General features: G+C 40.4%; 1 protein-coding gene across 2 annotated transcripts; it reads left to right on the top strand.

Annotated features, from left to right (window-relative positions):
• Positions 1-33,664: 33,664 nt before the first annotated feature.
• LOC309852261 (metalloproteinase inhibitor 1-like) lies at positions 33,665-66,854 on the top strand. 2 transcript variants are annotated; one of them, XM_082708542.1, is made up of 6 exons: positions 64,983-65,025; positions 65,229-65,351; positions 65,504-65,577; positions 65,726-65,840; positions 66,066-66,187; positions 66,476-66,854. In XM_082708542.1, the coding sequence occupies exons 2-6, from the start codon at positions 65,237-65,239 to the stop codon at positions 66,710-66,712; spliced, it is 663 nt and encodes a 220-aa protein (XP_082564668.1). In that variant the 5' UTR covers positions 64,983-65,025; positions 65,229-65,236; the 3' UTR covers positions 66,713-66,854. The 2 variants fall into 2 exon arrangements, with proteins under 2 accessions (XP_082564669.1, XP_082564668.1); XM_082708543.1 differs by lacking the exons at positions 64,983-65,025; positions 65,229-65,351; positions 65,504-65,577 and adding exons at positions 33,665-33,687; positions 36,165-36,288.
• Positions 66,855-72,089: the final 5,235 nt, after the last annotated feature.

Here is a 72,089-nt window from a genome sequence, read left to right as displayed (position 1 = left end):
AACATATAAATGGATTCTGCACTTGGAAAAAAAAACATTGTTATGTGTAATTATAATAGAAAACACTGAAAAACTTTTAAATGCCCAACCAAAGGGATATAGTTTTGGAAAAGGTGATTCATTAATAACATGCATTGTCATGCAGTTATTTTTAAATGATAATTTTGAAACCTATGTTTCCAAAGGAAAAAATATATGATCCATTAAAATGAAATAGAACATAAAAGATTTATATCTACTGAAAAATATATAATCATTGGAACAAGGCTCAAACACTAATGATGCATATTGAAAAGAATTGAATTATAGGACACATTTTCTATTTTTGACATTTCCTTTGTGTAGTTACATCAATGTGTTAGACATTTTTAAAAAAGAAAGGAAGGAAGAAAGAAGTGGTGTTTCATAAAATCTCTTCAGTAGCCTGTGATTTGGGTCCTTGTAATAGAGTAAAGTAAAGGGTTTCATTATGCTTTGTTTTGCTAACAGACGTCTGATGTCCTTCTCCTGGTGTGATTTTCATTATAGCTATTTTCAAAGTGCTTGAATTGGGATTAGTTACTTAGTAAGAGGCTTCTTGTTCTTTCAGTCACTAACACGATTTTTATATGGCCTGAAACGCAGAATTCATCACTTTGTTGAGTCCTTTCAAGGGCTAGGACACCATGACCTTGAAAAGTCCAGAAGAGGAAGACAGACTACAATGATACCACCATTCGAGCAAGAGGTCTTAGATTTATCACAAGTCCTCTGACCCTTTCACAGGGCCCAGGACCTACAAAGACTTGACCAAACTTGGTTTCAGGAGTGATATTATGACCTTGAAATCTTGCTCACTGGACTTATTTACAGAAGTTGGCAGCTACAGGAAACAAGTCACAGGGCAGTGCTGTGTTCCTATTAAAATCAGCTTACAGAAAACATCCCACTAGTCAAAGGACATTTTGTGACAAAATGTCCTAGTTTGTGACAAAAGGCCTACCCTGAAACAGGTTTATATTCTGTGAAATGTAGAAACAGCCATTTCAGGTATCCATAACACACTCTGGGAGAAGCCAGTACCTACGATGTAATAAATAAGAGTTCATATTTATAAATTCCCTTTGTGGTTGATAAATGCATATGTCCATTCCCATGCCCTCACCTCTTCCCGATAAAAAGCTAAACCAAGCTTCCCCTGAATGGAGGAGTGTACATTCTGGATGCTTTGGAATATGTCACCTTTACTTAAGTACTATGTGAGTATTATGTGCATAAAATACCATTATTTAGCTCTGGAGACTCATGTGTGTGTTGGGTATGGAGAGGCTTGTATTCACCCTTTAGAAGCAGATGGATGCCCTCAAGCAAATTTTGGTCCAGATACAGATACTGATGATGCCACACACTCACCAACAGGATGTGAATGGTTGTTGCTCACAAAATGAAGTGTTCTGTGGAGAGCTGAGTAGGCTCCCCAAACATAGCTGAGATGCTATGAGATCATGGCAGAGAAAAAAAGAATGGCTTGGGTTTGGGGGCTGGCTATGGGATGGTGTGAGTGTTCCTGCCAACTGACCAAAACTTCCATTGTTTGAACTTCATGCTGATGCCAAAGGAGGAAGAACCTGGGCTTTCTTATCACCCTTCCCAAACATGGGGCAAAAGGGAAAGAAGAGTGATGGGGATTAAAAGCTGTCGGTAATGGGCGCCTGGGTGGCTCAGTGGGTTAAGCCACTGCCTTCGGCTCAGGTCATGATCTCAGGGTCCTGTGATCGAGTCCCGCATCGGGCTCTCTGCTCAGCAGGGAGCCTCCTTCCTCCTCTCTCTCTCTCTCTGCCTGCCTCTCTGCCTATTTGTGATCTCTCTCTGTCAAATAAATAAGTAAAATCTTTAAAAAAAAAAAAAGCTGTCGGTAATCAAACATCAGAAATGGAGTCAGACTATTTATTATAGGAAGATGAAGAAGTGGGTATTCAAAGTAAGTATATATTCCTTACCTTCCTATTAAAAATACTTGCCCCCCCTCAAACTGTTCCCTCCAAAAATGCTTACTTCCTCCAAATTATAAATTGGAATTTATAATCTAGTATGAAGAACACCAAGCAAAGCCAGTAATTAAAATTATGGAGGAAGAGCGAGAGCCAGTAATATGTATAGTTAAGCAGATATGAGGAAAGTATGAGTAGGAGTAGGGAAGGCAAGGCTGGAACCATTTCATGAAAAAGTGGAAGGTGCTAAGAAAGAGAAAGCATTTCTGACCAAGGAAATAGGATGTGTTAAGGGCATGGAAGAGAGAGACCATGACCCACTGAGAAGGTTCTCAAGAGATCAGGCATGGCTATAATATAGTGTGAAAGAGTCCTATGAAATGAGACTGAAAATTTCCACCCAGAGAAGGTCAGGAATAACCGTGTGAATAATATTCTAGAAAGAAAAGTATGTCATTAAAGGATTTTAAATTTAAAAAGCAACCAGATCACATACACACTTTAGAGAAACCACCTGGCAGACAATCAAGGGATGGGTGAGATAGAAACCAGACTGGAAGCAAGGATATTTATACAAAGATTCTGCACTGATGCAAGAATGAGCTGGGGAAAAAAAAAAAAAAAAAGAGCTAAAATAGTCCACGGTCTGGAAGGTGGACAGGTGCATGAGGGATTTCAAAGACTCAGGTGCCTCAGGACTTGGTAGGTGACTACATGGCTGTGAAGGGCGGGGAGAAACAGAAACAGAGTGAGGTGGAGAGATGATCAGGAGGGACTCCCAACCTTCGGACTTGGGGGCGGAGGCAGAAATAAACATTTTAAGAAGTGGAGAATTAGTTTTCTCTGTGACTTTCAGGTGATACCCAAAAAGCAAGAAAGGTAATGAAGAGTGGAGATGGTGACACCACACCACCCTGGGTGAAGACAGAATGAGGTCCCTTTCCCTCCCAAAAGGACAAAAAGATATTAGTAATGTCACAAAATAAAAACACTGTTCCTCAGGACCATGCTATACTAAAGAGCCTTTGCATGTGGGGGGGCGTTGAGAGCCAAGTCTATCTGATTATATTTTATAAAAGTGTTTATTAAGAAGAAGCTTATATTCTTGACTTTCCTGAAAAATACTTTTCGGTGATGTCATCCTGGGTAGAATGTAGAAAATCATGTCAGGAAAAGCCAGAAAATGAAAGTTTGAGCCATGCACAATTATGACTTGTTGCTTAACTGAAAATGCAAACACCTTCAGAAGACACACGAGGAAAGGAAGGTCACCTCCCCCGACAAACCGAATTCAGAACGCGAAGTCTCCTCTCGAGAGATGACGACCACGAATGCCGGCTTCTTGTGCATTTTCCCAGAAATCTGAACCACTTCGCTGTGAGCACAGCAACTGGCTTTCTACCTAATCTTTCAAAAGGATTTACTATCAAGAAGTCTATTTTCCAGTTTCAAGACCCACAGAGCCAGAACTGCCCCATAAGTAAATTAAGCAGCTGAGGAATAGATCAAAGTAACCAATGACTCCTAGGCCCAGTTGAGTCAGTTTTTATAGGTTGAACGATTTATTATCTGCTCTTTTCTCCGGCAAAGTTTCAGTTTCTCCCATCACAGCTGTGGCTCCGAGTGACCACCAGTCTCTCCCCAGAGAGCTCTGAAAATTGTCTCACCTTGGAGCCAACCAGCGACAGCACCACATAACCTAGAATAATCTGGCAATAGGGATGCACAAGTTGGGGTTGAGATGAGTTGCCAGGAAGAAATGCTTTGGGAGATGCTTTTAGTTTCTTCTATTTTGGAAACAAAAGATTCGAGGAAATAAATCCTGACCACAAAAGACTTCAATCCTGAAATGTCTTATTAAGTTGTTATCCTATGATCCTTTTAGATAGGAGATGCCTGGATAAGACAAAAAAAAAAAATTTCAATAACTTATTTCTGATTATAAAAGGTGTTGGTATATATTCTAGAAAAATGTGAAAACCCCAGGAAAAGAGAGCGAATGTTAAAATAACCATTTTGCCACCATGCAAAGATCACTCCTGCTACGCTCTGTCCAGCTACCTTCCGTCTCTACACATTACAGTTGTGTTTACAATCTTTTTTGAGATTTTTCCCTCCAATATACTAAATTTCCTACTGACTCAAATCAAAGGAAGTAACTCATTCAAATGGGCCCTTTGTGTCTCTGTCCCCAAGCAGGGAGCCAGCTGTTTTGGCAGGTGTGGGAACAAGGCAGAGTCGCAAGGCAGCAGGTGTCTATGACACCCTCTTCCTGCACCCGCTACATCCTCCAGCGGGGCCATGAGCAACAGAAACTATTCGAAAACCCCTGCTCTGTGGAAGGTAGAGATTAAGCAAAAATGATCCGCACCTGTGAGGAAGATTTTTTTGTTTCTTTTAGGAATCTCTTTAAATAGTGGTTAAAATAGGTTTGCTTGGGAGTGTTGTTGGTTCAGCTTCAGCACTGGGAGAAGAAAGCTCGAAGGTAACTAGGGAAGATGATCTCTGCCTATTGGCTTAATTCCAGGCTGGCTCCAGTCTCCCCAGCATCCAGATTGTTTTTCTTCCATACTTAAAAATGAATAAGGACAAAACACTAGAGGGAGCAGGAGGAGCACACAGAGGCTGATATGGTCAGAAAGCTTCCCGTTACAATTTTTTATTCCATATATTTATACAGAATATATATCTATGTACTCCATATATTTATATTCTTCAACTTAAAGCTATATTTAAAATACAGATTCTGGGCCACCTGAGTGGCTCAGTGGGTTAAGGCCTCTGCCTTCAGCTCAGGTCATGATCCCAGAGTCCTGGGATCGAGCCCCGCATCAGGCTCTCTGCTCAGCAGGGTGCCTGCTTCCCCCCTCTCTCTCTGCCTGCCTCTCTGCCTACTTGTGATCTGTCAAATAAATAAATAAAATCTTTTAAAAAAATAAAATAAAATACAGATTCTGATGGAAGTAGGGTATTTCTCACTACTGTTCCAATACACTACAATGCAATTAATGACTGATAGAGTATGAATCAACACAGGAAATCAAGTTACATGATTAACCTAGAACATACCATCAAATTTTCTAACCACATTATATCTTTATGGTTAAATAAAGTCAGATTTAACTGCTTTACATTAGCAGACACTGTTGTACTGCTACCTTTTTCCAAAGTGACGGTATTATTGAGCATGAAGCAAAAACAAGTGTATATGCCAATAAGAACAGCAAGTATGAAGGGGAAATTCTGCTAAAGACAGCTGTAGTGTAGCAAAATGAATAGCAACATATTTTCCACCTAAAAATAAGCATTGCACACCGTCTCAAAATGGAAAACATCTTTGGTAATCATATAGTCTCATCTACTACACTACTGCAAATACCCTTAAGACGTCAAGAAAGTTGATTTTCCTGCCGCCTTTCCTAATTTAGGCTCATGTTGAGAGATCTTTACCAACAATAAACGTTCCTACAAATAAAAAATTAAAAATCATTTTGGATGTTTTGGGTTTTATTTTTGTTCTTGGCTCAAGTCTAAAAATCTAGCATGGTAAACTTCTGGTTTTGGAGGAAAATTAAAACCCTAGGGAATAACACTGGGTAGTCCACCCAGCAAATGGAAGAGTCATTTTGGCCTGTTAAAACAACAATAACAACAATAAACTAATTTAAGCAGAATACCTGGACTATTATACCTATTCCCTTAACCAGGTAAACTAAATAGGGTGCCAGGTCCTTCTGACCAGACACAACCTTTCCATTCATGAATCCAAACATGAATCCAAGGGAACTTTAACCTCAGTCCTTCCTGTGTCCTTGGTATCTCCTACATCGTATATTGATATATTCTGCGTTCCAAGAGATCATCATGGTCCAGTAAGGAAGACAAACAACTGAAATCTAATGGATTCACTCTGTTGTCAACTAGCCACACCCAAGCACTCGGATTCAAATTGGAATTTACAATGACCATAATCCCTCGGGGGTTTCCGGTTTGGCTCCCGTTAATCCACACCAACCTTTTTCCTGGGCATGCTCAATTGGCTCCTTCTAATTACGTGTATTTTCAGAAAAACTAACATACGGACATTTTAAAAAAATTAAATAGTTAAAAAGAAAATTCAAACAGCAGAAAAAATGTACTTGGGACAAGCTAAGTATTACTTGCTGCCCAGATCCCCAGTTCCTCAGACCCTCTTTATAGCAACCACTGTCACGGTATTTCCAGCTCCTTCCAGAAAGAGTCCCAGATAGGTATGTACACAGGTGGGTTTATATAAACGTGCAGCTCTTTTGACTTTTTTTCCCACAAAATGGGAGCCTGCTATCTACATCATGCATTTTTTTCTTTGTTCATGTAGTACAGTTCATATAAAGATCTAAGTGGAGGGTATTATTATATGTGTCTCTATTATATTCTTATAAGCAACCTATGGTTTACTCAAGCTTGCCAAGGTAATTTTCACCTACAAAAAATCATAAAAGTGTCACTTATGTCCTCATCCAGATGTCAGGGAAGAACAGACCAAGGACAGACAGACAGCCTAGAGTACTCGCCTGCCCACTCTCCCCTTTCTGGCACATACTAATGAACTCTCAATGGGCTATGAACCTACTTAATAGTATTGTTATCCTGCCCAGACTTCTTCATCTCAGCACCCTGAGACGTAAGGCAGAAGCACCTGACACTTGAACATAGGCACGGCCATTTCCTCAGTTACATGGAGTCATTTTTGTTGATTTTTCCCCCTATTCCTTCAGACAGAGAGAAGAGGACCTTAATAACTTCGCTTCCTTGTATATGAAACGCTGGGGGCAGTAAGTCTTTGCTTAATGGGAACAATGAGAACAGCTACAGAACAAAAACAGTAATAAAAGTTAAAAAACTGTGAGTGGGGTAGCCAGATTTCCATGGACCACAGATTCTGATATCTCTTTAGCAGACTTCCAAATTGCTTCAAGTTCAAAGACACGCTGTGGCACTGCACACCTGGGCGTGACAGAAAAGGCTATTCTGTGAGTTAGAACAGCACCGTGATCAGATGCATCTCTGCAGGGATTTCCCTCCATCACTGTCTAGGACACGGCAAGCTCCGGCATCTCGAGATCAAGCTTTCCTGTATGAGAACCACATGATACAAAGCATAATGAACACATTCAATGGGCCTTGGCACTTTTCACTGCTCCAGCGTTTTTCCAGGGCATCTGTACCATATGTTTTGCTTTCTTGAACCTTCTACTTTTGGTTCCTCCTGAAGGCATATCCCATTTACTTTTGTTGGCATATGTGTCTACGCTTTTCAGTAAGTGAATAACCCATTGAAAACAATGGCATCGACCATCATCCCATGCTTTATGCTGAGTTGTATATATGATAACCATCAGAAAGCAGCAATATTTGGTCTAGGGACAACTTCACATGATACACACTGTATCTGAAAGAACTTCTACTCAGACCATTTGGGAGAAAATAGGAATACAAAATTGAGCCACATACGGTTTCAAAACTGAGAACTGAGTTTATCACTCATGAGATATGTATTCAATCACTGGTGAAACTATAAGGTTTTATTTATGAAGTTTAGAAATAAGAAAAATAAACCTCAACTTAATTGTGGATATAGCTGCAATTGTAGGTACATTCCCTTTTTTTCTGGTGAAATGTTTATATTTAAACTCCCATGAGGATGACACTTCTGAAATGAGTACTGTTCCCTTATATTGATATTACACTCCCTCCTTCATCCTCGTCACAGCTCGTATCTTCTAGACATCTGCTGAGATGCTACCCATAGGAAGTAAATACTCCACAACTGTCACATGTGCACATAAAGTTTATTTAATTCACTGTACTTTAGGTAAGGGAAACAAATGGATAATTGAATATCACACTTATATCTGTAATGTCTAATTATTCTAATAACTAATTTGAGATTCCTCATAATGTGGATCCATGAATGCAAACCAATACATATTTCATGTGTATTCACTTTTGCTAATGATATAATTAACAACTCTTCCTTTGACCAACTTTTCATGCCCTCCAAAAGTAAGCTCTATATAACTTCAAACATTTGGTAACTTGTTTTATAGAACATCAAGATTTTCATCCATTTATACCTAGATTAATCAATAATGCTATGACAATTATAATCCATTTAGTGAGTGTCTACCGTGTCTCATTTAGTCCTTGTAACAACGTTGCAAGGTACATATTATTACCAAGGCAGGCGACTGACATCCAGGGAAACTATTTAATATATCAAGTATTTATATGGCATATGAAATTCAAACCAAAAACATTTCATGCTCATGGATTGGAATAATAAACTTTCTTAAAATGTCTATACAACCCAGAGCCATCTACACACTCAGTGCAATCCCTGTCAAAATACCACTGACCTTTTTCACAGAGCTGGACCAAACAATCTCAAAATTTGCACGGAACCAGAAAAGACCCCAAATATCCAGGGGAATGTTGAAAAAGAAAACCAAAGCTGGGGGCCTCACAAAGCCTGACTTCAAGCTGTATTACAAAGCTGTAGTCATCAAGACAGCATGGTACTGGTACAAAAACAGACACACAGATTAATGGAACCAAACAGAGATCCCAGAAACAGGCCCTCAAACTCTCTTGTCAACTAATCTTCAACAAAGCAGGAAAGAATGTCCAGTGGAAAAAAGACAGTCTCTTCAACAGTTGGTGCTGGAAAAATTGGACAGCCACATGCAGAAGAATGAAGCTGGATCATTCTCTTATTCCATACAAAAAGATAAACTCAAAATGGATGAAAGACCTAAATGAGAAACAGGAACCCATCAAAATCCTAGAAGAGAAAAAAGGCAGTAACCTCTTTGACCTCAGCCACAACAACTTCCTGAAAGACATGTCTCTAAAGGCAAGGGAAACAAAAGCAAAAATGAACTATTGGGGCTTCCTCAAGATATAAAAAGCACAGCAAAGGAAACAGTCAACAACCCACAAAATGGCAGAAGATATTTGCAAATGACATATCAGATAAAGGCCTGGTATCCAAGATCTATAAAGAACTTATCAAACTCAACACCCAAAAAACAAATAATCCAGTCAAGAAATGGGCAGAAGAACGCCTGGGTGGCTCAGTTGGTTAAGCAGCTCCCTTCGGCTCAGGTCATGATCCCAGCGTCCTGGGATCGAGTCCCACATCGGGCTCCTTGCTCCGCAGGGAGCCTGCTTCTCCCTCTAACTCTGCCTTCCACTCTGTCTGCCTGTGCTCGCTCTCGCTCGCTCTCTCTCTGACAAATAAATAAATAAAATCTTAAAAAAAAATTTTTATTAAAGAAATAGGCAGAAGACATGAACAGACACTTCTCCAAAGAAGACATACAAATGGCCAAGAAACACATGAAGGAATGTTCAACATCACTAGCCATTGAGGAAATACAAATCAAAACCACAATAAGATACAAGCTTACACCAGTTAGAATGGCTAAAATTAAAAAGACAGAGCACAACAAGTGTTAGTGAGGATGCAGGGAAAGGGGAACCCTCTTACACTGTTGGCGGGAATGCAAGTTGGTACAACCTCTCTGGAAAAAAATATGGAGATTTCACAAAACGTTAAAAGTAGAGCTACCCTATGACCTACTGATTGCACTACTGGGTATTTAACTCAAATATATACCCCAACATTCACAGCAGCAATGTCCACAATAGTTCAACTGTGAAAGAAGCTGAGATGCCCTTCAACAGATGAATGGATAAAGAAGATGTGATTCCAAAAAAAAGATGTGATTCATATATACAATGAAGTATCACTCAGCCATCAGAAAGGATGAATACCTACCATTTATATCAACATGGATGGAAATGGAGGGTATTATGCTAAGTGAAATAAGTCAAGCAAAGAAAGACAATTATCATATGGTTTCACTCATATGTGGATATAAGAAATAGCACACAAGATCATAGGGGAAGAGAGGAAAAACGGAATGGGAAGAAATCAGAGAGGGAGACAGATCAAGAGAGACTCTAGACTCTAGGAAACAAACTGAGATTTGTAGAAAGGGAGGTAGGTGGGTCAGGGTAACTGGGTGATGGGCATTAAGGAGGGCACATGATATGATGAGTGCTGGGAGTTATATTCAACTAATGAATCATTAGTCACTACACCAAAAACTAATGATGTTCTATATGTTGGCTAACTGAATTTAAATTTTAAAAAAGAAAGTTCAAAACCTGTTGCAGACAAGCTCTTTTCACGTGGTGAAGAGTGATGGCAGGGCCACGGGCTTTTACCATTGTCACCAACAACAGCGGAAGAACTGGGGAGGAATGCTCTGTCTTGGTTCTGTTGTTAATAGTCCCATTAAAAGAATATGATAGACTTACTGGAGCCACTGGCTCACTCTGAGCCTAATCAATCAGTTTAGCCATATGCATATAGGGCACACACACACACACACACACAGAAATGGCACAACCTAACCTCAGATCCCTTTAACACACCTCCTGTTGAGATCTGGGTCTAAGTCTTCTGGACTTGAATCTGGTTCTGTGCCAGTCTGATTAAGAGACTGTGGTAGGAGTGACACTGTCCAGTTTCCAGGCCAAAGAAGTCAGGAACTGGCAGCTATTCTATCTCTTGAAATGCTCACTCTTGGAAACCAGCTACCATGCTACAGCTAAGTTTGTGGGGAAGGCCATGCAGAGAAGCAGCAAGGTCACAGACCCCGAGCCCCAGCAGAGCTCACAGCTCACAGCCACGACCACCTTGCCAATCATGTGTGTGAGCTATCTTCTAAGCATAACCTCCATCCCTCAGCCAAGCCTCTCCAATAATGCTGCATGGAGCAGAGATGAGAGTCCCACTGAACTTGCATATTTGTGATCTCAGTATGGGGGGCACTGTCACTAGGTACTAGGCACATCGTTATCTTAAAACTAGGTCACTGGAGGGCGCCTGGGTGGCTCAGTGGGTTAAGCCTCTGCCTTCAGCTCAGGTCATGGTCTCAGGGTCCTGGGATCTAGGCCCGCGCGTGGGGCTCTCTGCTCAGCGGGGAGCTTGCTTCCTCCTCTCTCTCTGCCTGCCTCTCCGCCTACTTGTGATCTCATTCTCTCTCTTTCTCTGTCAAATAAATAAATAAAATCTTTAAAACAAACAAACAAGCAAAAAAAACTAGGTCACTGGAACAACCGGTCGCCAAATTTGCACTCTTTCCTTTGCATTACACACAAACTCTGCTCAGTACCCTTTCCATAGTCCTCTGAGTACCCACCACTACACCAAGTATATTGTAGCTGTGCTATAAATAAATATTCATGAAATAATTGAATTATACATTCCAAACATATTATCATCTCTTTTTAAAGCGATAAATGGCACCAAGAACTTAAATGAACAGCCCAGAGATGAGCACACAGACCTGGGCGCAAAGCGGTTCTTTGGCTGAGCTGGAAGATTTTCATATTCAAGTCAAATGTATTATCTATTATGACCCTTAGTACAGTCTCTCTGTGTTAAGTAAAATCCCACTGTTCCTCTTCTTATGGAACAAGACGAAGTGCAGTGGTGAATGCTTTCTAAGCTTTAAAACTAAGCATGCTAAAATATCTGCAAAAATTGGCTATAAACCAGTACACTAGTAAATTCTGAAGAACAAGCCTTGGGGTTTCAGGAAGCAACTGATATCTCCCTTCTGTGCCACTTTTATTTCATACAATGAACATGCATTTATTAAATGACATGAAGTTAGATCTAGTAAGGAAATCTAGCAAAACGTTAGCAGCAAGTATCATGATTATGAGATTACGAGGGTTTTACATTGACATTTAATATCTAAATCATATACTGATAGTGAATGTCTAGTCCCCCATAGTTCTCAAAGAATTTCAAATTCTTACCCATTAAGATCCCAAGTTTTCTGTAACAGAAAAAAGTCATTGTATATTACCTGGATGTTTCATGCAAAATCAACTGCTAATATATACCAAGCTCAGATTCACATATCAAGAAAATTACCCACGCCCTCATGCACCAAGACCCATTATGGGAAAGCTTTGTTCTAAGACACAACGCCAATAACTATACTGCAAAGCACTCCCTGATTAAACTTTTTTTATTCCTGAAGCTTTTGTCCTGCTACAGCAGCATTTCCGAGAAGGAGACTGAAACATGCCCTTGCTTAGTGTTAATGGTTAAGTGGGAAGATGGTAAGGAGCCCATTTGTGTCTGCATCTGAGGCTCAAGCAGTGCTAAGGGAAACTAAATCTCTGATACTTCCGAAGCTTTCACACGTACGTAAAAGCTGGAAAATTTAGTTAATATGATACTTCAGATCCTCTTCAGTTATAACTGAAAATTTTCTCCGGGCACAAAATTTCAGGGTATTCACACTACCCTTCCTGATTTTCTATTTCTAGTGGGTTGAGTAATTTTCAGTCCAAATTACAAGTTATCAAAGACCAAGCAATTGTTCATCCATTTATATATTCAACCTATAGCTAAAGACCAGATACCGATTGTCAGGCATTCTCTTGAAGAAATATGAAAGTGGAAGATACATAATGGATAGTTCTTACTCTTATCTAAATGCCCAGAAGGATGATCTCTTATCTGCCATGGGCTATGTTAGCTGCCTATCCACTATGATCCCTGCTCTCTACAGAATGAACTCACAGAAACCGAGAGCAGAATGGTGGTTGCCAGGATCTCTGGGAGCAGCGGAAGTGGGAGGATGTTGGTTAAAAGATACAAACTTTCGGGGCGCCTGGGTGGCTCAGTTGGTTGAGCGACTACCTTCGGCTCAGGTCATGATCCTGGAGTCCTGGGATCAAGTCCCACATCGGTCTCCCTGCTCAGCAGGGAGTCTGCTTCTCCCGCTGATCTCTCTCCTCTCGTGCTTGCTCTCTCTCTCTCTCTCTCAAATAAATAAATTAAATCATTTTTAAAAAAAAGAAAAAAAAAGATACAAACTTTCAATTATAAGATGAATTAGTTCTGGAAATGAAACATACAGCAGGGTGGCTATAGTTAATAAAGATGTATGGCATATCTGAAATTTGCTAAAAGCATAGATCTTAAGTCTTCCCAACACATGCTCAGAACACCAGTAGCTAGATAAGGTGATGGATTTGTTAATGAGCTTGATTGTGATGATGATTTTAAAACATATACATATAACAAATTATCACACTGTATACCTTAAATATATACAATTTCTATCTGTCAATCATACCTCAATACAGCTGGGGGGGGGGATGGGCAGAAGACTTAACAGGTATCTCAGCAGAGAAGATAGCCAGATGGCAAATAAGCATACAAAAAGATGGTCCTCCACACATCATTTGTCATCAGAGAAATGGAAATGAAAAAAAGATACCACTACAGATCTATCAGGATGGACAAAATCCAGAACACAAAACCCAATATTTGTGAGCATGGGAAGCAAAAGGAACTTTCATCTGCTGCTAGCAGGAATTCAAAATGGTACAGACACTTTGGAAGACAGCTTGACAGTTTCCTACAAAACTAAACATACTTTCACCCTACAATCTAGAGATCACACTCCTTGGTGTTTACCCAGAGGGGCTGAAAACTTTTGTCCACACAAAAGTCTGTACATGGATGCTTAAGGCAGTTTTATTCATTAATGCCAAAACCTGGAAGCAACCAAGATATCCTTCAGTTAGGTGAAGGAGTAAATAAATTGTGGTACATCCAGACAATGGAATGTTATTCAATGTCAAAAGGAAATGAGCTATCAAGCCAAAAAGACATAGAGGGGGCTCCTGAGTGGCTCAGTCGGATAAGCATCTGCCTTCAGCTCAGGTCATGCTCCTGGAGCACTGGGATTGAGTCCTACATCAGGCTCCCTGCTTGGTGGGGAGTCTGCTTCTCCTTCCCCTGCTTGTGCACTCTCTCTCTCACTGTCGTTCTATCTCAAATAAATAAAATATTTTTTTAAAAAAATTTTTTAAAGCAAAAATACTTAAAAAAATAACTCGGAAGAAACAAATGCATTTTATTACGTGAAAGAAGACAATGTGAAAAGGATACACACGATACGATGCCAACACTGTGACTCTGTCAGGAGTTACAGGGGAGGAAGAGATGAGCAGGTAGGACACAGGAGACCTCCATGGCAGTGAAACTATTCCATATGACACTACCGTGGAAGATACGTGCCATTCCACATATGCCTAAGCCCACAGAATACGTAACACCAGGAGCGAAGCCTAATGTAAACTAGGGACCTAGGGTGACAATGATATGCCAATGCAGGCTCACTCTGGTACAAGGTGTTGAGATTTGGGATGGCTGCAGGGATACATGTACAGCAACTCTTCATACTTTCTGCTAAATTTTTCCTTGAACCTAAAACTGCTCTTAAAAATAAGACTTATTATTTATAAAACCAGAGTCAAGGACAAATGTTACTAATCATCATCTCCAGGCAATGAAAACATGGTCAGTTTCTCTTTCCTTTTTCAGACTTTTCTATATTGTCCAAATTAGAATGTCTATATTTAAATGCTTTGACTGTATTTTCCAGTCACAAAAAAAAAAAAAAAAGAATGTATATTTACTGATGATGTGTGAAGAGCCTCCCCTTTCTCTTACTTCCCTCTATTGGTACTCTCATCTTCCATAACCTCCAGTCCCAACTGCTCCAAGAGTGCCCCTCCCCCTCCTCACATCTATGCTCAGCTTCAGTCTATATGTTATTCTTCCTTAAGTACCATTTCACCGTGCAATTACTTTTTTCAAAATCTGAGGTGTCCCACTGTCCTCTTCGGTAATCCCTCCCGTCTCCGCAGGACTAGTGCACCCTCTCTCCCCACATACACACGCTTCTCCATTCACCTTCTTCAAGTATTCCAATCCGCACTGATTGTTTTTGTTCTGTTACTTTCTAGAAAAAGCACAGGCCAAGGCTTTGGGAAACTGACTGTAAGCCAATATACACAATGTACTGGTTTCATGGTCTGGAGTACACAGTAGTATCTCCAAAACCAGGTTTCAAACCCTGTCCTCTCAGGGACCATGCATTAGCTTTGCTTTCCATATTATCCACTCCATTTTAACATGATATATGGAACCCATTTTAAAATACTTCAGTTAAAAAACAAAACAAAACAAAACAAAACAAACTTCAGTAAAACTACATGGGGGTGGGGATAGATTTTTTTTTAAAGATGAATACAAGGTTGATCTTTGCTAAATACAGACAGTGATTATGTGGAGATTTTTAAAAAATACTGTTTTCCTAGTTGGTGTGATTTTCCATAATAAGAGTTCTTTTTTGTGATCCGTAGGGGCACGTGCACCCGAATGTTTATAGCAGCAATGTCTACAATAGCCAATCTATGGAAAGAACCTAGATGTCCATCAACAGATGAATGGATCAAGAACATGTGGTATATATACACAATGGAATACTATGCTGCCATCAAAAGAAATGAAATCTTGCCATTTGCGACGACGTGGATGGAACTAGAGGGTATCATGCTTAGCGAAATAAGTCAATCGGAGAAAGACAACTATCATATTATTTCCCTGATATGAGGAAGTGGAGATGGAACATGGGAGGGTTAAGGGGGTAGGAGAAGAATAAATGAAACAAGATGGGATTGGGAGGGAAACAAACCATAAGTGACTCTTAATCTCACAAAACAAACTGAGGGTTGCTGTGGGGGGTGGGGTTATGGACATTGGGGAGTGTATGTGCTATGGTGAGTGCTGTGAAGTGTGTAAACCTGGAAATTCACAGACGTGTACCCCTGGGGATAAAAATACATTATATGTTTATAAAAAATAAAAAATAAATAAAAATATTAAAATTAAGAACCGTTTGTTTTTAATCTATGTCTGTCTGGACTACTATTATAATATAGCCCAGACTGGGTGGCTTTAAAAAAAAAAAAAGAGTTCTTTTTCATTTTTAAGATATGTAATTATTTATTTATTTGTCAGAAAAAGAGTGTGTGGGAGAGAAAGAGGCAGGCAGAGGGAGATGCAGGCTCCCCGCTGAGCAAGGGGCTGGATGCAGGACTTGATCCCAGGACTCTGGGCCAAAGGCAGACATTAACTGACTGAGCCACCCAGGTGTCCCCATAATAAGGGTTCTGAAAAAGGAACTGTAAAGAGTTAAGACTATTAAATACCACTTCTGAACTTAAAATAATCAATCAATGTCATGTCTTGAAGTCTCCCAAACTATTTATACAATCAAATCCATTTCTTTTGCACATACATGCCTTCATTTTTAATATAAACCATTTAACTTACAGAAAAATTCTTATTGGCTCTACATCATAAAATGTGTTTTCATCTATATCAATAAATTATGCAAAGATTAAATAATCGAAAATTTAATTTGGAAAATGAAGTATCTGACTTGTGACACCATTTTCCCTGTCCAAAGAAAAGGTGAAACTCTCCCTCTTAATTTTGCATCATTTACATATACCAACCTCAATCTGGGTCACAAAAAGGTAATTATTACTGCAGCTAGTATGATTAATTCACTTATTTGTTTATTTAGTTTGTAAATCATTTTAATTAAATAGAAATGTCAAGGGACTTGAGCCTTCACATTTAGAGTTTTTAAAAAATGATATAAGGCAGAAAGATCCTTTTAATCATGACAAAAACATGCTAGTTTGGGAAAGCACTTTTTCATATTAAAATCACAACTAAAAAACCCTAACCCCTTCCCCCAACAAGCCTTCTTCGGTGGCAATAAATGGAAGCTTGCGAAAGTGCCACTGTCCCTATTTAGCAACTAGAAAAATCTAGGTCCATAAGACTCAGCAGAGGCCTCCATGTCTCTGCATTCATCAACCCACAGCAGAGGTTCAAGTAGAAAAATAGCATGCCGGCCCTCACCTAACGAGCCTGTGTGCGCCTTTCAATAGATGGGAATGCCCACCGCCCTCCTGACTTGTCATAACTTCTGTTCCTGTCATGCTTTCCAAACACTGGATAATGTGGTCTCTAGCCTGGACACTGTGCGCAAGGGCTTATCTTTCCAAACCTCATTTTCCTCACTTATTATGTTGAGATAATAACGGTATGTACCCCATAGAGCTGTGGTTATTAAGTGAGATAATGTATGGGAAGTAGTCACAGCGCCTGGCATGAAAAAAGCCTCAGAATGTGAAAATAATAAAACTTCAACGAGTAGTTATGGAACTATTTTTTTCTCCTATTTATTTTCAACCCTCGAGGTTTGGGGGATAGTGACAGAAAGAAGCCCCCAACCCCCAGGTGGAACTCTTGCCTCACATGGCCCCAAACCACTTCTTCGAGTCTGGGCTCCCTCTCCCCACAGACTTGCCTGAATGACAATCTGGTAAGAGGCAACTCTAGGAACCAATTGTGGTATCCAATTTAAGAAAAAGAATATAAAATGACAAATACAGAATAATGCTCAAATGCGTGTGCTTGTTTAGAATGAGAAATCACCAAGAAATTATCGACAAAAATCTGAAAATACTGCTGTTATTACAAAATCCCGACACATAACATTTTTTTATTAACTAGGTGCCTAGTAGGCATCCAAAAAATATTTTTCTGCCTTTTTTTTTTTTTTTGGTAACCTGTATACTCTGATTGTTTTCTTACATGGCAACAATTTTATAATCTCATTTTCTCTAGAAAGAATAGAATGTTAATTTAGTCTTTCCTCTAGCGTGGTTGACTGCATTTTTTTTTTCCGTTTTGATAGTCTATACTCATAAAACATGCAACTTCACTTATAGATGTACCTTCTGTTTGCCATACTACTATCGAAGAGTGCCTTAGAAACACAGACATTCTGATAAATTCTATTTCACAGTTTCCATAAAAAATGTAGAGTACATTTATAATTTTATATGCTGCATTATATTCCTGAGAAAAATGAGAGATTAGAGAAACATGCCTGAGGTTACACAGATGCCCGATTGCTGAGCTGGGATTCCATTTCTGACAGCTGGCATTCATTATTCCTCACATTTTTACCCACCCCTCCACACTAAGCCTTCCAAACGAATACCCACACCTCTGACATCTTGATCGACTGTGAAGAGGGGAAGGGAGAGGAAGGGAGACAAACTAGCATTTACTCAGTCTTTGCCATGCATCAGCCTCTTGGGTTTGGCACTTTCCTTATCTCATTCACTCCTCAAAGTAACTCTGAAAGGTCAGTGGCATTTCCCCCAAGTCACAAATGAAGAATCTGATCTTGAGAAGTTCAAGGTTACAACACGAATACAGAGGCGACTTTAGGGATCCTAAATCCACACTCTTTCCACCATACGCATCTGATTCCTTTAAGATGTAAGAGGAAAATGTGGAGTATCTGGGGGAAAACTATAAAATTCAACTCCAAACTAACTTATTTTAGCAAATACTCTTGTTGCTTCCCTGGCCTTTCCTGAGCTGTAAATGGGACAGATCAGGGAAAAGCGCTCAGTGTGTCACTCTAAACATTCCTTGATGATGGCTAATCTCATGCAGACCCACATTTGCTACTGGACGCGTGGTAAATCCATGTTGGTGAGGAAGGGAAAGAAAGCACTGGAAATACGTAGATGCAGATTCCAGTATTTACAGTACACACATATTTTGGTTGCATCTGTACAAAGTTTGGTGCCTAAAAAGCACTTCCAGATCCCTCAAAATCATCTGGCTACTTTTTTTTTTTCCATTTGGCTACTTTTTAATCCCTAAAAACACTACTACACTATTCTCCATTTGTCCATAATACTAATAAAACCAACTATCCTCTTGTGATTACTTTCTTGTTTTTTGAGGGGCGTTTTGGCTTTTGGAGCAATTGATTATGTCGGGAGAAAGGACTGCCTTCTTTTTATTTCTTACGTTTTTTTTTAATTGTGGCAAAATATATATAAAATTTACCACTCTAACCATTTTTAAGCATACACCTCAGTAGCATTAAGTACCTTCAAGATGTTCTGCAAACATCATCACCTTCCACCTCCACATCGCCTTCATGTTCTCACACTGCAACTGTGTAACCATTCAACAGTAACTCCCCATGTCCCCGCCCTCCAGCCTCTGGCAACCCCACTCTACTTTCTGTTTCTGGGTCTGACAACTAGCAGTACCTCCTGTAAGCGGAATCATACAATATTTGTCCTTTTGTATCTGGATAATTTCACTCAGCATCATGCTCTCAAGGTTCATCTATGTTACCGCATGTGTCAAACTCTGTTCTCTTTTAAGGCTTAAACAGTATCCCATCATATGTACATACCACATTCTGCTTATCCAGCGGTCTGTCAACAGTCATTACAGTAAAGTTTTCACCTTTTGTGAAGCTCGTTGATGTGAACACTGATGTATAAATACCTGTTCTCTAATTCAAGATGAGGAAGCTGGCACTATAAAAACGGAATTTGAAATCGGCATCACTGGTGACCCTGCGGTCCTCCCCTCTAGCAGCTGGGTCTTAGTGGGGAGCTGGGAGGGAACATCTCTGCCCTGGGTTACTCAGGGTTACCCCACCAGAGCCATCAGAGACTTTTATGAATAATTATAAAAGTCTTTGTGTCGAGATGCCGGGTGGCTCAATGGGTTAAAGCCTCTGCCTTAGGCTCAGGTCATGATCTCAGGGTCCAGGGATCCAGCCCTGCATTGGGCTCTCTGCTCAGTAGGGAGCCTGCTTCCCGCTCTCTGCCTGCCTTTCGGCCTACTTGTGATCTCTGTCTGTCAAATAAATAAATAAAATTAAAAAAAAAAAAAAAAGTCTTTGTGTCAACACACACCTTCTCTAGGGTAGATTCCTAAGAGGGGAATGACTGGACCATATTGTACTCTACGTGCCAAATTTTAAGAGACTGTCAAATGTTTACTAAGTACGTGTAAATTAAATTTTTCCATCAAAGGTGGGAAGACCCCAGGCATTGTTTATTCAGATGCTTCTGACTCCTTTCTATCCTCTTCTCCTTCTGGAATCCCCGTTACGCCTACGGCGGTTGCCTGAGGGTACCTCCCAGGTCTCTGAGGATTTGCTCATTTTTCTTTATGTTTTTCCTTCCTTTATTCAAATTAGAGAAATCTGATTGACTTATCCTCATGTTCTCTTATTCTTTCTTCTGCCATCTTGTGTCTACTGCTAAGCACCTGTAGGGAATTTTTCCTTTTACTGTCTTTTGCAATTCCAGAATTTCCATTTAATTCTTAAAACTTCTATCTTTTCATTCGGATCACTTATTAGATGAATCAGTGTCCTCATACCTTCCTTTAAGGATTCAGACATGTTTTCTGTTAGCCCTATGAGCTTATTTATAATAGCTACTTTGAAGTCTGTCTTCTAAGTCCAAAATCTGGGATCTCTCAGAAAAAGAGTCTGATTAATTTTTTTCCTTATGAATGGGTTACAGTTTCCTGTTTATTTGTATATGCCATAAATTTTGTTGAGAGCTGTACCTTTCAGATAATATTTTATAACAAACCTGGGTTATGATGCCTCTGATATGGATTTTTTTTTATTTTTCCTCTTTATTTAGTGATATGCTCATATTAAAATTACAGAGTGTGTCTGACCTGCACTGTGTGGACAATAAGTCTCTGCTCACTTTTCTTGTTTTTTTAAGATTTCCATTTATTTGACAGAGACAGAGAGGGACAGAGCACAAGTAGGTGGGGAGTGGCAGGCAGAGGGAGATGGGGAAGGAGGGTGGAGCAGGGAGCCTGATGTGGGGATCAATCCCAGGATCCTGAGATGGTGACCTGAGCCAAAGGCGGACACTTAACTGACTGAGTCACCCTGGCACCCCTCTGCTCATTTTTTAAAAATATTGTTTTTAGTTTTTAAGTCTGGCTTCCTCATGTCTCCTCAGGGTTAGCACAGCTTAGGGGTCAGCCGATGATTCATCATAGGTTGTGCACAAATACCTCGAGCCCATAAGGCTTCTAAATTTTGCCAATGAATCTGCGAGTGGGATGAGACACGTAATAATAATTCAAGTAATTTATAAGTCGGCTGAGCCTAAGAATATCACCTCTGCCCATATGCAAGGCATAAGCTACAGCCAGACACATGTAAAATGCCAGGGCCCTCTCACCAGCACAGGTAGCCTTCTGCAGGTGCACAGCCGTATGACTTGTAGGGACACATGGAACTTCTCATTACCTCTGTGGCTCTTTCATTCCTGCGTTTCCCACAATTCCCTCTTAAAGTCCTGACTGGTCCGCCTTTCATCGCCTTCCCCGTCCAGGATTCCAACATCAGACTAGCCATTACATTTGTGCTCCTTGTTCATTTGCTACCATTTCCAACAATGCCCAAGGTCACTCCCTTTCTCCTTGCTGCCCTAGGCCAACCAAACCTCTCTGACAGCAAGTCCTCTTCAGCTACCCATAGAATATAACTCCTACCCAGAGAAGTTCACCTTTCCTTCAAAGCAGTTGTTAGCGCTCTCAATTCTGGATTGGTTAGAGAAAAATCGGATTCATTCTTCGTCTGCTTCATCTTTATAAACTGAAGAACTGCATAACAGAGCAGGCATCTGTTGCCATAGTTCATTAAGTGCTCTCTCCGGGAGCAGCCACTTACAGGCTGGAAAGGAAGGAAGAGCGAAAACACCAGAGAAACATCAATCAAATTTTTTTCACTTCCCTGCATTTTATTCCTTCACCAGATTTTACCTCAGAACCAAAACAAAACCAAAAATAAGCAAACAAAGAAAAAAAACCTTCCCGCCCCATTACCGTCTTACTGTTTTCTCCAGTTTGGATGCAAATGCGAGATGATCCCTTTGTGGGCCAAAGGCCAAAGACCTTCAAGAGCAGCACTCTGTTTCACTCATCTCTCTCATTTCCTCTAGCTGCTCAAACATCGTATTAGGAGAGGAAAATAATAGGCGGTTTTTCTTCCAATACCAGATACTCAATCCCCACTAGTCTCCTAGGCTAGTCACTGAACTCTTGAGCGGACGTCCAGAGACCGTTTTCTACAGTGACACCTCCATTCCCAGTCACCTTCTAATTAAAAACTGCAGGGATGCTCAATGATGTTGCTCTCTGAAATGTCTTTGATGTCGCCACTGGGTTTTTATCAATCTCAAGGGTAGACATTCTCACTGGGAGGTGAGTCTCACTAACCCTCATTTTATAAACAGAAAAAAGGAAGTCCAGAACAAAGAAAATATGTAGGCTCCTCTCCTGAAAATCATGCATCAGCCCAATCAGTTCCCGATTCTTAACTGAAGTCTGTTTCCCCTTTGAATCCGGAAAAAGCTAAGGACAGCTCTTTCTTGTATCTTTCCTTCATACATACCCATGTTGGGCTTCTAAGTGAAGTTGGACGACAAAGGAGTATGGGCCATCAGATAGAGGTACAGAGGAAAGAAAGGGAGAAAAAACAAACTTTAAAGAGGAAAGAGGAGTGTATGAGGGGACAAGACCCAGAAACATCTAAATAGTTGTCTAAAACTGTCAGTTTCTCTCCAACAACAGTTTTCTTGAAGGGACCGGGTTCAGGCAGGCATGAATCAAAACCCTAGCTTGGTCAATCACCAGATGTACTTTTTGGTTAATTTCTTTAAATCTTTTAAACTTCAGTTTATAATTCTATAAAATATAGACATGAATCGTGCCATTCCTCCTTCTCTACCCAGCACCTGGAATGAAATCTGAACATATTTTCCATTATATATGTTTTTTTTTTTTTTAAAAAGATTTTTATTTATTTATTTGACAGACAGAGATCACAAGTAGGCAGAGAGGCAGGCAGAGAGAGAGAGGAGGAAGCAGGCTCCCTGCTAAGCAGAGAGCCCGATGTGGTAGTCGATCTCAGGACCCTGAGATCATGACCTGAGCCAAAGGCAGAGGCTTAACCCACTGAGCCACCCAGGTGCCCCCATTATATTTTTGTAGAGAAGGAAGACGGGAGGAACCAAGCGCTCAGCTTCTACTTAATAAATTTGGGTGCATCTCACTCAGTTCGCTTTCTTTAAGTCTTTTCCAGACATTTCTAACCACAGAATCTCTACAAACTGTGCTAAGAATCTTCAACTAAATCGAGTGGAGAGTGTTTGCGGGTTCTGGTTTTAAAAAGCAGACTGGGAGGAGTGACATCAGCAGGATGGCGCAACAGGATGGCCCACACCCTCCTTCCCCCAGAAACACAGATTTAACAACAAACCAACAAAATACCTTGGTGAGATGTGCAGAAGCTAATTAAAAGGTTCCTGCACCACAGGTGAGCATGAAGCCAACCCCATCGAAAACCAGCAGGTAATTCACGACACTCTCCTTCTACTCTCTCATTAGGGTCTTACACAGATAAATATACAGACAAATATAGAAGCCTGTGGTATTATAAGGTAGATGAGTAAATCCCTTATCAATATGTACAGAATATTGCTAAAACACAAAAAGTAATTATAAATCTATGCTAATAGATATGCAATATAAAAAGAAATAATTTGTGTCATCAATAACGTAATACACAAAACTACTTCAAAATGGATGAAAGACCCATACGTAAGACCTAAAACTATCAAATTCCTAAAATAAAACATAAGGAAAGAGCCTCAGAACTCTGAATTGGGCAATGACTTCTTGGATATGACACCAAAAGCACAAGCAACAAAGTAAAAACCAGACAAATGGCACTGCACCAAATTCAGAAACTTCTTCACATCAAAAACAACAATAATAATAATAACCAGAGTGAAAAGTGAACCTACAGTATGAGAAAATAAATACAAGTCATATATTGGATAGGGGTTAATATCCTGAATGTGGAAGAAACTTGTACAACTCAACAATAACAGAAGTTAATAACCTGATTAAACAATGTGCAAGGAACTTGAATTGATCTTTCTCCAAAGATACACAAGTGACCAATAAGCATGTGAAAAGATGCCCAAGGTCACTAACAGGGAATGTAAATCAAAACCACGAGATGTCACCTTACATCCATCAGGAAGACCATTATCAAAAGAACCGTGAATAAGTATTGGCAAGGATGTGAAGTCGGAACCCTGACGCACCATCCGTGGGAATGTGAGATGGTGCGCCATTATAAAAAACAGTATGGAGGTGCCTTAGAAAATTAAAACTACAATGACCATGACCCAGCAATTCCCCCCCTGGATATATTCCCAAATGAACTCCAAGCAGGATCTTGAAGAGATATTGCACATCCATGTTCGTGAAAGCATTATTCCCAATAGCCAAGAGGTAGAAGTAACCCAAATATTCACTGAGAGATAAAGAGATAAAGAACATACATGTATGGTTTTTACATACACTCGGATACTATGCAGTCTTTAAAAAGAAGGAAATCCTATCAGGCTTCAGCATGGATTAACCTTGAAAACATTTATGCTAAGTGTAGTCAGGTGCAAAAGGACAAATACTGTACATTCTGCTCATATGAAGTACATAAAATAGTCAAAATCACAGAAGCAGAAAACAGAAAGGTGGCTATCAAGGGCTGAGGAAAGAGGGAAGGGGAGGTAACGTCCAGTGTACACAGAGTTTCGATATAGAAAAATGAAAAAGTTCTACAGATTGGCTGTGAATATGCAAATATACACAAATATACTTAACATTACTAAACCATACACTTAAAAATGGTTACGATGGTATTAATGTTATGTGTTCACACAATACAAAAAATTGAAAAATTTTTGAAGTTAGATTTGTTAAATTTTCATTTGAAGTAATTTGTTAGGTTGCTTTCCATTGGGTAATATTTTGGGGGAAAAATACTTTAGTTCAATTAAAAAAAGTAGTTAGATTCAATTTACTGTTCAGCAAAATAAACCATTCTAATTCAGGCTCTATTCCTAACTGGGGTCAGTCTGACTTGGATGGAAGATAGTCAATCTAACTTAAGCTCGCCTATGGCTTATTCTATGGGTTTATTCTGCTGACTTCCAGCACAATGGGGCTAAAAACACTATTGATCACAGCCCTGATTTCCTAAAAATGTCAGGGACGTTTTACACTTTTTCTCTGAGGTATTAAATATCAGGCCTGCCATTAACCAGATTGTGATAACAGACACAATAAAGCCAACTGCAAAGTTAACATTAAAGAAAATTTCTCCAAAGGTCATGCTGCAGCTATAGGATATCATAACGACCCTCTTCTTTGAGGGCTACTGATTTTTTCACAAAAGATGTGCCCAGCCCAGCTCTGCAACTTCCACCTCACCATGACAGCCAACAGGCCAGAGATGATTCCTACCTCCTCTAACCCAATCGGAAAATCACAGAACGCAAGCACAAGTCTCGTTTAAAAAAAATAATTAAATAAATAAAATTCTTAGGAAGAGATCCTTCGGGGCTCTACCTCGCACACGCTCCCTCACTGCGTTGTCAATAGACCTGCTTTGCTGGACAAAAGTTTGCCCCTGGGGGTCACTGCACTATTGGTATTGTTTACCTTGCTTATGGGAGAAGAATGCTTCCAACAGATCTCAAACCGGTAGACTTAGGTAGAGGGGTTGGCTCTACCCCTCAAGTAAAGGTAAAGTCTGAGATTGGCAAAGACCATTCTTATCTCCTGTTCTGGCTCACCACGGACCAGCGCACCAGAATGAGTAGAACAGGTGCAAGCTGGAAAGCCAGTATTTTCCAATCTTCCCCTGAAAATAGTTATGTGTCCTGAAGGTCCTTTAAAACTAACACCTCCATCTCTGACTCCACAAACCACTGGCTGGGGGGGTATCTTCCAGCTTGGATCTGACACTTACCCTCTATCTCCCATCAAGACAGATCTAATCATTCAGGGTCTCGCTAAAAGATCTCTTCAGACACACCTTCTCTGATCACTTTTAAACTACATAGCCTCCTCAAGATAACCTCTAACGCGTCTGTTACTTGTTTTTCTTCTTAGCACTCCACGCTTGATGTATTTTGTTCACTACTTTATTAAATTCCTTATTTTCAGCTTATAGTAGAGTCTCATGGGGTTTTCTTAAATTTAACAATCATGTCTCTTTTCTTCAACATTCATTGTAAATAGTTCATTTCTTGTTCATATTGCATTAGCTGCTGCTCCACGAAAAAAAAAAAATCAAAATAAGAGTAATGATAGATTTGGACTCCAATTTTGGTTTTTGGGGTTTCCTTGGCAAGTTCAAATATAGTTGTAAAATCAAAGCATTTTAGTTCTTTAAGGAACTTGAGCAGTCAGAAAAACAGCTTCTCTTTATTTTGCAGAGACAAAACTATGGGCTGGAGTGTGGAAGCAATTTGAAAATGCCCAGATTTACTGTTGACTAAATGCCAGTTAAGCTGATGGGCAAAGGGAAGAGGGTGATGAAGTATGTTTTAAGTAAAATTCAAGTTTAGATTTTGCCTTTTTAAATTAATACTTTTTAAAATAAAAAATAAAAATAAATATAAAAAATATAAAAATTAAATTAAATTAAAAATAGATCGTGTACATAGTTTAAACAAGCATAAGATAAAGAACCGTGAAGAGGCTACTTACCTTAACAAATGGCAGGAACTGTTTAAGCTTTCACTGTCACACTTCCCGATCCCACTCTCTCTTATTTCATCTGGTGAAAAAATGGGTATGTAACTATTCCAAACTTTGTTTTCACCATTCCTTTGTTTTTTTAATTTATAATTCTACCATTTATGTGTTCTCAAATTTATATCAGTGATTTCTTACTGTAAGTACTAACAACTTGCTTTTCTCAGCTCTTGAGATTCCTCACTTTCATTTTAATTCATAATGCTACTTAATTTGCACTGCTTTATAATATTCAAATGTGTAACACTGTTATATTTTATCCATTCTCCTACCCGTGGGCATGTTAAACTGAGCTTTGGGCTGAGAAGAGAGAAGACGTGAATCAACAACATGTTAACTATTTGCTCCCAGAGAGCACTGTGCAAAAAAAGATGAATGCAACCTAATAAAGCTTCACTGTTATCTTCAGGAAGTTCTTGCAAATAGTTTGCACATCTGGAAAAACAACTTTTATAATGATAAGAGTTTGTTCATCTGGAAACATGGTGAGCTTATTAGAACATTGGCATTAAAAAAAAAAATACTGTATTGGGTGCCTGGGTGGCTAAGTCAGTTAAACATCAACTCTTGATTTGGGCTCAGGTCATGTTCTCAGGGTGGGAGCTAGAGCCCCCCCCCCCCACAGTTTGCTGTTTGCCAGAGCCTGCTTAAGATTCTCTCCCTCTCCCTCTTCCCCGCCTTTCCTGTCCTTCCCCCACTCCAGTGTGCACCCTCTCTCTTAAAAACAAACAAACAAACAAACAAACACAAAACAAAATAAAACAAACAAAAAAAACCCAGAAAAACAAAAATTTTAACCCAGAAGAAGACAGGAAAAGAGGGGAGAAGGATCCAAGAATAGATAGAACCAACAGAAAACACATAGCAAAATGGGAAATTTGAACCCATCCATACCAATACTAATATTAATTGTAAATTCTCTAAGCACCGCAAGTAAAAGACAGAGATGGTCAAACAGGATAAAAAGGAAGAAATATTTGTCATGCACAAAATACCAACTTTCACTATAAAGAATAGACAGGTTAACAGTAAAAGGATGGGAAAAGATACGATACGAAAATGCCAAACCAGAGAACTGACTAAATTAATATGAGAGAAAATTTCCTGGTGTCTCGCCATTGCAGGGGCACAGGGGAAAAGGCCAGGAAAAAACGCGGAGTCCCCTGTGAGGAGGATCCTGCCCAAGCTAAGCACGGCACTCCAGGCGCGGTCTACACTTACCATGAGAGGGACACGGCAGGCTCAGGCTACGGGTCCCAGAACTTCCAACAGATCCGGAATGCCATCAAGAACTTCGACTGTGGCTGCAACTCTTTGGCCTCGCCACCACCTGGAGTACATTCCGCACCAGCAGTTGGAGATCGCCGGCAGCTGGAGCCCCAGGAGGGCAGCAGGAGGCTGGGCGGCAGCAGAAAGAGCTCCCGTGGCCCGTGGGACAGGAACAAATTCCGGCTTCCTGGATCAGAGGCAGCCATCGTGAGCCCTCCTGGAACCCTTTCATGCCTAAGCCTGCCCCGAGGAGCAGAGCGGCCAAGACGATGCTCAACCTGCAAGCCATAAAAATGACAAAGCGCTTCCCAGCTTCAGAAATCTGTCACTGACCCCTAACACCACGACTGCTAAGCACACAGGGATCTGCCCCACGTGGGAAAAGCCACTGCGCATGTCAGACTTGACGCGCGTGCGCTTCCTGTCGCTTGACGCCTCCGTGCACCGCGTGAGGTTCACCTCGCGCTCCCAGAGCCCTGCGCGTGCGCCATGGCCCGGCATCCCTTGAGCGAAGTCACGCAGAGTGAGGTGCTCTGGCCTGGGGCAGGGCGTCCCCTTTGAGCGCGGGCGGAAGCTGATAGTGAAGGACGTGTGGACCCCGGAAACCGGGTGAAACTCGCAGGCCTACAGCTTCGGCCTCCTTGGGGTAGCGCTGACCTCAGGGGCTCAGGAGTGACGCCGCAGGCCAAGAAGTTGCGGCCAGCCCGCTGGGGATGCGGGCCTGAGTGTGCGAGAGACCAAATAAACCGCTCGGATGTGGAAGGAGTCCGGAACCGGATTGCCTGAGTACAGACCCCGGCTCACTGCTAGCTAGTGTGAGTAGGTTACCTTCATCGCTTTCTGTCTACTTTCTGTCTTTAAAATGGTGGTGGGTATTAAGGAGGGCACGGATTGCATGGAGCACTGGGGGGGTGCAAAAACAATGAAATCTGTTAAAAGAAATAAAAAAGATAAAATTAAAAAAAAATAAAGTGTGGAGATTCCTCAAGAAATTAAAAATAGAGCTTCCCTATGACCCTGCAATTGCACTACTGGGTAGTTACCCCAAAGATACAGATGTCGTGAAAAGAAGGGCCATCTGTACCCCAATGTTTATAGCAGCAATGGCCACGGTCGCCAAACTGTGCAAAGAACCAAGATGCTCTTCAACAGATGAATGGATAAGGAAGATGTGGTCCATATACACTATGGAGTATTATGCCTCCATCAGAAAGGATGAATACCCAACTTTTGTAGCAACATGGATGGGACTGGAAGAGATTATGCTGAGTGAAATAAGTCGAGCAGAGAGAGTCAATTATCATATGGTTTCACTTATTAGTGGAGCATAACAAATAGCATGGAGGACAACGGGAGTTAGAGAGGAGAAGGGAGTTGGGGGAAATTGGAAGGGGAGGTGAACCATGAGAGACTATGGACTCTGAAAAACAATCTGAGGGTTTTGAAGGGGCCGGGGTGGGAGGTTGGGGGAACCAGGTGGTAGGTATTGGAGAGGGCACAGATTGCATGGAGCACTGGGTGCGGTGCAAAAACAATGAATACTGTTGCACTGAAAATAAATTTTTTTAAAAGTAAGAAAAAATAAAAAATAAAATTTAAAAAATAAAATGGGGGCATTCATAAGTTTCCTCAAAGGACCAACAGAAAGATTAAATGAGTAAATGTGAGAAGGGATTAGTACTGATTTCAGTTTTTAACAGTAAAGGGCTTTAATATTACAGCTTTTAGAATAGTGTTTGCTGTTTTCGGTAAATAGCATTTAAGTGGCTTCATTCTGACGCTAGTCTCCTTGTAGTTATTCAGTGCAGCTGAGAATTTATTGACTAGCTTTCAGCAAGCATCTATTGTTATCCTTTGGTTTGTTGTTGTGTAATGAAATAGGTTGATGAAGTTCCTATTTCTGAAGTCCTTGCATTACTGAAATTAATCCCATTTGTTTATATCATAATATTATAAATGAATAGCTGGATTCAGACCTCTAATAATTTATTTGAAATATTTGCTTCTATATTTGTAATTGGAATTCATCTTATTTTCTCTTGTGTGCTGTCTTTATATACATTATACTATGAATTCGGGAACTTTAGTTTTTCTCTGTGGACTAGAAGTATTTAAAATAACAGGAATTATACGGTATGTGGATTTAGCTTCAACTCAGTAGAACCATCTGAATCTGCCACCAAATTTGGCTGTGGTTACTGGACTGTTCAAATGTTCTCTCTCTTTTTGGGTCAAATTAGGGTTTTTAAAAAATTTTTAATTTTTTTATTAACATAATGTATTATTAGCCCCAGGGGTATAGGGCTGTGAATCGCCAGGTTTACACACTTCACAGCACTCACCATAGCACATACCCTCCCCAGTGTCCATTCAAATTAGGTATTTTATGTTTTGATAACAAGTTACCTGTTTCTCTCAGACTTCCCAAATTTATTATGGTAAGTTTGTACAAGTTGCTTTAATATAAATCTTTAAGCTTTCTTGTGTCTGAATATTATATTTCATTATTAATACTGTCTATTCATTTTCCGTGCTTACTAGGTTTGCCAGGGATTTCCCCTTTTTTTTTTTTTTTAAAGATCTTATTTATTTATTTGACAGACAGAGATCACAAGTAGGCAGAGAGGCAGGGAGAGAGAGGAGAGGAAGCAGGCTCCCTACTGAGCAGAGAGCATGATGCAGGACTTGATCCCAGGACCCTGAGATCATGACCTGAGCCAAAGGCAGAGGCTTTAACCCACTGAGCCACCCAGGGACCCTGGGATTTCCCTTTTTATTGAAGTCTTTTTAAAAAATAAAATGGGTATTTTGTATCATAGAACATAGAACTTGTAGCATATTACACTAAGTCAAGGAGCAGTATCTTAAGATGAAAGTTCATTTCCTTCTCATGTAAAAGAAGGCCAAAGATGTGCAGCTTGGGACCGGTGTGTCAGCACGCTGCTATAACCCAGACTTATAATCATGCTCCAGAACTTAACATCTGGCTTCCATCTTTATAAGCCTTATTATTCACAATGACTGTGGAGCTCTACTGAGCAGATTCATGTTTCTGGTCAGCAGCAAGTAGAAGGACAAAATGAAAGATCAGTTTGCCAATGATCCAGCCCCCTCTCTTAGCCTTCCCAGAACTTCCTGACGGTAACTTTGTAAACACATCTGCCAGAACTTAGGCATAGATCCACAGCAAGATGCCGGGAAGCACTAGGAACGCTCCCTGAGTAGCTCTCCATCAGGGGTTAAAAAAAAAAAAAAAAGTCAAAGTTCTCTTACAGTGTGCGAGGACAAGAATGAATATGGAGTAGAACTGGGAGCTCCTGTTCTAGTGTTGTGTATTCTATCAAACGTTTCTGCTTTCACTTCTACTTAAAATTTTCATAGCTTTCATCTGAGTTCATTTTTCTTCCTAAATGTTACTGGCTGATTTTGGTACTCATCTTTTAAGTCCTGAGCTTAAGTAGTTTGTGGGCTTTTTGTCTTTTCTTTTTTAATTACAAGAAAACATTTAAGAGTATACGTTTGAAATCCTGTGTTCTATTGCCTCGTTTGCTAGATCTTAACCCCTTACCTGTGGGGTAAATGTTCATGGAATTACCGAAAGACACTGGACTGAGGAGCATTGGATTTTAGGGTTTATGTTCTTTGAACATACATTCCCTGAGCTGGGTGGTTATGTGACATATTAAATCTCTCCCTTTTTTTTTTTAAGATTTTATTTATTTATTTGATAGAGAGAGACACACAGTGAGAGAGGGAGAAGCAGGCCTCCTGCCTAGCAGAGAAGAGAGCCCGATGCAGGGCTCAATCCCAGGACCCTGGGATCATGACCTGAGCTAAAGGCAGACACTCAACGACTGAGCCACCCAGGTGCCCCTTAAGTCTCTCTTCTTAAGCACACAGTCTTTCATATCATAATTCACTTAACAAATTGCGTGTTGCCAGATATTTAGTGATCTCCAATTCAAGATTATAAGTATTGCTGTATCTGCCATCCTTATATATTTTTATCCACCTGTGTAATTATTTCTATAAGATTAATTTCTAAGAATGGATTTGGGTGTAAAAAAATGTAAAATCTGATGCCTGTCAGAAGACAACCTACTGATTTGTCTTTTGCTTTCTAAAAAATTTTCCAGAGAACATAAAATTTGCTCTTCTCACACACTTTTGATGAGAGCAAAACCTGCTAAAGCTGATTTAGATAGCCATCTGTTAATATCAGCCAAAATTAAAATAGGTATAGCCACTGATGCACAAGTCCTCTTCTAGGAGTCTTACTGAATTGCCTTTTTTATGTACATAAATATACAGTGTATGTGGTGAATCAGAAATACAACCTAAAGACATTAAGTGAAAAATCACTGTGAAGATACATACATATGTTGTGATTCCATTTTGTAAAATAAAAGTCTGTGTGTATTTGTAAGCCTCTTTTAGTACTCAAATGCAAAGTAAAACAATGAGAAGGATATCTAACAATGGCCAGTGGTTACTTGGGAGGAAGTAAAGAGAGACTGGACCCAGCAGTGGGAGATTGTGGTACAGAGAAAGGTCCATGTTGATGTTGATAAACTTGTATGACATTTATCTTTTTCACTAAGGATGCATTTTCATTTATTATTAAAGGAAACAAGATACTTACTAAAATTAGAGTGTGGGTACATAATCTATAACTTTCAAGTTATAGACACTGTCATTTCATGATTTATTTATATTGCTTAGATTTTTATATGATTGCTTAATTAGTATTACAGTGTCTTAGCAGCAGCAGCTATGTTATTTCTCTCTTGCTTCTGTGCTAGGACATAGATTGGCTGCTACCATACCAGGTATCATAAAAAACAAACAAAACCCAATGGAAGAAGAAGCTCTACTTTCACAACATCCCCAACAATAACAACAACAAAAATCTTGGCAAACCACCCATCACTCTTCTCCTCCATACACATATACCTCCCTGTCAAAATTTTTCCCATGTCCATTCTTAGACTGGTCCTTAACAAGGGAAATTAATACTATGATAGGCTTAATGAAGATGCTCACCATAGCAAGAAAGGTAGGTACCTAAGAAAAACCTAGGGTCTTTTAAAAAGCAAATTGGAGGTAATGGCTATTGAATAAGCAACCAACAAGTTCTGGTATTATGGTAAAAGAGATCCCTCCTCCCCCATGAAAAGTACTTTCCCCCCTTTTGATCTTTTAAAATTAATTACTGTAAAGTTTGGACCTCAACTCTTAAAAGTGCACTTGCTCCAGAAAGACTAGTTGTCATGCTTCAGCCACTGTGACTTGTGGTTTTGGGCAATTCATATTACCCACAGATCGTCAAGTTTCATCGGGAATTTAATAGATTATCACACTTAGTTTTAAAGAATATAAGATCTGATAAGTCAAAATAAACACATAGTTTTAGGAAAGTATCAATAGCTTGGACCCACAGCATTTTGATTCCCAAAAAAGGAATCATCCAAATGCAATAATTGCCCAGCTTTAGGGCTGGGTTCAGAGACTGAGTTTAGACCAGCAGATCTAACACCATGGACAAGGATGGCCAAATATTCCTTTCTCCATCATAGGTTGGACTTCCCACAGTCCAAGAGAACTTGATGAAATCACAACTATACTTTGAATAAGGAGATCATTCTAATCTCTTCACTAGGGCCACCCATATAAGCCAAACTAGTAGGTCAGATTTCAGCTAAAAATTTTAATGACTTGCTGAAGACCAAGCATAGGCAAGTTTAAGAGTATAGAACCCCTGAGGTTTTCAGATGCAAAGGGAGTTTATTCTTCATGGATATCACTGGGTACTTGAAAGACAGAGGATGGGGTGGTACAAAAGGCCTAAATCCCTACCCATGTCCTCCACCTCTATGAAACAAAAGGTAACCATAGCAACAACAAAATCACACCTAGCTGTACTACTAAAGGTAACCAGGGCAACAACAAAATGTACAGGTAGTTCAGCTACTCTTAAGGTTTTCTCTTTATCTTTGGTGTTTGGCAGTTTAAATATAATGTACCTGAGTGTGGTATTCTCTATAGCTATTTGGCTGGGTGTTAATTGAGGATCTTGATCAATGGAGTAATGTCTGTTGTCAGATTTAGAAGTCTTGGCTCTTATTTCTTGAAATACAATTTCAGCACATCTTTAGTCCTCTCTGGTTTTCCAGTGATACATACATTAGACTTATCAACAGTGTCCCACATTTCCTTTTTGTTCACTTCTGGGTTTTTTTTGTTTTTTCTTTGTTCTTCATGCTTCATGTATATTGACCTGTGCTTTGATATATATTCCAGTTTACTAATTCTGTCTTCTGTTGTGTTCATTCAGCCGTTAAACCCATTAGGTGAGTTCCTTATTTCAAATACTGTATTTTGTTATTTTCAGGATATTGTTTTGATTCTTTTTATAGATCACAATTTTCCATTGAAATATTTAACTTTACATTCATTTTGTCTCCTGTTTTATATAGTACCCAGTTTTTTAAAGCCCTTGCCTGACAACTCTGGATCATCTCTATGTCTGTTTCTGTTGACTGTTTTATTTATAACTGGACACTTCTTATCATGTATGGTAACGTTTTTATTGCATCCTGGACATTATGGATGAGACTCCAAATTATTTTATCTTCCTCTAACGAGTGTTGGCTTTTATCCTAGGTGGAGTTAAAATACCAACGGATCTCTTTGCTCCTAGTGAGGACCACTTTTAGGTTTTGTTAGGTTGGATTTGCTATACTTTTGTCCTAACACATAGATCTTTACCCAAATGGCAATGACTTTATGGGATCTCAACCAAATGTCCTAGTTGATCATGTATTTAATTTTTTTTTAATTTTTTTTTTATTTATTTATTTGACAGAGATCACAAGTAGGCAGGGAGGCAGGCAGAGAGGCAGGCAGAGAGAGAGAGAGAGAGGAGGAAGCAGGCTCTCTGCCGAGCAGAGAGCCCGATGCAGGACTCGATCCCAGGACCCTGAGATCATGACCTGAGCCGAAGGCAGCGGCTTAACCCACAGAGCCACCCAGGCACCCGATCATGTATTTTAAAAACAGTAACTTTTTTGAGGAAATGATAATGTTATGTATCTGATACCTATAAACTATAAACAATTAAATTTTCTATTTTGAATGTGAACTTGAAGCATACATGACTGGTGATGGGGAAGCAACACTATTTAATGTCACCATTACTAAGTAATACAAAGTTATACTTTCTCTGTGGTTCTGGGTGGAACAATGCCCAACTCTTTATTTTCTTTTCCAGACATGCAACAATAGAAAAGAAGATATAGTCTTAGAAAATATCAGGATTGAAGGGAAATGGAAGTTTATTAAAAACAAAAACATATATTCATCTATTGTGTTAATCCCCCTTTCTGTCTTTGTTCACAATGAGGTGAACCAAGTTGAACATGAACAAGGATGTAAGTGAAGCTCTATGGTTGAATCAAAAGTAATAGTTGCATAAGAATAAAATAACACTTGACTTTAATGAGCATCTCATGTGAGAATAAAACTCCCTGAGTTCTGAAGTTAAAACTTTAAAATCAGAAGTAGGGGCACCTGGGTGGCTCAGTGGGTTAAGTCTCAGCCTTCAGCTCAGGTCATGATCCCAGGGTCCTGGGATCAAGCCCTGCATTAGGGTTCCTGCTCAGCAGAGAGCCTACTTCTCCCTGTTGCACTGTCTGCCTCTCTGTCAAATAAATAAAATATTTTTTTAAAAAATCAAAACTAATCATATATTGGTAAAGAGATTGGCACCTGAAGATATAGGGGCTAAAGATGTTCAAAAGTCCAAGCATTTCTTAGCTCCAGGACTGAAAATATGCCCCTGGTCTTCACTACAGGACAGGTCCTGGATTATCCCCATTATTATTCTCCACCCCAAGCCTGACTTCAGTGAAAGACCATAAGAATATAAAACTGGGCCCTCACAAGGATGGCAACATGTAAATATAAGGAGTAATCAGGGCACCTGGGTGGCTCAGTTGGTTAAACAACTGCCTTCGGCTCAGGTCATGATCCTGGAGTCCTGGGATCAAGTCCTGCATCGGGCTCCTAGTTCCACAGGGAGTCTGCTTCTACTTCTGACCTTCTCCCCTCTCATGCTCTTTCTCACTGTCTCTCTGGCAAATAAATAAAAAAAAAATTAAAAAAAAATACAAGGAGTAATCAACTAAGAGCATGGGAATTAGAACTCCAGGTTTTCCAGAAATATCTTGGGAAAAATTAAATATCTTGATTTCCTCTTTCCTGCTTTATTTTGATACTTCTGAAGAGTGCATTTCTAAAGCTTACTATCAATTTTGTTTCCCCAAGGAATCAGAGCCACTTAGGTAAACCTGATAAATGATGCTTAAAAAAAAAATTACAACAAGAAAAGGAAAATACATGCTCTGTCTAGAACTAAAATTCCTTTTACCTTATAGGTCTTATAAGTCTTGGCAATTATTCTTGAAGTTCAAGCTAGCCAGCAATTACTTTATTTGGGAAATAACACGAAGAAGAATGATACCAATTTTTAACTTACTAGCAACTGTCTATTTCAGTTGGGTAAGTACATATTTCATGTCTTAATCATGTTGGACATCACTTGATGAATGGGATATGTGAGACTTGCTCCTAATATATGCTAAGTGACATAAGGTTGAAATCCATCAGAAGCTTTCACCAAGTGCTTCTTTGTATGAGAATCTGATTTGGCCCTTGGCATTCAAAAGTTATAAGCTATTGCAGGCAACCTGCTTAGAATATTAAGTAAATGTTGATCATATGCAGAGTTGAGTAAAGAAGAAGTTAAGCATTTAATTTAATACGTAGAATAAAGAAAATATTTGTTTTTTGGTAGTGTCATTCTCAGCTACTTACTCTTAATTGACTGCCAGCCACATTCCAGACAGCAGACAATGAGTTATAATGAAAACAAGGACCAGGAAACACTGTGTCCTATGTAGCACATAAAACATTACTTAATTAATATTTGTTAAATTGGTAGCAACTTGCTTGCCTTTTCCTACACATTATCTCATTTTATCTCCAGAATTTCCCTGAAAGGTATTTTTTATGCCTGTTTCTTAAATGATGAAATTGAGGCTTAAAGCAGTTAACGGACTTCCTTGGCCCAGGTCCCAAAACCATGCATGGGCTGATCATGTGGTACCCTCCCTCCCTGTGCTGCGTTCACTCTTTCTTCTGGCTCAGCAGCATGTGGTCATTTGGGCTGAGGAAGGAGAAGGGATCCACAAGTTGGAATTGGTAGGCAAGGTAGAAATAGAGTGAGGGAATGTAAAACTTGTGGGGAGTCCAGTAGTGGGAACCACAGGAAGATGGCTGAGCATGGCAGCCGTGTGCAGAGGATGCCACAAGGGGAAGAGGTGGAGGCAGAAAGGGGGCTCCCTGAGGAAGCCTGGATGTGAGATGTAGAGTATGATACCGTAATGGATGGTGAGAAATCTCTGTGTGGTCATCAGCCTGTTCCTGGCTCACAGCTCCTGAAACTCTTGGAATTTCCTGCACGAAGGGTGCCAGAGGTATCTCTTATTATATTACGGAGGTGACTTTTGAAAAGCCCTTAGGTAACCTAAGGATGGGGGCTGGTTAGCAGGGGAGCCACATGATTTGAGGGTTTAAACTTTCAGTCACTGCCCCCCCAACCTCCAAGGCAAACAGAGGGACTAGGAGTTGAGTCAGTCACCAATGCTGATGATTTAATCATTCATACTATGTAATGAAGCCTCCATAAAAAACCAGCAGACCTGGGTTCAGAGAACTTCCAGGGTGGTGACCACGTGGAGGTGCTGGGAGAGGGACACCCCTGGAGAGAGGGCATGGGGGCTCCACGTCCACTCCCCACACCTTGTCCTTGTCCTCTGCATCTCCTCTGTCTGCCCGTTCCTGAGTTACATCTGTTTATACTAAACTGGTAATCTGGAAGATATTTCTCTAGAATTCTGTGATCACTCTAGCAAAGTCATCAAACTGGAGGAGCTCTTGGGGACCTCCAGTTAATAGAGAGTTGGAAATACAGATTATAGTCTGAGCTTGCAGCTGGTGTCTGAAGGGGGCTTAGTGGGGCAGTCTTATAAGACTTAGCGCCTAACCTGTGGAATCTGATGCCATCTCCAGGTAGATGGTGTCAGAATTGAGTTGAATTGTAGGACCCCCTGGTGGTACCCAGAGAATTGCTTGCTGGTATGGGAACCCCCACCCCACACACACACACACATACACTGGTATCAGAACCTATTTAGAGAAAAAGCTAAATCTTCTAAGGTGTCTGGGGGTAAAAGGCCTTGATGGAGAAAGTGGGCATCCTGAGAACTTGCTGTGAGGCTGTGTGAAAGAAAGTTATCAACCCACAGTTATGGGGGGAAAATGCAGCTCTTGCAGACACGTGTGGTTACGTTAATTTCACGGCTGCTCCTTGGTGAGCCGAGCCCCAAATCTGGCCCAAGTCATCCTTTTCCTTCATAATAATGAAATGTGATGCCCTTAGTTAGAGTCTATATTCTTAAAGGTGCCCACTACTCCCTCTTTCCTCTTTAAACTGCCTGTCTTTCCCCTTTACCACTCCAGGCTCAGTGAATCCCTTGGGCCCGCTCCACCTCCATGCAGGCCCCAAACCTCAGTTCCAAAGGGAACAAAAATTAGACCAGCGTGGAATGATTTTGTATTGGTGTGTTGGTGGATTTCTTGGGGCTCATCCTTGTTCTGTAGTAACTTCCTCAACCTGGCTTATAACTATGCGACTACCGTACCTGCTGGAATCAATCAGCCTTCCAAACCCAAACACGTTCATCTTTATCCAAATGTAATTTATCTGAAATGCCATGTTGGTGTGAGCATTATGCATTACTACACAGGCTTCTATTTTCTTCTTAAATAATGAAACACCCTAATGGAAAATATTCCCTCTAAATAAATTTTAATGAGCACTTATTTGCCCAAATTGTTCTTTCTCTGAATGGCAGAAATTTAATATGAACTTGAATTATCGGGGGCTTTTTGTTTTAATGGGCGTTGGGAATAAATCATGCAAAGATGACTTATTTTCCTGTATCTTCCAAGCAGCAAGTGCTGCCATAACAACTTCCTCTCAAATGCAAAGTGAGTATCTGTATCTTACCTTGCATCTCTACAGGAAAATGTCACATCAGAAATCATGTCAAGGTGTAAGATATTACTGGAGAGCGAAGTGAACGAGTAAGAAACCTAATTGCTATAGAAGGGGATATATCCCAGACTTTGCTGCTACCAAAAAAAAAAAAAATGCGTCTGCTACATGTTTAATTCCCTGCCCTGAATGGTTTTTCTGAGGAAAGAAAGCAAGGAGGACATACCAGCCCATGTCCTGGCAGGCTGCAGAGCTTGGGCCTCATGGTGCTCCCCAAGAATCAGAGCAAGGCCAGATGTAGAACTTGGAGAAATGCCTTCCAAAAAAGAGCTCCAGCCTCAGCAAGAATTATGAGTCAGTGGAGTAGGGAGCCAGATTTGAGGGTGCCCCAATAGACTCCAGAATGCACACCGTTAATTGCTTCTCTAGACTTTCTCCCCATCTGAAATACTGCCAAGGGGAGCCAGTGCCATTTCGGAGTCATTTTTTATAATGGAAATGACATTGAGGGGGTCATTTAGTTCAGTTTAAATTTTTGTATTGCACACCTTCTAGAAGCTTCTTAGTATGAAAAACCAATCACAAAAGGGAGTTTCCATTTTCAAGGAGCTCTGCACTAGGATGGGGAACTCATGGCTAAGTCAAAAACACCTTCAGTGAATGTCAATTTACTTTTTTTAAAACCAGGGAAGTGCGAGCTCAGTTAGCACCTCCAGGGGGCAGAAGGGCAGCAAAGCTGGGAGGCTTCTGGGCCTGGCTGGAGAGCAGGGTTCCGGATGCTGGCGGCTGCACTACCCCTAGCTAAGCGGCCTGGACAGGTCAGTGAAAACCCTAAAAACTGCTTCCTTACCAGAAAACAAGGGAAAGAACACTCATCTTGTAAAGCAGTTGTGAGATGCACACAGATAGTAGACACTCAAGGAATGTTCTCTTGAGCAATCTCCTGCCACCTCTGGCCCTCACTGCATATGACCCCTTACCCCCCACCCCCAACCTGCCTAGCAGTTTTGTCCAGGACCAGCTCTATTCACATCTATACAGTTGAATAGAATGTGACATCTTCAAAGAAAATTCAGGAAGTGGAATTATTTACTCTGTGTGTAGAGAAGGTAGAAAAATCTTAAATGTGATTATTTTATAATCAATAATGGTAATGTGCTTTTTCATAGTTTAGGTATCGCAATAATTATTCCTATTAAAAAGCATAAAAAGAAAATTTATAAGGAGCATGTGGGTGGCTCAGTCAGCTAAGTGTCTGACTCTTGATTTCATGACCTTAGGTCATGACCTCAGGTTCCTGAGACCCAGCCCCATGTCAGGCTCTGCACTCAGCCATGAGTCTGCTCAGTACTTTCCCTGCCCTTTCCATCCCCCTCTGCTTCTCCCCGCACCCACCTCCCTGCTTGCCCTCTCTCTCTCAAAAAAAAAAAATTATTAGACCGTTAAAGGTTACACAGCACTTTATTTTATAATTTGACTCTCAGAACAAGCTGGTGTTCTGAGTGGGACAAGAAATTCTCAGTACCAGTTTTAAAGATGAGGAAAGTGAGGCTCTGAGGATCCCCGTGGCCCTGGTCTTGTGTCTGCACGGCCTTCTGTCCTTGCCTTACCTGCACACAGACCTCCTACAAATACTGATTTGGGATGTGGCGTTTACCATGTCTGTTCTCCTGTTCAGAGAGTGTGGCACTCCTCACGCGGCCTGTTTTGGCCACCACTGAGTCCCCCAGCTTCTAGCACAGAACCTAGCCCAAGAAGGAATTCAGGGATTCAAATAAAAGGTTCCCAGATCATTCTTGTGGCAGAGGGAGAACCATATATTAGTAAAGTAATGAAAATAAACAGGCTGTTTCGGGAAGCAGGGGCTGCTGACTGGCGGCACGTGTTGATGAGGTATAGAAGGACTATCTCCAGGGCTACACTCTGAGTGGGCACGGGGCTAGACGCTGCTTGCCAGGGGTGATGCCACCTCACCTGAGTTCATAGAGCAAGGGACTGAGTGGTCAGATGCCTCTGAAGGGCCGAGGCTGCTCAGGGACCCAGCCCTCTGGCTTCCTCAGTTCTGAAAGGGAGCCAGCCACCAGGCCGAGGGGAGCCTAGAGCCATACGTGGTTTCCGCCCGCTCTGGAACGCGGAGAGAGGGAAGCAGCCGATGTCTCCTTGTGGGCAAAGAGGAGTATTGTTGTGCATACTGTTTACTCGTATTTTACTCCCGAGTAGTAAAATACACACAAACACACACACACACAAACACACACACACACAAACACACACGCACACTTGTTTGGGATCTATCAGACAGCAAGACCTCCCCGTAAGGAAGAATTCTGGTGCAGTGCTAGAGACGCTCCGGTCTGAAGCTTCACTCGTCGGACCTCACATTCTGGCTCTTTCATTTCTAATGAAAAGAATCCCTAAAGTGAGTGTACGATGCTTGCCTCCTCGCATGGTTCTGATGTTCCAAGGATTAAACGAGAGCGAGCAGGTGGAATGCCTGGCGTCACATGCCCGGAAGTGGTGGGGACCGTTACTGCCCTTCTGTTCTGGGGGAGGGGATGGCAGTAACACCGTTGCTTTTCTCTGCGCTCGCAGTCAGGACTCCTTGTGACCGCACCACATCCCGAGGAGGTGGGCAGCCTTGTTCCCCGTCTTGCAGGTGAGGAGTCTGGCTCCTGAAGGGGATGTGACTTGTCCAGAACCACGTGGTGTATAAATGACAGAATGTTTGATCATTCTAGAGCCATAGTGGCCTCACTGAAGGGGGGCTTTGCTGTTCTTCTACTGAGGGAAAGAACAGTCAATACCTCTGCAGGAACACTGCTGGAGAGAATCCTGACGTGAGCACAAAGTTGCTGGGAAAAAGAAATTGGCAAGCCTCACTGTCAGCAGTCCGGAGGTGATCAACAGGAGAAAAGTACTCCAAGAAAGCATTGTTTTTTAATCTTCTTTGAAACAGAGCTGATTTCCCTAGACAAATGGAGAGCTAAATTCATATAATTATCTATGCATACACTCCTGTCATCTTCCTTATTTGTAGACAATACATTGTATTTCTTAAGTAAAGGAAATGGAGATGCCATGATTCATGTGTTCGCAGTTGGAAAAATCTGCCCCCCCATCTCTCATGCTGTTATTGGCACATGTTATGAATTTGGGGAGTAGGTCAGCAAGAGTATCCGTAAGAACTAGTAAAGGAAATGTTTACTGCTTCCTGGTGCTCGTGATTGTGAAAAGATAATCATTTGCTTCTGGATTCTTAGGAGAAGGAAACAAAAGATATCTCCCTCAGCAGAAGGGGAACTCTTTGCTCTAGCCAATGTACCTAGTGAATGGGAACACTAACTTACAGGAGCAGACATGCATCACCATCACTGCCCCTTGTCCCCACATACACCACCGGGACAACCAACTCCTCTCAAGGCCAGTCTAGGTTCTTACCCCTAAAGAGAGGGAAGCTAAGCCTCCCTTGGGCCTGCTGGGGTGGGCATTGAGGGTGGAGAGAACCAGGCATGAGCTGGTGAGGTGGCAGCATCCTACATTTCACATAACCGTGTCTGCCCACCACAAACTGGGCTGAGAATTCACATCTATTCACATGTGTTACGTTTGTTGTCCTCTTCCAACATATCCTCCCAAGCACCAGAGTGGTCAACATCCTTCTTCCAAACAGCCCTTTGACATCCTTCCAGCTGTATTTGGAGCTGTTCGGCAGGCCAGAGCAAGTTTGTGTATATTTTGAAAAATAAACCTATTAGAATACTCCATCCTATGGCTCCTTAGGGAATCCAACAGGAGTTAGAGTAGCTAATGGAGGCTTTCTGTCCATGCAGACGTGGGGCACTGGGTCCAGCCTCAGCTAGATCACGAGGCCAGTGAGAAAGGACTTGTGTAAAACAATCCTGGCAGCCCAGGAGAAAGACTGGAAACTACTGTCTACCCACAGGACTCAATGAGACGAAGGACAAAAATAGGTTCTAAAACAAATTGTACCATGTAATCCCATTAAAACTGCAAACTAGATATGTCACATTCATATATTTTGAAAAAAATACCAGAAGGAAATATATAAAAATTCCAAAATTTGGGGCCTTTCTTTCCCAACTGTTAGGAATACAGGTGATTTTCATTTGTGTTTGTGATGCAGACCTTTTTTTTTTTTCCGAGATTTTCTCCATTAAGCATGTCATAGTAAGAAGGAAAAGCTACAGTTTAAAAAAATTGTGGATGATCCACTTCAGCCGGTGGTTGGAAGAGTATGACTAATGAGCCAATAACAGAGTCATTCTCATAATCCAGTCAAGAAATGGGCAGAAGACATGAACAGACACTTCTCTAAAGAAGACATACAAATGGCTATCAGACACATGAAAAAATGCTAAACATCACTCAGTATCAGGGATGTACAAATCAAAATCACAATGAGATACCATGTCACACCAGTAAAAATGGCTAAAATTCTAACAGCTCAGGAAACAACAAATGTTAGTAAGGATGCAGAGAAAGGGGAACCCTTCTACACTGTTGGTGGGAATGCAAGATGGTGCAGCCACTCTGGAAAACAGCATGGAGGTTCCTCAGAAAGTTGAAAATAGAGCTACCCTATGACCCAGCAATCGCACTACTGGATATTTATCCAAAGGATACAAACATAGTGATCGAGAGGGGCACGTGCACCCTAATGTTTATAGCAGCAATGTCCACAATAGCCAGACTATGGAAAGAGCCAGATGTCCATCAACAGAGGAATGGATAAAGAAGCTGTTGCAGGTGCATGCACACAGACATGCTGGAATACTACTCAGCCATCAAAAATAATGTACTCTTGCCATTTGCAGTGATGTGGAGAACTAGAGGGTATTATGCTAAGTAAAATAAGTCAGAGAAAGATATCATACAATTTCATTCATAGGTAGAATTTAAGAGGCAAAACATGAACCTAGGGGGAGAGAAAGAAAAATAAGACAAAATCAGAGAGGGAGACAAACCATAAGAAACTCTAAACTATAGGAAACAAACTGAGGGTTGCTGGAAGGGAGGTAGGTGGGGGGTGGTGTAATGGGGTGAACGGTGTTAAGGAAGGCTCTGGATGTGATGAGCACTGGGGATTACACGCAACTGATGAATCACTAAACTCTACCTCTGAAATGAATAATACACTATATGTTAAGTAACTGATTAAAAACAAAAAAAAACAAACCAACAAACAAACAAAAAAAAAACAAACAGTCATTCTCCAAGCCCTCCTGTGCCCCTCAGATGGCTTCCCTATAACCAAGAGAATTAAGCTTTAAAAGTGCATCATCAGACACTTAGTCATTAGGCCACTTGAATCTACCTTTGTTGTAGAGAGTAGACTAATGTGGTTCTGAGCAGGAAAGACACAGGCAGCTTTCTCTTTCCCCGAGTCTCAAGCAGGGCACCTGTCTTTTTGATCACCTCCATCCTCACCTGGAGATTCAGGGAGCAATAAGCTACAGACCCTACAATATCAAGGGAATGGGGATTTGGTGAAATTGGCCGGTCAGACACGAACTGGTCTGATGCAAGGTGAAGCAAGCTCAGGGTTACTCTGCAGAAGAGGCAGATAAGACTCCTATCCCAGCTCTGCCACCACCCAGGCTTCCGGGCAAGTTAGTTAGCCTCATGTGGCCTCGTGTTCATCATCTGTGTAGGAGCCTTCTCTTTGGTCTCCAAGAAATCATTGTTGGAGTTTCACAGAACATTGACTTCTTCTCAGAACAGGACTAGAAAAAGTTGCAACTGAAAATCAGAACAAAAAACATCCTAGCTTGGGAAACATGCAATGGAAATAAAGTGTGTTTGCCTTTATTTCTGCTTTAAGTGAAAGAAAACCAAAACACCCCACCTTCACATACACCCCGGATACAACTGTAGAGTTGTACAATAGTCATTCAGTGACTGTGATGTTTGAAAGCAAAGCCAGAATACCAGAATCTTGTAAGCCTCCACTGTCCAGTATGGTAGCCACATGTGGCTTTGGCTGGTGGCTAGTCCCAACTGAGATGTGCTATCACTGTAAAGTACACCCCAGATTTAAAAGATTCAGTGTGAAGGGAAGGTAACATAACTCATTCCTATTTTGCATTGATTCTGTGTTGACCTAATATTTTGGATGTAGTGAAATTAAATATGGTATTAAAAGTAATTACACCTGTTACTTTTTACTTTTAGTGTACCTCACTAAAAAAATTTAAAATTACTTACACACTTGGCATTCTATTTATACTAAGCAGTGCTGATCTAGAAGATAGATTTTCTTTCTGGGGATAGGCTCTACCTGCATTTTCTTCCAGGTGCCATGTGACAGGACAGTGGAACTGGGTAAAACACGTGCGCAGGGAAGATGCAAGGGCTGAAGATACTTATCCCACCCACCCCCCGGCCTTCACTGGCTCTGGTAGCTTTGATGTGAACCACTGGGTCTTTCTCCTTCCTTCCTTCCCTCCTTCCTCTTCTTTCTTGCTGTTTCCTCTTCTTGTAAATTCATCTGTGCCAAAGTGCCTGCTGTTCCTGAGCTCTAAGAGGAGTGAGGTGTCGGTCAGATAATTAGCTGCTGTTATACTTCACTCATCATTAGCAACTGATTTACTGGGAAAGCTTTACTCCAGGTAAAATCATTACCTGCCAGAATGATGTGACTTGCGGAGACGAGCTTTGCCTGCCCAGAATACTTCCCGTGTTCTTTAAGTAACATTGCTCTGGTTTTATTTTTGCAAAACTGCTGAACGTCTTTGGTCGTGTCAGTCGCGGTGCCCTACACTCTCCCCCTCCCCACTGGACATTCAGGATAATTCAGCTCCCTTTCCCAGGACTTGAGTCTTACGAGGAATGACACACCAGGGGAGTGTGGCTCAGCCATCCATAGATCACTGATCACTCCTGCTCCTGGGTTCTTAGAGCTACTTTGATACTGTGTCTGATTGATTTTCAGTTCTTCCTTCAATCTGATGAGCTACCCAATAGTCTTGAAATAACTTCCCTTTGCTTTTGAGCTGTGCAGAGTCATTTTCCATTCTTTGCAGCCACAGCCCTCCTCTGTGTTGTTATCCTGATTCAGCAAAACAGGGAAATGATGTAAAAAGTATTTAAGAACCTTTATCCGTAGATACGAATACTACTGTCCCCAGGGATAGGTTGGAATAAAGAGATGAACTGGTTGAAATGCCTCCTGTTCTCTGGGTTGCTCCACTGATCATGGAGCTCAGTGCCACCAGTTCTTGCAGACCTCGCCCCCTTGCCAGGGGTGGGGCTAAGCGCTGGGAAGTGGGAGTTTAAAGGAATGGGATGGCCCAGCCTCCGTAACCTTTCACTTTGTAAACACTAATACAGTGAGTTTTCACCGGAGCTGTCCCTTGTGAAACCGGTTTGATGTCGTGCCTAAAGCTACACATCTCTAGATTATCTTTAAAGTACTTGCTAAATTTTAACTGCCAGGAAGCACCTGTTTTCTCATGACCTGAATATGCAACTTCAGCTACTTTTGTTATTCAGGCAGAATATTGGTGGTTTCATCTGGTTCACTAAGCTAAGCGGGGAGGGCTTTCTTTCCTCCCAAAGGGTCCCCAGTTTTCTTTTATTTGGTGGTTTTAAAGATATGGTCATGGACTCTTTTTAACTCTAATTGTTACTCAATATAAATTTTTGTAGTATTTTCTGATGGGAAGAGAAGAAACTTCATAGAAGTTTTGCAGCCCTGAGCAGTGGATTTGCTGTTACTAAAACAGCATTACCTTGCATTTACCAAATAAGTTTAACAAGAAATTGTTTCTTCCTGAGCTCAGCACCCATATGTTCTGTTTTGGTTAGAAAGGTTGGTGCCAGCCAGGGAAGAAGAACTCGAGTAAATATAACTCCCTTGATTTGTAACCAGAAGACTGAAACCATATTCATTCACACGGAATTGTTTACTGATTGCATGCTGTTTCAAGAACTAAGCTAGGGTTTTGCATTTATTTTTTCATTTGTTTTTCACAACAGCCCTGAAAGTTAGATATCATTATCCCAGTTTCAAAAAGAAGAAGGCTGAAAACCAAAATAATTCGGTGCTCTGACTACAGTTACCCAGCTAACAAGTGCCGTATCAGGGTTTCAAAGCCCAGGAATATCTGATTTCAACAGTTAATTCCATTAGGTCTTTCTGTTTCTTTGGTATTATTTTTACCATTTAATAAAATTCATTTTAGTAAAAAAAAATAAAGCTCTTACATTTAACCAACATAACCTTATGTTGACCTTTCAATAACATGAAACAAGAGTTAAAGAGACAAACCCCTCCTCAAGTAGAAGTACAGTAAACCAACAAGTGGTATGTTAGGTACTACTTTTCAAAACTTACTCCAGTTCCCACTCATAAAAGTTGTCTGGCAGTAGAAACCCTCCTCTGGCGCAGGCACTATAGACTCGACATATTCTGCCAGGTCCTGCTGCCTGAGGTTTCTGGGTCCAGAGATGACCATTATAATCGCATCTGGGCATATTCTGTGACTTGTTGGTTGTTTACCTCCCAAGAAGGATCTGAGCATACTTTACCTCTAGATTTGTGCTGCCGTGTTTCCCCCCGAACCTTACCAATTCTGCAGATTGCCACCCACCGCCACGTTTCCAAACTTCTCACGGCTAGATCCTATCCTTCTAAATAAGTATTTCAGCACCAGCATTACCTTATTATTCTTTGACTCTCCATCTAGGATGAACCACTTCTCAGGGAAGCAACACTAACTCGTGACTTTAACCAAACAGCTAAGTAATGTGAGATTCAAGATAAGGTTATATGGTTATTTCCTAAAAATGTCATGGATGGGTTTATCCTACGATTATGTGTGATTATTTCCTAGGGGAGTCATGGGTGGGTCTCTCCACTCCGAGGATGGGCATTTCTGTTTTCACCTGATGCTCCAGCATCTCTGGGTTATTTTGTGATACTGCACCCGAGCCTGTCCCACAGAGATGTCCCACACACTGGCCATGAGGTCCACTCTCAGTGCTGAAGTTCCTGGTTACAGGAGGGGAAAGGGACAGAATTCATTTCCTTCTCACAACTTTCCCATGGCTCCCTCCATCTTCAAGCCAACAATACCAGGTCTACCATTTACATCTTAAGTCTTCAATGCTTACTGTGGAGGATAGGGGTGGAGAGGCGGAGGTGGGGGAAGGCTGAGTGAAAAACAGATTTCACAGAAAAATTTGTGTGTAATCTAGGAGAATTAGGGGAAGGTAAAAAAGTATAAAGGTTTGAGTCAACAAGTTTGATGAATGGTCTTCATCAGTGATATTCTCTCTTCTTCTGAACCTTTTGTTTAAAAAAACTTTGGACAATAAAAAAATTCCTGAAAAACAAAACAAATATTGTGCTATGCCCCATAGCATTTTCCATATATTTTTCCAATTCTGTGAATCTGATGAAAGTGAAATTTAAAGTTTTTAAAGGAAGCATGGATCACTGCTCCGAAATACCAAGCATAGACCAGCCCTAGCCCTGTAGCTGGACATTCTGTTTAAAATCCTTAAGCAAAAATGTCCAAAAGCCAAGTGAATCTAGCCCCAAACATCTCTCAGTATAATTAGAAAATAATCATTTGACTGGCTTCTGAAAAGGAAGAATGTGGAAACCCTGTGTTTCCATGGAAAGAAAACTAAGATCATCCCATAGTGGAGGCCATCAGTGGGTAAGCATATGTTCTGAAAATTTTCTAAGCCAGATAACCCTTAATCGTTTCACTTCATGGGTAGTAAGTGAAGGCGACTATCTGGATCCAGTCCTGGCTCCTCAGATTTCTACCTTTGTGACCTGGGGGAGGATGTTTTACTTCTCTCTCAGTCAGTTCTATAGCTATAAAAATGGGCATAATTAATATTTGCCTCACAGGACTATTGTAAGGATTGAGCAGAATAAGGGTATAAATCTGGTTTAGTCTCTGACACACTAGGCACTTAATGAATATTCAATTTGTTTTCTCTTAATTTGGGATATTTTGAAAAGAACCCCGATTTTAACTAGCAATATCACTGGAGCCAGCTTGTGGGATGAGAGGCACACTGAGTTGAGCACTCCAAACAGACTTCCCGTCACATGCCCATCAAGTTTTCAAAACTGGCAGCCATTCAGATGTGGAAAGTGGAGAGTTACTCTTACCTCCCAGAATTGTATGAGGAGTAGAATGTAAATTTGGTAAAACACTTGGCACTCTGTAGCACTGACACAGCTTGAGTGTGTCCGGTTGATGAGACTGTTGACAGCCACGGGGTCATGGGGACCTTCTCCTAAATTGTGTAAAGAAATCATCATTGTTTTAGTTCTCATGTTTAGATCTACAATCCACCTGAAACTGACTTTTGTTTTTTGGTGTAAGAAAGAATTCCTGATAACTATTGGGCTTAAGGTCAAGCCAACAAGGTTCTAGACCAGTTCATTCTTAGTGGACTCTTCTTGTCATCTCCTTGACCGCTCAAGATTACTGGGTTCCACTGCACTGTCTTCTGTCCTTCCTGCTGCCTGTGTCAGTTCTCTTTCCTGCTCTTCAAGCTAGTCTCCTGTATGAACAAATATACATTGCCGGGGAAAGAGATTGCTTCTCTGTCTTCTGAAGCCTGCATCCTTCAGAAAGGACCGTCTTGGAGACTTTCTGAAAGGTGAGAGCACAGTGGGAAGAACCACAGCACACCCTGCCCCTCTTCCAAATCTTCTGTTTGAATAAGCTTGGCAGGAAAGGATGAGGGATGAGACTAAGGCAGCAGAGACAGCTTGGAGACTTCTGTGAGGATCTGGGACCTACCTCTAGTTGTTTGATCTACGATGCCTTTTTCCCCTCAGTTTTGGGTCCCATTTATCACTTCATAGGCAACCAGACAAGTTCTGCAGACCGTCATCTCATCACACAAGGGCAGGCATTCAGGGGAGAAGGGGCAACCCAAGGAGGGGTCCAAACATATGTGGTGGGCACTTGGCAATTTTACCTGAGGCTTTACTTGTGTGCACACTTAGAGAGAGGATGGCTGCTGGCGCCTCTTGCAGCACAGAGTTCCTGGTACCCAGAAGAACATCAGTGACGCAGACTGCAAGCTCTCTGCCACCTCCCACAATTAAAAAAAAAAAGAATTTAAAACAAAAGTTGCCACAGCTGAGCAGCTGGCGATAACGTTCATTAAAAACAGCTAAAGCAGTCTGTGTTTTGTCAGAGAGCCACATGGCACCTGGAAAAATAGCATTCTGATATTTTAGGGGAAAAAAAATAAAACAAAAGTTAAAAGGAAAAAGAAAAGAACTCTTCTATCTCAAAAGACACAGATTTTCCCAATTCTGAGAATGTGAATTACAGCCAACTGACAAAGTCCTTTGAAATGAACAGGTTATATTAGCAGAGCTGATAGAGCCTTATCTGCAAGTGAGCAAGACCAGCCCCATCATGATGGAAAAGCAAAACAAAAAACTTCTAAAGCGTATTGTGGCCTGAGACAGAAAAATTAAAGTCTTTGCCCAATATGGCCTCAGTATGAGCCCATCGTATATTTTCGTGAGAAATTTGGAAGTCAGATTTTCTTGTTTAGCAGAACACATAACATGGGGATCTCAGAGCTGTAGGGGATGGCCAGGATTTTTACTGAGAAACAAGAAGAGTTTGGGGCTAAGAATAAGAATGATCAAGATGTACAGAGAAATAAAAGTGGGCCCTGGAGGTGGACAGAGAGATCTCGGGATCTCTCCAGTTTCTAATTCCAAACCTCTTGACGTCCAGCTGCTTTCCATTCCATTCCATGCCATGAGGTGTGTTTAAATTGACTTGATAGCCACATTTTTTTAATGTCTTAATTTTATTTTTTTTCATGTTCCAAGATTCATCGTTTATGCACCACACCCAGTGCTCCGTGCAATCCATGCCCTCCGTAATACCCACCCCCAGGCTCATCCAACCCTACCTCCCTCCCCTCCATAACCCTCAGTTTGTTTCTCAGAATCCACAGTTTCTCATCTTTCATTTCCCCCTCCAATTTACCCCAATTCTCTTTTCCTTTACTTCTTCTAATGTCCTCCATGTTATTCCTTATGTTCCAGAAGTAAGAGAAACCATATGACAATTGACTTTCTCTGCTTGACTTATTTCACTCAGCATAATCTCCTCTAGTCGTCCATGTTGATACAAAAGTTGGATATTCATCCTTTCTGATGGCTGCATAATATTCCATTGATTAGCTGGCTATATTTGGGTTCTCTTACTTTGTACTGAGAATCCTAAGAACTGTAATGAATGTTAGGACATGGCTGAATGAGTAGAGTGGCCATTCTCTAAACACAGGACACCACGTCACCGACAAAGCTCACCCTATCCCAAGGGTACTGGCTTGTTAAACAAAATTCCTGAACATTAAGATATACACCCAAGAAATATATCAGGCTGGATGTGTTTTACCTGTGGAGAAAATGGAAGAGAGACCTGAGCTGGGCTCTCAGAGAAGCCATGTTGTGTTTTTTAACTACTCCCTTGCACAGAGGACCACGCAACCTGAAGCCAGCAGAACAGCCCTCATCTCTAATGCACTGCTAAGAGGAGCCTAGATATTTCACATGCTCCCTTAGGAATTTATGTTCATCCTAACTCAGAGTATCAGCTAAAACTGTTTTCCAAAACCACATTTTCCAGTGTTCCAATGATGAGATGTTTTTAATACGTGAGTCACAGGGCCAAAGGGGCAATTAATTTTCATCTGGATTCATAAAGCCCTAAATGATGCTAACATCAAGCACCATATTGTTAATTCTGTGCAGTCTAAGTACATTTTTTAAGTCACATTTTTCTAATTATATGACCTTGAGCAAATTAAACTCTCTGGACCTCTATATGCTTTTCTGTAAAACAGATTATATAAGCATTGTTTCATGTTTGTTGTGAATATTAAATTTACCAATATAGAGTGCTTAGCACAGTGCCTGGCACATGGTAGGTGCCAAACAATACAGACTTCTATTATAATTGCTAGAAGTTTCTGGCTGCCTCCATTGACCTGTTTCCAGAGGCCGATGAGCTCCCACTTACCTAAAAATATTTCAGATGCCACTCTAGCCATTAGAAATGCATCACTCTGTATTGTCAAATAATCTCTCCTATAATGCAGAAAATTCTAGTAAGCAATAGGAAATACTATCTAATGGTCATTCAAGCCTTTTCTAAAATATTTTTCAAAGTATATCATTTCTGGGGCGCCTGGATGGCTCAGTGGGTTAAGTCTCTGCCTTCAGCTCAGGTCATGATCCCAGGATCCTGGAATCGAGCCCCGCATCGGGCTCTCTGCTCAGCGGGGAGCCTGCTTCCTCTCCTCTTTCTCTGCCTGCCTCTCTGCCTACTTGTGATCTCTGTCTGTCAAAGAAATAAATAAAATCTTTTTTTAAAAAAGTATATCATTTCCCTCTAACATATTTTAATGAAAAGAAGGATGGTATTAACCAATAGACTTTTGAGAGAGGTACAGATTTACAGAATTGACATGGCAGTGAGCCGACCCCTAACTCTCCCGTACTCACCAAGCAGATGAGCTAGTCTCCTCAGAGATACTCAGAGCTCCAAAATCTTAAGAACAGGTGCCTCCATATTAGGTACATGGATTTTTTCTGCCATCTAGTGGTCAGCTTTTGAGGCCAACTGCCTTTTTGTCAGCAAAATCGGCGTTGTCCCATCCTGGGTACCTGCATAAGAATCTCACTGGCTTCTCTGAGTTTGACTGTTTTACAAAGCTCTTGTAGGTGGAATCATGATTTCACATGTTTCCATATCTATCCAAACTCATCAAATCTTATCGTTAAATATGTGTGGACTTTGGTATCAGTTATATTTTAATAAAGCCATTTAAAGCAGCAGCAACTCCCAGGCATCTTCTTCAACTTACACCCTCTAGAGGCTCAGAACCTATGTGAGGTGGAAAGAAACACAAAGGCCTGGGTGTGCGGGGAGGTTGGAGCCCCAGACTGGCTATTCGAAGACCATTCTCTTAGCCACCTCTTCTTTAGGTGTCCTCAGGCCTGCCACTTCTTTCCCCCAACCCCACCTCTCATGTGTCAGATGGGTCACACTGTCCAGTCCCCACTAGCTCTAATAGTTTGGTGTTCTAGTGTCTCTCGAATTGCAAATATTTGTTTCAAATGTATCTGTTCTTCATTAATAAAACTAAATCAAGGAGAAAGTATAACATTTAGACAATTAACTAATTTACCATCCCTTAGGACAACTCAGTGATAAAGTGGGTAAGGATAATGCTTCTGACATCATCTTCCTCTTGGTGAAACTCTTTTTAATTGCTGTCTAAAGGCTGTTTACTGATTAATTTCCTCTAAAGGCCATAAGTAAAATGTAAAGAGCAATGAACAGGTGTCTTGTTTTTAATACTAGCATATTGATGGATGCTAGAACAGCTAATCACACCTATAATACACAGTCATTTATTCATGTGTTGGATTTACTTAGACTTCTCCATTTGCCAAGACACAGCACTGGCTTAATCCCTTCCGGAAGAACTACCATATATTTTTTAGCATTCTACCTGCTTCTAAAAACTTCATCGTTACCTTATTCGATGATTAAAGGAGAGGAAATCTGAAAATAATCAACTATCTGAAGGTCCCACTGACATCCCATTGCTGCCATTGTTTTTTTTTTTTTTTTTTTAATTTTTTATTTGACAGACAAAGATCACAAGTAGGCAGAGAGGCAGGCAGAGAGAGAGAGAGGAAGAAAAGCAGGCTCCTCTGTGGAGCAGGGAGCCCGATGCGGGGCTCGATCCCAGGACCCTGGGATCATGACCTGAGCCGAAAGCAGAGGCTTTAACCCACTGAGCCACCCAGGCGCCCCTGTTTTTTTTTTTTTTTTAAAGATTTTTAGAATATTTCTTTTTTTTTTTAAGATTTTATTCATTTATTCAACAGAGAGATCACAAGTAGGCAGAGAGGCAGGCAGAGAGAAAGGGGGAAGCAGACTCCCTGCTGAGCAGAGATCCCGATGTGGGGCTCTATCCCAGAACCCTGAGATCATGACCTGAGCTGAAGGCAGAGGCCCAACCTACTGAGCCACCCACGTGCCCCCCATTGCTGCCATTGTTAAGGCCAAACCTACATTCTGCCATCAAAACATTCTTTGGGCCCTAGAAGGAACATTTGTTTATTACTTCCTCTGCATTCCCACCACCCACCAGCTGCAGCACCCTGAACTTTCTTTGGAAAAGTACTTGCTATGCCTTGAGTAGTCTTGACTTCACTTCCAAGGCCAGAGTGAATCTTTATTGACTTAGGCCACTCTAAATGACTCTTCTCCTGGCCACAGTTGTTGGCTCAGGGGTGGACACATGATCCAACCCAAGTCAATGAGATTTCCAGAGAGACTTCTGAGAAAGAGACTCTCTTCGACACTTTTGGATCTAAACGGGACTTATATAGCCAAAGAAACTGCTAAAACCATCTTGGAATGAAAGGGAAGAAACTGCTGAAAATTTGTAAGCCCCAGTAAAGAGAAAGAACTCGAATCCTAGTCAGGTCACTGGAGTCCTGGACCAAGTCTCACCTGAAGCTAGTCTTTCCTTTGCCTTCAGTTAGCAAAGCACATTTATTATTTAAGGCAGTTTAAATTGGGTTTTCTGGCTTTTGAAGCAATAGCAAGGACAATAGCAATAATAATAATTCATAACTTGTATGATCCCCTGCAGACTCTCCATACATTTTGTACTAGACCTCATGGACTCTCTCCTTCCAATTTTACCAGACTGAAGGAGAATAAATATTCAGGCAGAAGGGACAGTGTGAGTGAAGGCCCAGAAGTTCTCATGGGGTTCTGGGGGTGCTGGCTTGGTTGTTAAAGTTTGGGCCTGGTGTGAGGGAAAAGCTAGAGGAAAGTGTGACCCCCATGGAGACAGACCTGAGTCACTTTGTGACTGACTGCTATTGCCATCAACTAGAAGAAGAAATGGGAGAAAGGAGACAAAATTCAGTTTGGAACAATTTGGATTTGAGAATTACCCAACTGAGCCTCAGAGGTTGTTGACTGCTGTCTCAACGTTGGTGTCTTCCATCACCAGGAACCTGGCAGGTCCTTGAGGGCATTGACTATGTGCCCTTCATCTTCCATCTGTCCCTCAGAAGGCCCCAAAGATTGCTCAATTAATGAAGAAATAAATGAAAGCTAGTTATCCAAAAATAACTACAGTTCAGTCCCAGTGTCTGTGGGCCTGATGATCATGTTTATCAAAAGTTCCAGGAAGTTCTGTGATGTCTGCCAGTGAGAATGATAGGTTGTCAGTGCGAGAGCTAGCACTAACACTGTACCTTGAAGTTGTAGGTGGAAGAAAGGGAGTAGGGCCTTCTAGGCTGGGAGAGGAGCTTGAGGCAGGTGTTTGGACATCCCTGCCTAATTTGACAGTACTACTGTATTGTGTACATTATATCACTGTTTTCAAATCATTGGAGCATCAGAGTGACGCAATTAATAAGGGACCCCACCTCACCTGAAAACCCAAGACCCATCACAATGACAAGAGAAGTAGAGAGTACCAGGAAGAGATTTTGTTCAGAGAAAGAGGTCAGAGAAAATTAAACAAACAAACAAACAAACAAAAGAGTCCCTAACTGCAGCTTTCTACCTCCTTCAGCTGAGTCGGGAGACCATTTGGTGTGTCTATTGAAATCCAAGGAATAGGAAATGAAGGCAGCTGTGCTGATGTTGTGTGCCTCTTTTTCTGATTACATACAAGATGTAGAAAAAGGAGAGGGAACCCTGAACCGTTCTGATAAACAAATCCAGAAGCTAATTGCATTGTTTTGTTGCCTATACCTTTAAAGGAATCTCTTTCAGAGAAAAAAGTTACAAAGAAAATTTCTGTTTAAAAAAAGGAAGAGTCTAACTCCCATAATTGTTTCCAATTTAAGAAAAAAAAAATCTTCAAAAGGAAAGTGTTACTTCCAAGCTAGTTGTTCCATATGCATTTTAAAAAGAAAAATATGGCACAACCTAAAGCAGCTTTCTGTCAGCTGTTGGGGATTTGCATGAAAATGATCAAAGGGGTCCTTTCCCTCTGTCTGAGATATATAAACTCTTATCAGTCTCCTCTTAAAAGGCACTCTGGGTGTAGGCATTTACTCCTCTATCATAACTGTTTACTCTTATAGGCAATATAACTCTCATGGCTGGTTTTATGAATTTCTTAGCCGTCTGCAAGGAAGTACTTTGAAACATTAGAAAATCCATTCAAATCTTATTTAACTGGCAGCAGGTGACTTGGAAATGATTTTGTGCTCCTTCTTGTTTTCTAATTCTTTGACGAGTGATGATGCTGACTGGCTTCATTACTTCCACAGGGAAACAGATCTGGGATCCAGGGACCTATGAAAGTAGAGGCACCCACCCATCACCCTAGTGCAATTTACATCCTCTGAATTTTGGGTGACGAGATTGGGTTTATCCAAAGGAATAATAAGATGGATGTGGTCTTGCATTCTAGTCTGGCAGTTCTGAGAATTACTCATGTTTTCGCATTTTAATATGAGCACTAGAGTAGAGCAGAGCTGGTGTGGAATGGTAGATGAGGCTTGGAACTGGGTGCTATGAAGTCTGGAGATGCAAATTCCAATTCATCTTGATTAAATGGTTAAACCTTTCTAAGCTTCTGTTTAGCTTCTCTCTAAAATAGGATAGTTACATCCATTCTAAAGGAGTGCTGAGGTTTAAATGAGATAATATGTATCACCTATCTCTTGTATGTGATATACAATGTTGGTTCTATGAATTGCGCTTCTTGGGAGAGCATGGGGGGAGGTTGGGGTACTTCCAGTAGTGGTATTATTATAGGGCTTTAAATATTCAACCAATGGAAGAAAACATTTTTATAAAATTTTTAAAGATATTTTTTATTTATTTGACACACAGAGAGGACACAAGTAGGCAGAGGGGCAGGCAGAGAGAGGAGGAAGCAGGCTCCCTGCTGAGCAGAGAGCCCAATGCGAGGCTTGATCCCAGAATCCTGGGTTCATGACCTGAACCGAAGGTAGAGGCTTTAACCCACTGAGCCACCCAGGTTCCCCAGGAAGAAAACATTTAATCAGAATATTCCATTCCAATTTATCCATGATGATTGCAAAGGATTACAGTAGGAATAGTTAATATAAATAATATGAAATTGTCATTTTCCAATGTGTGATATTTTTATTGTTTTAATTATTTTATTAAAGCTGATAGATGCTCATTTTCAAATATTTAAATGATACAGTTGTATAAAGTGGGAAATGAAAGTCCTGTATCATTTTTTACCTTTCTGCTCTGAGATATATTAATGATCCCTTCAAATTTATCTGTGTAAAAATATAAAAATAGTGCTAGAACAAAATAATGGATTTTTCACTTAACAACAAGATTTGACATTGATGTGATGGTGGATCATTTTACCTCTAGGTCCTTACCTTTGGGGTAGAACCCACTGGGAACTTTAGATTTTTTTATTCAGTTTGTAAGCCAGTAGCAAATCAGGCTTTCAGTTTGCTCTAACAGGGACTCTGAGTTGTCTGTTATTAAAAAATGTCTAACAGTATCAGTATATTCCTGCTGGACTTTTGTAGTAATGACTTTTGTTGAGGGATAATTTTTAAAAAGTTGAAAGCAGAACTTATATAAACATATGTTAAGGATGTGCCAATAGTTTAATTCATTTTGTTACTAAATGAAGGAATCGATCAAATGATATGCCTGGATTAAAGCAGAATTCAAGGAACAGAAATTTAAAGAATCATTCAAGGAATGCTGAAATGAATTTGCTAATAGATGAAAAACTGGTTACTGCTTTTTGGGACCATAACCTAAAACCTTTGGAGTTTAGATTTCTGATTAGACAGAAATCTATAGCTGAACATATAAAATCATAGTATCAATGCTCCCATCAAATAATAAAGAACAAAGTCAACACAGAATGCATTCTCTGAGATAATTAAACAATCCTTGGATGAGCTCTTTTAATGATGACCTAGTGTTACTTTAAAAAGGATATGTTGTCATCTTTTCCTTTATTTCTAAGTTTTGGATGTTAATTATGATTAATAATTATTTAAACTTGTTCTTGGTTGTCATGGTCATGTGTCCCTGTTATCTTGACCTACAAAACCTTTCACCTTCCATGTCTTTGATTTCCTTTTTATGTTCTTCATCGTTTAAAAAAAATCTTTTATAAAGAAACAAGACCTTGAATTTTTTTTTACTTGCTGTTTTTATCTTATAGATACATAAAATAACAATCAGAAGACAAGTTCCTTATCACCAGCAAGGTCAATTTTATCTTCCATTTCAGCAAATGTAGTGATTAACTATTAAAACCCCTGTTCTCTTACTATTTTTTGCATGTTTCCCTGAATTTCAGGCTTAGAATAAATTCCTCCCATGCTCTGTCCTACCCCCAAGATCATACAAGCTATCTTTTCTATGTGACAAATGCACTGGGACATCTACCACCTGCCACCTACCACCAACCTACTAGAAGGCAACCAAGTTACCTTCTAGTAAATTGGAGTTCTTAAAGTCAAAGGATGTCTTTATCCTCTGTTTCCTAAGTGACTGGCATGTATTAGGCACTCCATAAGTAACACCTGAATCAAGGAATGACGTATGGACACTATTATAGTCAATGAAGCAAATATAAAATTAAAAATTAATTCAAAGCATCTTTCATCCCTCCCTCATAGTTTTCCTTCAATCATTCTACCAAACTTTGTCATTCATTTTAAACATCTTAAACTCTCCACCTTTTAATGTATTAATTAGTACTTTTGCCTTTCCTTGAGACTAATTGTTCTCATCTAGGTGAAATATTGCAAAATAGTCAAGTTCTGAGTTTCCCAACTCAAGGTTGAGCTTCGCTGTCCAAAACCAGCTTTACTGACTGTTAAAAGAGGTTTAATTTTGCTGTATATATATTGTTATATATCTAATAGCTATGAAACAGATATTTCCACTGTAGGAGCAAAAAACTTGTAGCACATCATTCTTAATTTTTTAGAAAAGAACTGAATCAAAGAGCTCCTTATCATAAAGCAATTTCATGGCAAAACTAAAACTAGTTCTAGATAACCAGACTGGAGGGTGAAACATTAGATGCTACAGTGACAAGTTCTCCTGCCCAGCCTATGTTCCTGTTCGTTTTTGATCCAAGATACTGGTAAATGGGAACAAGCAATGATAGACTTTGGTTAGATAATACTTGCTATGCCTATGAGGTGATCAAAGACCGATTATGAGGTGAGTCTAGAGTAATACTTAAAATATGGGGCAATCTCCAGGTGCCTGAGTATCTCAGTCGGTTAAGCATCTGATTCCCAGTTTGACTCAGGTCCTGATCTCAGGGGTCCACACTCAGCAAGGAGTCTGCTTCTCTACCTCTCCCTCTGCCACTCCCCCTTGCTTGAGTGAATTCTCTCTCCCTCTCTTTCTCTCTCAAATAAATAAATCTTAAAAAACAAAAGAACAAAACCACTGGGCAATTTCACATTGCCATAATGAGAACTGAAAGATGCTATAAAGTTGAAGAAACAAAGTCAGCCTTCCTTTATTAATGTTCATATCACTGGGTAGCTAACATTGTGAGTGCACAGCAAATGTCTGTTAATGCTACTCCTCTCTCTTTTTTTCTCTGAAAGACCTTCTCTATGTCCAAATCTGCCAGATCTAATACACAGACTGACCCAGCAAGAAGGAGCACTATTTCTAGGATAAGTTGGAAAGATCAGAAATAGGGTCTTTTCTTCCCCTCTTTCAGAAAATGAATGGGAATCAGTAGAAAAATTGAGAATAATGATTAAACCAGAAAGTTGTCTTTTGAAAAGTCAGTAGATTAACAACTCAGTGGATACATTATCAAGGTAAAAGGAGAAAATGTGCAAATTACTGTTATCTGGAATGAAAAAAGGACATCACTACATCTTACATATATAAAAATGAAATTATGGAATATTATAAAGAAATTTATGCTCATAAATTTGAAAGTTTGGATGAATTAGACAAATTTCCTGAAAGATAAAAATTTCCAAAATATACACAAGAACAGATAAGTGTGCCTGGGTGGCTTGGTTTAAGTGTTTGCCTTCAGCTCAGGTCATGATCTCAGGGTCCTGGTATTGAGCCCCACATAGGGCTTCCTGCTAAATCTGGAAGAATCTGCTTGTCCCTCTGCCCCTCCCCCGGCTCATGTTCATGCTCTCTCTCTCTCAAATAATTATATAAAATCTTTTAAAAAAGAAAAAATAGAAGTTTTAATACCAAAAAATTAGGAATAAAGGAATTGACATTGTTCACTGAATTTTTCTTCCAGTCCAAATAAACTTTGATTGCCTGGTTAACCTAACAAACTTTTAAGGCAAAAATAACACATTCATTTATAAAATCTTTAAGAAAGAGGAGAGAAATAAGTCTTTTCATAAATCGTTTTGTCAGTGAAAAATTATACCACTAAAATCAAAGGCAACACTCACACACACACACACACACACACACACACATACACACGCTCTTTAACATCAGTATTTCTCAGGAACATATACACAAATTTCATCAGAAAATATTAGCAAACCAAATCCAGCAATGTGCCTTAAAGTTGATTCAACTTTATGAAAACCAGGTGATGTGGTTTACTTCATTAACCAAATAAATGGTTAAAGAGAATCTAATTATATAAGTAGATGCAGAAAAAAAAAATCCAGGAAAATTCAACAGTTCTTCTTGCTAATACCTCTTAGCAGCATACCAATAGAAGAGAACATTTGTTAACCTATTAAAGAAGGTATAATAACACTTTTCTTTTTATAAAATCTTTTTTTTTAATTTATTTATTTGAGAAAGAGACAGTGAGAAAGAGCATGAGTGAGGAGAAAGTCAGAAGGAGAAGCAGACTCCCCATGGAGCTGTGCGCCTGATGTGGGACTCGATCCCGGGATTCTGGGATCATGACCTGAACTGAAGGCAGTCATCCAACCAACTGAGCCACCCAGGCGTCCCTAATAACACTTTTCAACTAACATCATACTTAATGGTGAAAGACTGAATGATTTCACAAGATCAAAAACAGGATGGAGATTTCTATTCTTATCCCTACTATTCTTCAGTGTAACAAAAGTTTTAGTCATTGTATAAGACAATTCAAAGTAATAGAGGTCACAGTGATTAGAAAGGAACATAAAAAATGAATTCTGTTATGCTGAAAAGAAATAAATAAAAAATAAAATAAATTTAAAAAAACAGAAAGGAATAAGGAAAACAGTCTTTACTCATGGATGACATAACTTTGTATGAATATTTCTTAAAGAAATCTAAAGAAAAGCTTCTTTAACCAATAAGTGAATTTAGCTAGGTTGCAGGGACAGAACAATGTACAAAATTCACTTGTACTGGTTTGTATATGACAGGAACAATACAGATTGAAATTAAAAACCAATACCCACTACAATAATAGAAAAATAAGAAATTTAACAAAATATGCACCACACTCAAGACTACAAAACATTGTAGAGAGAAATTTAAAATGGTATAATAAGTAGAGATAAAATGCTTATGGTTTGAAAGGCTCAATATTGGTATCAGTTTTCTTTAAAAACATCTCTAGATCCAAATCAGTTCCAGTCAAAAGCCTCACAGGCATTTTTATAGATACCATCAAGAAGTATCTAAACTGTATATGTAGTGGGCTCTCTGTTCAGTGGAAATAGCCAATGTGGCTTTAAAAAAAAAGAAAACATTTGAAAAAATTTCGGCCTGTGCTTGCTTCTAGGATTTTTATGGTCTCACACTCAGGCTGTTAATCCATTTTGAATTTATTTTTGTGTTTGGTGTAAAAATGTAGCCTAGTTTCATTCTTTTGCATGCTGCTGTCCAATTTTCCCAACAGCATTTGTGAAGAGACTTTTCCCCACTGGATTTTTTTTTCTTGCTTTGTAGAAGATTAAATGACTTTAACTGGGTTTATTTCTGGATTTTTTTATTCTGTTCCGTTGATCTATGTGTCTCTTTTTGTACCAGTACCATACTGTTTTGATTACTAAAGCTTTGTAAAATGACCTGATATCCAGAATTGTGATGCCCCCAACTTTGCTTTTCTTTTTCAAGATTGCTTTGGCTCTTTGGGGTCATTTATGGCTCCCTAAAATTGTTACGATGGTTTGTTTTACTTTAGTGAAAAATGCTGTTGGTATCTTAATAGGGATTGTATTAAATGTGTAGGTTGCTTTGTATAATACAGACATAAAAGTGTATCTTTATAAGTGATTTCTAGAAACAGGACTGCAGTAAGGGCCATTTGCAATTTTTTTCTGTGTTTTGTCTATATTGTCCTATTTTTCCTATGGGGTTATTGACTGTTTCTCTACTTTTAGAAACTGTGTATTAAGCATATTAACTCTTCATGTATAATTGCAATTATTTTTCTCATGTAACATTTTACTCCTCTTAAGTTAAAAAACACATAATTGGTTTAACAACATTTTGATTAACTGCATCTGGAATTCGAGTCACAGTTAGCAAAGGCTTCCACTACTAACAGGCATTAGATTTCACAATTCTTTCCATCATTTTGCTTTTTATATTTAGACCTCTAGCCCATTTGGGCTTTCTCTTAGTATCACTATGATGCATGAACACAATTTTATTTTTGTCCTGATGGATATTCAATTAACGCAATACCTCCGTTACAAAGATATCTTTTTCCATACTTAACTGAAATACCACCTTTATCGCATGCTAAATTTGCACATGCATCTGAGACTATATATATTTTTTTCTATTCAGTTTGCCTATCTGTCCATTCCTTCATTGGTACCACATTACAGAAATGTTGATACATAATTGAATATATTCTAGATTTTTAAAAAATATTTTATTTATTTGACAGAGAGAGATCACAAGTAAGCAGAGAGGCAGGCAAAGAGAGAGAGAGGAGGAGGAAGCAGTCTCCTCACCGAGCAGAGAACCCGATGTGGGGCTCGATCCCAGGACCCTAAGATCATGACCCGAGCTGAAGGCAGAGGCTTTAACCCACTGAGCCACCCACGCGCCCCTATTCTATATATTTTAATATTTTTCTAGAGAACAATTTTTTTCTTTTTCATTTTTTACTTTTCCCAATGCTAGAGGATGCCCCCAGGTTTGATCTCACGGTGCCTTTCCAGCTTCCAAGCCAGCAATGGCAAGTCAAGTCTTCCTCATATCACAATGTCTGACACTGACTCTTCTAAAAAGCCTTTTTTTCCCCACATTTAAAGGATCTTTGTGATTACATGGGCTCCACTCTGATAAGCCAGGATAATCTCTTTATTTTTAAGTGAGCTGATTAACAAACTTAATGCCATTTGTACCATTAATTCTCCTTTGCCATTTAGTGTGACATTTCTGGGTTGCAAGGATCGGGATGTGGTTATCTTTGTAGGGGCATTATTTTGGCTACGGTTGGGGTCTCTCTCTCTCTCTCACACACATACACAGACACACACACACACACACACACACACACACACACACACGCATTTTCCTACCCAGGGATATAGGAAATCAGAGCTCCACCAGACACTCCATCTTTTCATGCGTTGTGTGGCCCTTCATGGGAGTATCATCTCCAGGCAAATGGAACCACGCTGCTATATGTCAAGTTGTTTCATTTTTCAACTTTATTGCATAAAATATTCACTATTTTTTCTTAGTCTGGTTTGTTTTTTTTTCCTTACAGTATCTTCTGAATAACAAATATTTTGTTTTAATTAAGTAAGTTATTTTTTAAACCCTTCATGGGTTTTTGTTGTTGTTGTCGCTGTTGTTCTAGTATGGGAATTCTTTGTCTACGCCAAGTTTGCAAAAATGTTTTGTTTTACTCTAGAAGTTGTAGGCAGAAACTTTTACACTTAGGTCTATGATCCATTTCAAGGTAATGTTTGTATGTGGCCTGGGGAAAGAATAAAAGTTAATTATTTTCCATATAACATCAATTGTTTTGGCATAATTCCTTGAAAAGGCACATTTTCTCTACTGTATTACCCTGGCCTCTTTGTTGGAAATCAACTCACCCTCTTAAGTGTGAGTTTGTTTCTAGATATTTCTTCTAGTATCTGTATAAGTATTCTCATGCTAAGACCATATTTTGTTACTGTAGCTTTAGAATATACTTGAAATTTTGTACTGTCATCATCAGGTATGCCCTAAAATAAAAATGGCAAGATGACAAAAGCTGTATGTAGTGGGCCACAGTGGATGTGCTGGGGTCTGTTCAGTGCTCAGCGTATTTCAGTTAAAAGAGCAACAGGAGGATAAGCCACAGCATAGTAATTGGAGGCATGGGGTTTGGCGGGGAAGCAGAGAATACAGCTGTGGGAAAGGAATAGAAGTTGAATGACTGAATGAATTTTGTTTGGTAGATTTGGTGTTGCAGGTTATTTTGTTTTCTCAAAATCCTAATGCAAATTTAAGTTGTATAGAGACCCCAGATATATTTTTGAATAATAAAACAAAGGAGTCTGTTGGTTTTCTAGGGCTGCCATAACAGAGTATCCCAGATGGAGTAACTTGGACAACAGAAACTTATTTCTTCCCAGTTCTGGAGCATAGAATTCCAAGATCAGGGTGTCATCAGGGTTGTTTTATTCTAAGAGTTATCTCCTTAATTTATAGATGGCCACCTTCTGCTTTTCTTGCCTTCTGTGTGTGACTGTGTCCTAATCTCCTGTTTTTAGGAAGGTACCCGTCATATCCAAGTAGGGTCCACCCAAATGACCTTTAGTTCCTCTTCAAGGACCCTATCTGCAAATACAATCACATTAATGGGGGCTGGGGTTAGGACTTCAATATGTGAATTTTAGGGGGACACAGCTCAGCCCAAAATACTGCTGCAGGACTGGGTCATTTTGGTGGATCTTTGTATAACCACCCAGGTAGAGATTCCAAGTGACAGGTGTGCCCAGTAATCTGTACCAGCCTGGTGGGTATGCCTGGGGATGAAAGGAAATGCAGTTGAGAGAAAACTGATTCTAACTAACTAGTACACCCAGTAATCAAATTGTACCTCCCTGGTGGGTATGCCGCAGGGTGAAAAGGCAGTGCGGACAGATGACTATTTATCCTTCCTGGCGCTAGGTGTGCTGCAGAAGCTGCGGTACCCCTTGGCTCGGACTGCCAGAGGTAAGGCATTTCAGATGCAGGGCAGAGACTTCATGCATCTGGTCCACAGGATCATGGGAACTAGACCCAAACTTTCTCTGGTCCTTCACCATGAAGGGATGCAGACAGCCATCCATGAGCATCTGAGTTTCTGTCTAGAGGTGGGTGGGGTGGGGGTGGATTAGAAGAAGTTCATGCTGCAATTCATGCCCTATGTCCCCTAGGACCCACCATGGATCCTTCATTCCTACTGGCCTTTCTTTTGCTCCTGGCCCTGTCAACACCTTGCAGTGCTTGTAATTGTAAAATTCAGCACCCCCAGACATATTACTGCACATCAGACGTTGGTGAGTCTGGGAGACACCAGAGAAGTCTCCGTCAAGGAGGTCTCACCCTCCGGGAGCTCTGGTGATCTGAGCAATGTCTCCATGAGACTTTGGATGGAGAAACCCAAATCAGTGAACCCGTGGGCCTCTGACCCATTTCTTCCTCCTCCCAGTCATAGTAGCTGATATACTAGGACCAGGAAAGAACACCAGGACAAAACGAGGTTTCAGAGTGAATGTCATTAAGGTAAACTCTGTACCTCCTTTCTTCTTACCTCCTTCCATCAAAATAAGCAAGACTGCCCAATCTTCTCTTGCTGAGTTGGGTGGTCTCTGGAGCCTTGCAGCTTCTATGAAAGCCTAAGTCTGTGGCTACTCTTACTCTTCCATCACAGGTACTCAAGGCTCCCCGGGGCACCCCAAGAATCCATGAGATCTACACACCCATCAATTGGGTGGACTGTGGTTATGGTTTGAGAACCCGCCAGCAGTCATTGTTACTTATTGCAGGTGAGCGTCCCTGTCCACATACAGCCCTCAGCCTTGCTACCTCCCCCCGAAGGAACCTCCCGACTTCTGCAGCTAGCGCCACCAAAGACCACGGGCCCCTTCTCCATGGGGAAATGCTGGACCCTCATTCATGGCTGACTTGGGTTTTAGACCCTCTGGGCTAATTTCACAGAGGACGTCCATACCTGCTGTGCTAACTCAGGCCATGCTCGCCCATCACTGCAGGCTTTCTGAGGGCAGGGACAGTGTTCTTCACAAGATGCCATCTGGTCTATTTCTGGTACCGGCTCACCAGAGAGCAAAAGCTAGGTTTCGAGGCAGCGTACAGAGCAGGATGCGAATGTGAAGTGAGTAGCCACCTAAGTGATCTTTCTCTGCAGCCCAGGCACTGCCATTGTCCCTTTCCCTGTTCTCAGATCTTTATCCCTTGCAGTCTCCCTTTCTGGATGATTCCTGCTCCTTCATCTTCCTTCCATGCCCTGGCCCAGCCTCTTCCCACCGTTGCCTTCCTGTCCTCGCCCCCATCCCTGTTTCCTTTAGATTCTCCTTGTGCCCAGAGCCTTGTTGTCCCTCTCTGCCCAGGATGGGGGGTAGAGACAAGAGGTGGGCAGTCTGCTCTCTCCCTGCACCCTTAGATTCAGCCCTGTCTCATCTGCAAGCGTGACTGTCCTCAGCCTGACTTCAGAGAGTGTGTGTGGACACAGAAGGACTGTGACTACAAAATATGGGAAGGAAACCATTCCCAGTACTCCATGTGTGTCCCCTCCATGACTGGCAATTGCGAATGGACCCCTATCCAGAAGAGCTATCAATACCAAACCCCAACTCCAGAGGATTCTCTACTCACTCAAAATGACATAGTAGGGTTTTAGTATTGCTTCCTCACCTGGCTGATGTTAACAGAATGGAGTTCCTTTTCTACACCTCCTTCGAATTGTACACTTCAGTTTTGTTTACTTTCTGTAAGTAGCGTATGCATCAATAAAATTAACAAAAATAAAGCTCAAGTTTACAAACCCCACCCTAGTGACGAATACCCTTTATCTTCTCAGTTCTTCAATCACGTTCTCTTTCTTACTCCTTCAGAAACTTCATGCCAGACCCACATCTTTCTCATTCTCCAGTTTCTGACATTTCCTCATCCTATCAAAGCAAGAGCCTGGGGCCCAAACAAAGGGCTAGATCCAGACTCCACTGATGTATCCTTAACCTTCCCCCAGATGATTTGCAGAGCCAAGAATCACAGGAGAAAGGATGTTCCTTGTTCCCTCAGAATCAGGACTCTCTTGCAAACATAAAAATCATTCCTTGTCATATTAAAGTTCTGAAAATAAAATGGAAAACTTTGAAACTTTTATAAGAACAGAAAGGGGAATATTTTTAGGACTTCAAATCATAAAAGGTACAAAATATGAAGGAAAATTGATAAATTCCACTACTTTAAAACATCTTCCCCTAAATAAAACAAAGTACCATAAACACTCTAAAAATAGAAGATGCAGACATACATTGATAATATAGAGGATTTACAGCTTTATGGTAAAAATTAGGTCTGATCAGGGGAGCCTAGATGGCTCAGTTGGTTAAGCATCTGTGTTCTACTCAGGTCTTGATTCTGGGGTCCTGGGATCAGACCCCGAGTTGGCTTCCTGCTTACTGGGGTGTCTACTTGTCCCTCTCCCTCCCTCTGCCTGTCCCCTAGCTCATGCTCTCTCTCTCTCTTTCAAAGAAATAAAGTCTTTAAAAAAAAATAGGTCTGAACAATGAATGGGGGAATTGGTTGAAGTTTTCCTTTGAACATAATTTATTAATTATAAGTTACTCAGAGTCCTCCCAGAAAGAGTGTCTTCTCTGTTTTATTTTTTAATTTAATTATGTAATTTTATTTTATTTTACTTAATTGTTTTAAACTTTGGAACCATTTTGGATTTACCAAAAACAAACAAACAAACAAACAAACAAACAAAAACCCAAAATGGTACAAAGTATTCACATACACCCTTTACCTAGTTTGCTCTTATGATGACATCTTATGCAACACTGGTACATTTGTTAATGCTAAGAAATTTTAATGTGAGTACAATAATATTAACTAAATGACACTCATTCAGATTTCTACAACTTTTCCCCTTTTTTTCTGCCAGAATCTAATCCAGGATTTTGCAGAAATTGCTCTGGTCTGTGACATCTTTTTTTTTTTTTTTTTTAAGATTTATTTATTTGTTTCAGAGATAGAGCACAGAGGAAGGGGCAGAGGAAGTGGTATAGAGAATCTCAAGCCGACTCTGTGTGGAGCAAGAGCGTGATGGAGAGCTCAGTCTTAGGACCCTCAGTCTTAGACCCTTCAGTCTAGGACCTGAGACAAAACCAAGATTTGGATGCCCAACTGACTGCACCACCCAGGTGTTCCTGGTCTGCGACAGCTGTTTTTATTTTTTAAGGATTTTATTAATTCATTTGAGAGAGAGAGCATAAGCAGGGGGAGAGGCAGAGGGAGAGAAAGAAGCAGACTCCCCGGGGAGCTGGGAGCCCAGCATGGGGCTTGATCCCAGGACCTGGAGATCATGACTTGAGCCAAAGGCAGGCGCTTAACCATCTGAGCAACCCAGGTGCTCCTGTGACAACTTCTTAATTTAACCTCGTTTTTGATGACCTGGCAATTTTACAGGGTACTGGCTTTCTGGAAACTATCCCTCAGTTTGGATTTGTCTGATGTATTTTCCCGATTAGACTGGGGCTGTCAATATTGGAGAAGAATACTACAAAGAGGAGATACTTTTCTAATGGATCTGTCTCACAGGTGTATAGCATTGACATTGTATCATTGGTAGTGCTTACAATGGTCAGTTGGTTAAGGTGGTGTCTGTCACGTTTCTCAACTAAAAAGGCACTGTTTTCCCTTTGTATACTCGGTTGTCCATGTCCCCGTTGTTTCTCAGTTGGACAATGTAACTTAGAAAACCATGTCTGGGTTCTGGTTTACTCATTGCCACTGGGGTGTCGCTACTTCCAGGCCTTGTCGGTAGACAGAGCCAGGAAATATATATATGCATCCTAATTTACGTATATCCACATGGTTGTAACTTTTACCCTATTTCAATGAACAAGAGTTTCATTCTAATAACAACTGCAGAGTAACACAGGGCTCATTATAGCCCTCAACTCTTGATTATTTGTATGTTTTTTCTCTTGACAGTAGACTCTCATTTTATATTATTTATTTATTTGTCCAAACCTAGTTTACATGTAAAGTAGTTTCAGAATTACTAACATTGTACAGGGGTACACCTTGTAAAGTAAAATTATAAACTAGAGTACCAGTTTATGGAGTTTTTACTTAACCCACTCATTCAAACTCAAATGCACTTATTTTCTATCCTAAGATGACCCCCAAAGTTTCCCAAGCACACCTGGGTACATCCTGGGAGAGAAAGCCTTAAAAAAGAGATGGTGCTTGTAGCACAGACTTGGAAATCAGAGTGAGCTTGCATGCAGTGTCAGGAATAAAGGCACTGCCTGATATTTATACATCTACATTCCCAACCTAATCCAGACCCCCAATTTCAACCTCCCAATGAGCAGGTATTCCCATTTAAAACTCTCAGAAGAACATAGAACTCCTGGTAGAGAATCAAGAATCTAAGCAAACATAGTTGTGCTTAGTAGGCATAGAGGAGACTGCAGAATCCATGCACCAATTGTGTGTGATCTCACCTTCCCTGGAATCCAGCCATTGACCTTGGAATCAGAAGAGAATTATGGAAAAAGAACACTGTAGAACAGATGGTGTACCTGGCGCAGACTTAGGGATCCAAATGGATACAGGAATGTTTTGTGGCTGTAAGGCCACACACACACATACACAATTACAAACATGTTTATACGCAATTGTGTATACATAGGTAACATACGTGTCCTAGCTTTATGCTCTGAGAACCTAAATGAAATGAAATTTATCAGTTGCATGGGCAATAGTTTCTTACGTAGGGCACCAAAAGCAAAAACTATAGAAAACAATCTGATAAATTGTGCCTCATTAAAATTTAAAACCTTTAATTCTTCAAAAGCTGCAATTCCAAAAAAAGAGAGAGAGAGAGAGAGAATAAGTAAGCCCCAGCAAAGGGAGTTAAATGCAAAACATATATATCTGAAAAACTATCTATATCCAGAATATAATAAAAGGGGGGAAAAATCTCTTACTATTCAAAAGGAAAATTAACTACAAATGAGCAAAATATCTGAATAGACACTGCATAAAACATGAAATGTGAATGGCCAAAAGTCCTTAAAAGTACTTATTATTTGGAAAACATGAGTAGAACCTCTATAAAATCATTTCATATTCATTACAATGGCTAAAATTGAAAAAACTGACAATACCAAGTGTTGACAGGAATTTGAAGTAACTGGAAGTCTTCCAATTTGCTCTTGAGAGTACAAGATATTGCAACCAATTTGGAAAATGTACAATAATTTCTTATGAAGTTAATGACAATTATTATATCAACAGATTACAGTTTTAGTATTTATATAAATTTCTTTAAAGATTTTATTTATTAATTTATTTATTTGACAGACAGAGATCACAAGTAGACAAAGACTGAGGGGGAAACAGGCTCCCCGCTGAGCGGAGAGCCTGATGCAGGGCTCAGTCCCAGCACCCTGAGATCATGACCTGAGCCGAAGGTAGAGGCTTCACCCTCTGGGCCACCCAGGTGCCCCAATATTCATATAAAAAATGAAAACATAGCCTGTTTAGAAACAAAGAGACTTGTAATGAGTGTATATAACAGCTTTATTCATAATGGCCAAAATCCTGGGGAATAAACATTTTCCATCAGTAATTGAATAATAAATTTTAGTTCATTCATACAATGTAATAGTAACCACCAAGAAAGGGAAAGAACTGCTATTATAGGCAACAACATGGATGAATTTTATGTGTTGTCCTGAGGGGAAGAAACCATTTGTCACAGATATTACTCTGTAGTACTCTATTTATATTAAATTCTAAAATATACAAAATTGATCTATAGTTACAGATATTAGGTCGAGAGAGAGAGAGATTAGGTCAATGTTTGAAGCTGGCATAAGAGATTAGCTCCAAAAGGGTATGAGAGATTTGGAGTATTTAATGCTGTTTCTCTATATCTTGATTGAGGTATTATTACATAGTGTATTTACTCATAAAAATTCTTTAGACCATATGATTGAAATGTGCAAGTTGCACTGTGTATCCATATCCCTTAAAAGTTTGATTAAATTGGTAGCCATCATTTTATTACTTGTGATTCCATGAGTTCTCTAGGTGGAGCTTCCCCTCCATGTGACACAATCTGGGGACTGTGATTAACTGCTGTCATTAGGGGGGCCCTAATCCAGTATGACTGGCATCCTTATAAAAAGATATTGGGACACTGACACACACAGAGGAAAGGCCATGTAAAGACACAGGAGAAGACAGCCATCTACAAGCCTCAGAAGAAATTAGCAGTAGTCACAGCTTGATCTTGAACTTTTAGCCTCCGTAGTTGTGAGAAAATTTGTGTGTTTAAACCACCCAGACTGTGGTACTTTGTTATGGTAGTCCTAGAAAACTAATACAGGAATCTTTAAACTTCTGGTCATTTGTCTTTCCACAAAAACAATATGACCAGAACAATTTCTGTATTCCTTATATTGGGAGAATTTTTTCCTCACCTCTTTCTTTCAAAATCACCCTTGAGCTGTCATATCATATGGTAGCCATGCATTTTCACCTTGTTCCAACATACCAAGCCAAACCATCTAATAACTAATTTGGGTTTGTCTCTGTCCACCAGGAGGTCAGGAGTTGTAAGTGAAGAAAAAGGCTTGGTGCAAGTAGAGCTGATAGGGAAAAGGAAAGTTGAAGAGGCTCACCAAATAGAAAAAAAGGGGGGGGGCCAAAAACAAAGAAAATAAGGGACAAGGGAAAGACAATGAGGATAGAAAAAAGGAGAAGAATAAAATGAAGAGGAAGAGGGGGCAAGATACAGTGAGAGAGAGAAAGCAATACTTCCTGAAAGAAGAGCTGGTGGGGAGGGGCGGGGTGCCTGGGTGGCTCATTGGGTTAAGACTCTGCCTTTGGCTCAGGTCATGATCTCAGGGTCCTGGGATCGAGCCCTGCATCGGGCTTTCTGCTCAGTGGGGAGCCTGTTTCCCCTTCCCTCTCTGCCTGCCTTTCTGCCTATTTGTCAAATAAATAAATAAAATCTTAAAAAAAAAAAA

Source organism: Mustela nivalis (genome assembly GCF_964662115.1).
Source record: "Mustela nivalis genome assembly, chromosome: 18".
NCBI lineage: Eukaryota > Metazoa > Chordata > Mammalia > Carnivora > Mustelidae > Mustela > Mustela nivalis.
The sequence above is the reverse complement of the archived record's forward strand: the minus strand, read 5'-3'. Positions and strand labels throughout refer to the sequence as shown.

Excerpts from the sequence above, each read along its gene's own strand:
- LOC309852261 (XM_082708542.1), top strand. The coding sequence starts at position 65,237 with ATGGATCCTTCATTCCTACTGGCCTTTCTTTTGCTCCTGGCCCTGTCA. Across the intron at positions 65,352-65,503 it reads TTACTGCACATCAGACGTTG|TCATAGTAGCTGATATACTA; the intron begins GTGAGTCTGGGA and ends TCCTCCTCCCAG. Across the intron at positions 65,578-65,725 it reads TCAGAGTGAATGTCATTAAG|GTACTCAAGGCTCCCCGGGG; the intron begins GTAAACTCTGTA and ends CTTCCATCACAG.